Raw genomic sequence first — 69,885 nt, 5'->3', positions numbered from 1 at the left:
GGGCCAGAGAGATAGCATGGAGGTAAGGGGTTTGCCTTTCATGTAGGAGGTCATGGGTTTGAATCCTGGTGTCCCATATGGTCCCTCATGCCTTCCAGGAGCAATTTCTGAGCCTGGAGCCAGGAATAACCCCTGAGCACTGCCGGGTGTGACCCAAAAACCACACACACAAAAAAAAAAGATGTTTCCTCATTGCCTCCTCATCTGACTTTTTCCTCTCACCTTGTGGGTGGATTTTATAACAGCTACTCAGGAGGCAATGAGGAAACATTTTTTTAACAAGAAAACCAAAGGAAACAATCAATCTAATTAGAAAGCAATATGAGGACCAATCCAAAGGCTTCTACCAAAAGTGAAGAAGCAGAGTTGAGGCCAAGACACATGCTCAGTTTCTGTCTTAGCAGCAGCCACTTTCCTTTTAGAGGGCCTGAAACCAGGCAGCCCACATTTTCTCTATGTACCTCTTATTGATTTTTGGACCTCATTTGGTGATGTTCAGGGGAAACTCCCAGTTCTGTGCTTAGGACTCTGTGCCCACTTTCCCTGACAGTACTAAGGGAAGCTGTGGAGGCAGGATCAAACTGAGGATGGCCCCATGCGAGGCAAGTGCTTTCAGTTCTGTGCTCTTCCTCTGGCCACTTCTATGCCATTTGAAGAAAGGTTTGTCAGGACCTGAAGCTAGTGGAAGGATTAACAGACTCCATCCCCAACACCACAGGATCCCCTGAGCATTCCTGGGAGGTCCCCTGCCCCAAGAAATTTGTCAGACTCTGCAAAAGTCTGTGAGACTCAGAGGTGAGGAGGTGAGACTAAGAGAGTGAACAAACAGGAAGACAGAAAATGGGGCTGAGGGAGAAACCTGGTATCCCCTGTCCTGGCCTCCAGGCACCTCAGACAAAGGACCACAAGGGAGTAGTAACTGGGGAAGAGTGATGGGGCAGTAGGCAGGGCTGCTGGGTGAATGAAGGAGCACCCTTCTCACCTCCCTGCCGCCCTCACTCTCTAGGATCTCCTCGACCTCCTGGAAGCGCAGGATTACGTGTTTGATGCGGTGGAAGAGCGACCTCTCCCAGCAGATGGCACCGGCCACAGGGGGGTGGTTCTTATACAATGGCGGGTTGTCCAGGTTTCGCACAAACAGCTTGTTGATGATGTCCAGCTGCAGAGAGAACCCCAGAAGTTGGATAGTGTGGGGGGGGGGAGGGAGAGAGCCACAATCCCTCATTTACACAATAGAAAACAGAAGGAAGGGGCCAGAGTGCTTTGCAGGTGACTGAACTGGGTTCTGTCCCCAGCATCCCAGAGGGTCCCCAGAGCCCACCAGGAGTGGTTCCTAAGTGCAGAGCCAGGAGTAACTCCTGAACACCACTGGGTGTGGCCCCAAAAAAAGGAAAAAAGAAAACGTCCGGCAGCCCAGACATCTGTGGGGAGTCTGAGAGAGCTCACCCGGTCCTCTTCTCCATGGTCACCTACAGGCATGTCCCACTGGGACAACCCGTAAGTTGGGTGAGGTAAAGGGGGGCAGCAAGGACCAACCACCACCGGCCTGGGCATCACCTCCTTGCAGTACTGGGCAAGGATGTCATTGAACTTCATCATCATCTGTCGGTTAATGGCCTCCCGGGACCTGATGTGCTTGAACTTGAGGAGCATGTCAAAGGCCGCTTCAGCTGACCGGAGTGTCTTGAAAGACTCGTCAATGAAATGTTTTGCTTCTTTCTCAATCACCTAGGGGGCAGGAGGTGACAGGTAAAAAAAAAAAAAAAAGGAAGAAAAGAAAAAACAAGAATCAAAATCATTCTCATGAACCTGGAAAAGGCCGTAAATGAGCAAATAGTGGCCCAGGGGCTCTGGCAGATAGTCAGTGACATAGCCAGTGCAGGACACTGGGAGTTGGAGATGAGCTTGGCAGAAGGCCAGGATCACCCAACTTGAGCACAGCACCAGGCAGTGGGGACAGGCATAGGGACCCCTACAAAGGCCCTAGAACCAGGAAGGGGGGGCCCAGGGCTGTCCTCTACCCAGAACCTCTGCACCTCCCCCCAGTAGAGAGAGAAGATTCTAGAAGCAGGAACCTGCTTGGCTCTCTGGGAAAAGCCTGCCTCATTGCCATGACCCCATTCCAGGAGCCTCTGAGGCCACTTAGGATGTTCTCCAGCAGTGGAGGGAGGTGCGGACTTAAGAGAAGGATGTCAAGGCTGGCTGGGAAGGAGACTGAAGGACCTGTCTGGCCTTAAGTCAGGTCTGGAGACAGGTCACAGGGGAGGACTTGCTGCCTCAATGTGTCCCAACGGCTGCAATGCACTGATGGCAGGTGTTCAGTGCAATGTGAGAGTGGCAGAAAACACACACACACACACACACACACAGAAACATGAAGCCCATGTACAAGTTAACATTATGCATGCTCTGAGAGGAGAGGGGCTATCCAGGGAGGCAGACATGGTGTCCATGGAGAACACATGAATAAACACTGACCATCATTAGTGAACCCTGCTGAAAGCTGGGTGGGGATGACAGAGACACACAGGGGAGGGTAGAGGCAGGATTAGGAACTGTAGGGCCATGTTTCTAAAACTGCATATGTGACAAATCGAGTGTGGGGGGGAAATATGTTTGTATGTGGCTTTGGAGGAGACATAACTTTAAGAAACATGAATGTAAACATCAGAGGAAATATCTGGGGGGCCGGAGTGGTGACGCAAGCAGTAGGGCATTTGGCTTGCACTTGCATTTTCCTTGCTAACTTAGGATGGACCACGGTTCAATCCTCTGGCGTCCCATATGGTCCCCCAAGCCAGGAGTGATTTCTGAGCACATAGCTAGGAGTAACCCTGAGCCTAACCGAGTGTGGCCCAAAAAGCAAAACAAACAAATAAAAGGGCCAAAGTGGTAGCACAGCAGTAAGGTGTTTGCCTTGCACGTGTTAACCTAGGACAAACCGCAGTTTGATGCCCGGTATCCCATATGGTCTCCCAATTCAGGAGCAACTTCTTTTTTTTTTTTTTTTTTTTTTTTTGGTTTTTGGGCCACACCCGGCGGTGCTCAGGGGTTACTCCTGGCTGTCTGCTCAGAAATAGCTCCTGGCAGGCACGGGGGACCATATGGGACACCGGGATTCGAACCAACCACCTTTGGTCCTGGGTCGGCTGCTTGCAAGGCAAACGCCGCTGTGCTATCTCTCCGGGCCCTCAGGAGCAACTTCTGAGCATAGAGGTAAGAGTAACTCCTGAGTGTCACCGGGTGTGGCCAAAAATAGATAAATAAAATAAAAGAACAAAGGAAATATCTGGGGCCAGAGAAATAGCACAACAGGTCGGACATTCGCCTGAGCCCCACTGGGTGTGGCCCCAAAATAAAATGAAAGAAGAGAGATTGTACAATGGGTAGAAAACTTGCCCGGGCAAAGGTGAGATCTCAAACAGGTGGGCAGTTTCCTGGGCATCATAAAAATAAGGATGGGAAGGGAGGGGGCGAGAGGAAGTGAGATTAGAACCTGGAAGTGATTCAAGTGTGAGAAAATATTTACTAAGGACAGCACACACCTGCATGAGTGTGCAGACTGGGACCAGCTCCCCTTCACTGGCTTTTGTTTGGGTCTCACACTCCTGTGGTGCAGGAGTTTCTCTAAACAGACCAAGTGGTGGTGTTGGTCCTGTGGTGTAGGGTGACACTGAAGCTGGAACCTGGGACTGATTTCAGTGCAGTGCCGCCCTTTAAGCCTTTACCTTCTGGCTTTCTGTGCCATTGTCATTTTATTCTTTTTGTTTGTTTGTTTGTTTTTTGTTTTTGGGTCACATCCGGCAGTGCTCAGGGGTTATTCCTGGATCAATGCTCAGAAATCGCTCCTGACAGGCTCAGGGGACCATATGGGATGCCGGGATTTGAACCAATGACCTTCTGCATGTAAGGTAAACGCCTTGCCTCCATGCTATCTCTCTGGCCCATCATTTTATTCTATAGCAGGTATGCTTACTTTGTTATTTGAAGCAACACACCGTTAGGCTCACCAGAAGTCACGAGAATAATGGGTGAGAGCCCAGGCCCTTCGTGAATCAGATCCAGGCAAGTAAGAGAGAAAAAGAAGATGTGTTTGCCACTGGGCAGGCTGGGGGCAGGTGGGAAATGGGACACGGTGAAGGGTATTGTAACTTTGTGCTCCTGAAACCCAGGCATGGATCAGTATGTGACTCTGTGACTCAGATATGCCATTTTAAAAATAAATAAAATCTAAAAACTGGGGCCGGAGATATAGCATGGAGGTAAGGCGTTTGCCTTTCATGCAGGAGGTCATCGGTTCGAATCCCGGCGTCCCATATGGTCCCCCATGCCTGCCAGGAGCAATTTCTGAGCCTGGAGCCAGGAATAACCCCTGAGCACTGCCGGGTGTGACCCAAAAACCACAAAAAAAATCTAAAAACTAAAATAACTCGCCTTTTATGAAATTATGTAAAACTGGGCTGAATGGGGAAAATAAGTGGAAGTGGGGGAATGCTACTTGCCAGGACTTCCACCTTGAAGTCCTCAATGACATATTTCCAGTATTGGGAGGCCTTGATGCTGAAGGGGTCAAAGGTCAGGTTTTCCATGGGCGTCACCAGGCTGTCCACACGGCACAGGACATCATCGATGCGCTTGGGGTCCCCGGTCACTGCTTTGAGTTCTGGACCAAAGATGTTGTGAAATTCCTCCACCACCTGTCCAAGAGAGATGCCAGAGCTGAGGGCTTCTTAGGCCAGGAATGGGCCTCTCCCAGCCTCCTGCTGAGCCTGCTGGACCCCAGGGGTTGGCAGGAGGTGCCAGAATGAATCTCACCCATCTGCAGTTTCCACCTGTGCCCTGCTGCGTGGCAACTGCCACCACCCCAGCTCCTCAGCCCCGCACCCTTCTGTCTCCCTCAGAACCCTCATAAAAGCATGTATGTGTGTGAGTGCATATGTGAATTTGTGTGCATGTGTGTTTGTGTATATGTGAGTCTGTGTTTATGTGTATATGTTTGTGTATATATGAGATATGTTCATATATATGATTGAGTGTGTGTGTTCGTGTGAGTGTGTGTGAGTGTGTGTGTGTGTGTGTGTGTGTGTGTGTGTATGTGTGTGTGTGCTAATAGCTGGGTTCCTCACTAGCCCCTGCGCTGGCCCTTAGGGCTTAGAAGGAGAGCACAGACAGTGATGCTAAGACCAGACACTCTGACAACAGTTGAAGTTTGCAGCTGCTTCTGTGACCCAGTCTCCCATTGGAAGGGGCCCCTGCTGGCATCCAGCTCCAGAGATCTCATTCTCAGAATGTCCAAGAACCTACCAGGACCAGGAGGGCTGACAAGAGCCAAGACAGCCAAGACAGCCAAGACAGAGGGGGGGGGGCAAGGTTCTTTGCATACTGAGGGGAGAGAAAGCTGGCAGAGCGCTCAGAGACCACCCTCTCTGAAGAGCTGCCATATGTCCTGCCCGCAGGACCCACAGAATGCCACCTGCATACAGAGACCCTGGGGGAACACAAGCTCACTATCACCTGCATTCAGGGCTAAAGATCAACCTGCTAGTCAGCCAGGAGTGGGTGGGGCTCACCCCGATTTCTTTCTGCACCACCTCCTAGTCTCTCCTGACCTGCAGGATGTCGTAGAGGTCCTGGCAGATGGTGGCCATGTAGTCCGTCCTCTCAAACAGCCGCTTGCGGTCGAACTCCCAGCGTGCCTCCCTCCCTGATGCCTCGATCTTGGCCCTGGTGTCAAAGTAGGCCTTCTTCCACGTCATCAGTGTGTTCTTGGCCTCCAGGGTTTTGTGCTGTGCACTCGCTCGATTCTCTCTGCAAGGCAGGCCTTGGTCTGTGGGTCTATCCTCTGCAGCATGAATGCAGGAAGGCCCAGCCAACCCTGTGACCCCTGTCAAGGTAAGGTCTGGCTGCTGAGAGGTGAGCACCAGAGGAGTGTTCCTAAACATTGTCTCCTTTTCTACAGAGGGTCTGGATAAGGGATAAGGCTCCCCCAGGGGAGCTGCGTGAGAAGTGGCATTGCGCACGGACCAGTACTTGACCACAGAAAGGAAAGGGAGCGCAGCTTCGAGCATGAGGGGGACCTGGAACCACCAGCTGAGTGTGGGAAGATGGACCCGTATACACACGCAGTCGGTGATTCTCCGTGCAGCAACACCAGGCAAGGGGGAATCCACTGAGACAGAGCAACAGGGGCTACCCAGGAAAGGGAGTGGAGGAGAGGGTAAGGGGGAGAGGGTACAGGTAGGAGGAGATGCAGTAGGGAGGGGGTGCAGGCCAGGGGATCTGCTTGGCATGGGTGCTTTCTCCAGGTGATGAGGAAACTGAATCAACTATGCTGCTAGGTATGCGGCCTCGTAAGAGCCCTGATCTGCCATTTAGCTTGATTGCTGTGGGGGAGGCATGCTCAGTGACATTAGTGAGAGAGAGGCACATGGTGCCAGGTTTGGAACCTAGGGCCACATATATGCTACCAACAGCTCTACCCCTGGAGTCCCAGCCCAGCGCAGAAGTATCTCCTTAAGGGGGTGCATCCTGTGGCAGACGCAGGCACTGCAGGGAAGAAGCAGGGGGGGGTCCTCACTTGAAAAGGGTCCGCAGGTTCACCACCTTGCAGACTCGCTCGGCAATCTCCCAGGCAATCCTCTCCATGAGTGGGATCATACGCTCGTCTTTGTTGTAGTGCCTCGAGATGATCCACACCATTCTCAGGGCACCCATCATGGATGGGATGGTGTCCAGCACCACGTGGAAGCTGGTGCCATGTGTAATGTTCTGTGGTGGGAGAGAGCAGAGTGCTTGCAACAGGCGGGCACAAGTGCCACTGCCACCTGCTGTGAATCGGACCTGGGCTGGAGTCGGCCTGGGAGATAAAGCACCTGCCCTGAACACGGCTGAACCCCATAGTTTCCTTTCCAGCTCCTTGTATGGCCCCCTGAGCCCCATCAGTGACTCCTGAGCACACAGCCAGGAGTAGCCCTTGTGTACCGATGAGTGTAGGCCCAAATCCAAAAATAAATAATAAAATAGTAAAATGAAACATGCGCGCTGGATCAGTAGTACAGTGTAAAGGATGCTTGCCTTACACATAGCTAACCCATGTTCAATCTCCAGCACCCCAGATGCTCCCCTGAGTCTCGCCAGGAGTGATCTCTGAGCACCACAGGGTGTAGTCCAAAACCAAGACGAAGCCAAAAAAAAAAAAAAAAAAAAGTCAGTAAAGCTCTTTGCAAAAGGTGCATTTATGGGCGAAAGAAACAGAATATGAATCTACAGAGTGCACACACAACCAAACCCACACTCACCTCAGACACACACATACCACGTACATACACAAACACACAAACACTCACACCTGCACAAACACATGATCTGTTCTGAGCCCAGAGGCACTGCCGGGCTCGGGCAGTAGACCAGGAGAGCCGAGGAAAGGAGAAGGGACCCCAGAAGGGACCCAGGTCTGAGCAAGAGAAAACACTCTCATGTTGTTCTGCTCCTCACACAAGACATGTGGAAAAGGGCACCAGAGGCCAACTGTGGTGCTGCCCTCAGGTCCCACCGTGAGGCAGGAGGCCCAGCACCACGGGCCTGAGAGGCACCGTCTCCTCGGACCCTCACATCGGACTGTCTGTCGGGCAGGTGGGCTGAGAACATCGGGGGAGTGGGGGCATTGCCTGAGCACCTGAGAGCACCAGAGCCCGCGTCACACAGGGCCGGGGTGCTACCCTGAGGTGATGCCAGTTGCCAATTCCCCCATCTTCTGGTGTGACCTGACCTGATGGCAAGACCAGCCCGTTCCTGGGCAGGGGTCTTGGGTAGGGACAAAAGGATCGCCTCCTCGAGGGGTGCAGGGGGATTGAGAGGTTCAGTGGAGATGGAGGGAGCAGCAGCAGGAGACATGGCAGAAAGAGGTCCAGATGTCAGGGCAGCTGAAGAGAGGCTGCTTGAAAGGTTTAAGAAGAAAGGCCACACATGGTGGCCAGGGCCTGAGTAAAGCTGACGTCTCCTGGAACCTGTCTGCCTGTGGATCAAACCGCGCCAGCGTACACCCTGAGACGATGCCTGGGGTGATGCCCGCCGTAGCCACGCCCACATTCACGCCCACCAGAAGCCACGCCCATGCCGAGACAGCACCACTCCGAGGCAACGCCCACTGGAAGCCAAGCCCACACCGGGAAGGTGCAAGTCAGAGGCCACGCCCACTGGGAAGCCACGCCTACGGCATAAGCCACGCCCTCCGCCGCTGTGGGCCCTCCAGCTCGAGGCCACGCCCAGCAGAAGCCACACCCAGCCTGATTTGACTCCCCACCTAAAGCCTCTGAAGTGAGGTAAGGCCAACCTGAAGCCACGCCCACCATAAGATGGTGTCCTCTGGGGGAGCCCACCAGAAGCCACGCCTTCGCGACGGGCTGCCATTCTTAAGCCACGCCCACAAGAAGCCACGCCCAGCCTGATTTGACTCCTCACTTAGAGCCAGGCCCCAGGCCAGAGAGAGAGCATGGAGGTAGGGCATTTGTCTTGCATGCATGCAGAAGGATGATGGTTCGAATCCCGGTGTATGGTCCTCCAAGCCTGCCAGAAGCGATTTCTGAGCAGAAAGCCAGGAGGAATCCCTGAGCGCTGCCGAGTGTGACTCCTCCCACCCCCCCCCCAAAAAAAAAGAAAATCCTGTTTCCCAGCAGACTCCTCCTGGAGGACCCCCGTAGAAAACCCAGGTCCCTCCTGGTGAAAGGAGAAGAGTGGGGGGGATCTCAGGGGAGCCGGGCTCCTGGGAAAGGGGGGCTCTGGGTTCCAGAGTGAGGCCCAACCAAAACAAACAAAAATAAAAACTGGGGCCCAGAGAGATAGCATAGTGGCGTTTGCCTTGCAAGCAGCCGATCCAGGACCAAAGGTGGTTGGTTCGAATCCTGGTGTCCCATATGGTCCCCCGTGCCTGCCAGGAGATATTTCTGAGCAGACAGCCAGGAGTAACCCCTGAGCACCACGGGGTGTGGCCCAAAAAACAAAAAACAAAAAAATAAATAAATAAAAAAAATAAAAACTGAAATAACTCGCCTTTTATGAAATTATGTAGAACTGGGTGAATTGGGGGAAAGAAGTGGAAGTGGGGGGTGCCACTTGCCAGGACTTCCACCTTGAAGTCCTCAATGACATATTTCCAGTATTGGGAGGCCTTGATGCTGAAAGGGTCAAAGTCGAAGCAAAACAAGACACAACAAAAGCCAGGTCCACCTTGAAGCCACGTCCACCCCGAGGGGCTGCTGCTCTGAGGTGACGCCCACCCTGAGGTGACATGATACCCACTTTGCGGTGATGCCCACCTTGAAGTGCCGCTCGACCGTGGCCAGGAAGCGCACGTTGTCCGAGGCCTCCATGTGCAGCTTGAAGAGGCCCGTGAGCACGGACTGCAGGTTGGTCACCACCATCGAGTCGGCCTCCCGGATCACGTCCATTATCTTCCTGACCACCGGCAGCTTCGTCTGCTCGTGCAGGGCGCTCAGCGTGGCATTCCGCTCCCGCCAGAACTCGATCTCAGCCAGCGGCCCGTTCCCCTGAGGCAGTGGGGGTCCCGGTGGGTCCCGCATCAGGCATCTCCCCACACCCCGTGCCCTGCCCACAGACCCTCCAATGGTCCTCAAACTACAGCCTGCGGGCCACATATTGTATTTATTCCCATTTTGTTTCTTCACTTCTAAATAAGATATATGTAGTGTGCATAGAAATTTGTTCATAATTTTTGTTTTTACTATAATCTGGCCCTCCAACAGTCTGAAGGACAGTGAACTGGCCCCCTGTTTAAAGAGTTTGAGGACCCCTGCTCAAGACCCTCAAAGACTCGAGACTCAGAAACCCTCATAGACACTTGAAGATCCATCCTCAGAGACCCTCAGAGATGCTGGAAAACTCTCAGAGACCCTCGGAGACCCTCAAAGACACTTGAGACCCTTGGAGATTCTCGAGGCCCTCAAGACCCCAGAGAACTTCAGAGACTTTAGAGACCTCAGAGACACTGGAGACTCTCAACAGTCAAGACCTTCAGACAGCCTTGGAGATCTTGGAGACTCTTGAAACCCTTGAAATCCTGGAGACTCTCAGAGACTTAAGGGACCATGGAGACCCTCGAAGACCCGTGGAGACAGGTGGCCCCGGGCACCCAACAGTGGATGGCTCCCAGGAAGGACCGAGGGTGACCCAGTGCTAAAAGCATCTTAGCCCTTAGAGGCCTCGAACCCCGCTGTGCTCTGCAGCCAAGTAAGCCCTGAAACTCACACACACCCCACAGGCTGTGGCGCCCATTCCCGTTCAGCTCCAGTTCCAACCTGCCCCAGCCTGTAGTGGCATGGGGGAGCCGGGAGTGTCTCTGGGGGCTGAGGAGAGCACCTGATGGCACACACCTGCGGGGTCTTCTTCATCTGGCCATCCACCACGATGGTGATCTGGTTGAGCCAGTTGATCACACACTGCTCCAGGACGTCCACGGTGGTCGGGTCGGCGGCCAGCACTGACACCTCCCCGTCCACGCTGATGGGGGGCAGTGTTAGCTTGATCTCACCTAAATGGGCAATACCAGGTGTCAGACTGCCATAAGGTGGGGTGGGGGCAGGAGACAGGACCCCTCATGCTCTGGGTCTTCCATAAGTTCATCATGAACCCCCACCCACTGCATGGGGACCTGTCATCATGAGACTGTACACTACATTGGACCCCAGCCCTTGTGGCCACGTAAATTGGCCTACAATGGCGAAGGCCCATGACGCCAGTGTCACAGGAACCACATGCCAGGTTTCACTTTACTTGGAGGACACAGAGACACAAAACAGTTGCCTAAAAAAAAATAAATAAATAAACCTTTGCATGGTAAAGCCAGTTAGTGGTTTCCAGAGGAGAAGGAAGAGGCAAAGTAGATCAAAGGGCCCAATTGTCCTACCAGGGAGACACTGGAATGCTGGAATGGCCCTGGGGAGCTAATATTATGAGTCTTTATACACACGGGTTTATAATAATGCACAAAAGTTTCTGTGGCATCATAATGCAACAGAAAAATTCAACTTCAATTCAAAAAATAAGTAGGGCCAGAGAGATAGTGCAGTTGGTCTTGCAACTGTAGTATCAACCCAGGTTTGATCCCTGGTAGCCTATATTCATCCAGACCAGCCTATATGGTCCCTCAAGTTCTGCGGGGAGTAAGCCCTGAGCACTGCAGGATATGACCCAAAAACCAAAACTAAATAAAAATTGATGGGCTGGAGAGACAGGGGGAGGGTACTTGCCTTACATGCAGCTTATCCAGGTTTGATTTCTGGCACCTAATATGGTCCCCTGAGCCAGCCAGGAGTGATTCTGGTGGGTTTATTTAATTTTGGGGGGCCATACCTGGCAATACTCAAAGGTTACTCCTGTCTCTGAGCTCAGAAATCAGTCCTGGCAAGCTCAGGGGGACCCTTTGGGATGCCGGAATGAAATCCAGATCAGTTGCATGCAAGGTAAATGCCCTACTGACTGTGCAGGAGTGATTTCGGAGCACAGAACTACCGAGTAACCCCTGAGCACATAGCCAGGTATGGCCTTAAACCACAAAATAAATAAATGAATAAAAAAAATGACTAAGTAAATATATTCAATGATATGACCTTACATAAGTATATAATTAGAGGGAAAAAATGAAAAAGAATTTAAAAAGTGATGGGGCCAGAGCGGTGGTACAGTGGTAAGGCAAAATCTGCCTTGCATGCACTAGCCAAGGACAGACCACAGTTCGATCCCCCAGCGTCCCATATGGTCCCCCAAGCCAGGAGCGATTTCCAAGTGCATAGCCAGGAGTAACCCCTGAGCGTCACCGGGTGTGGCCCAAAAACCAAAAAAAAAAAAATTAAAAATGTTTATCTCTGAAAACTCGTGGATGCCTAAGCTACCTTCCTGGAATAAATTCATCCAGGCCAGGGGTGTAGCTGAGCAGCAAAGCCCTTGTGCCAGCACCTCACTTACTTACATCAAGAGCGGAATTTGGGGCAAAGGGAGGCAAAGTGGGGCTCACCCTCGAGCTGCTGCATGATCCTCTGGATGCTGCTCGCAAACTTCTGAAGGTTCATCATGAACTCGTCGCGGATGAGCTGAATGCTGTGGAACTCCACCGTCTCCCCCGGCAGCGACGGCAGGTTCATCTCGTACTCCACGGCGAAAGGGATGTCACCATGGAGGAAGCCCGAGGGGATGTCTTTGTGATGAGTGTAGGACAAGGCTGGCAGGTACACCTGGGACACAGCAACAGGAGAAAGAGGTTGGCACTGCGCTGCCCCAGAACAGGATGCAGGCTCCAAAGCTTCCAACATCATCTCAGACAACCCCAGTTGGAGCAGAGCGCCTGAAGGGGGAAGTGCCAGGTTTCCCTGGGACCCAGGGAGAACCTGCTCCCCTGACTCCCAAGTTCCATGGTACTAAGGACCCATGGTTCTGTGGCCCTGGGGCTCCATGGCAGTGCCAGAAGAAGCTGAGCCAGCTGGAGAGGGCAGCTGTGCCGAACCTATCATGCCCTGCTCTAGGCGCACAGCGAAGGTCCCAGGCAGCAAGCCAGGTGGCCGAGCCCTTCACTCACAGGCACAGGCAAAGACCTGCTTGGCTGATGTAGATGAGTTTGTGGTTCCCCACGTCATTCCTAAAATGTGTGATCGCAACTCCCAAAATGTCAAGGGTATGGGGCCAGAGCAATAGCACAGCAGAGAGGGCATTTGCCTTGCCTGCAGCTGACCCAGGTTCAATCCTCTGTGTCCCATAAAGTCCCCCGAGCACAGCCAGGAGTGATTTCTGAGTGCAGAGCCAGGAGGAACCCCTGAATGTTACTGGGGATGAGTCCTATTGTTCCCTGTCTGGGAGTTGGATTTCCCATGGGCCTCAGATCCCAGGTTCCTGCCTGATCAGAACAGAAGCAAGCCTGTTTCTCAATATGGGGGTCCCCTGCCTGGACCAGACTGGCGGGGGCATTTCTGCACATGCTAAGAGTTTAGGGCTCATAAATGGCCTCAGTCATGGTTTGCTTGCCTTGCCATTCAACAGCTCTGCTGCAGTATGTGGACTCAAGGAGACTACTGCCATATTGCTCTCCCCACCCACCACTTTCCTTCTTGTTTCTGGGGGGGGGGAATCATGCCTGCTGCACTTGGAGAGGGTGCCTGGCTGGGTTCAGTGGTCAGTGTCAGGGAGCAAACCCACAGCACCCCAATGCCTCAGGTGTCTGTCTTTAAAAAAAACCCCATGGGGACAAAACAACAGAAAAGTTAGGGAGGGATGTGGCTGACCCAGTTTCAATCCCTGGCATCCCGGATGGTCCCCGGAGTCAGCCAAGAGGGATTCCTGAGCACAGAGCCAGGAGTGACCAAGATAAGTGTGGCCAAGATAGGGCATTTGCCTAGCATGTGGCTGACCCGGGTTCAGTCCTCTACATCCCATAGGGTCCCCCAGGCCAACCAACCAACCCAGAAGTTCCCATCCCCTCTTGAATGAAACTAAGGGCCCCACAAGATCATCCCTTTCTTCCTCCCATGTTTTTGACCCCAAATGCCATTTTGGGATCTGTGGAAGGTCCCAAAAGCCCCATTATGGCTCCATCTGGTCCAATCCTAGAAGTTCCTTCAATGGAGTCTCTGCCTTGTCTCTGTGCCTCTGTCTGTCCTTCCTGCCACGAGACCTTCCAGAACCCTTATCCTGCTGCCTTGTTCTATGCTGGGTCTTCCTAACTAGGGCCTACAACCACCCCGGCCAGTCACCTGTGAGATGATGTCCTTTAGGAAGCCCAGCACATTTGCGTTGAGCACCCCATACTCCAGCGTCTCCGGCATCATCTCCATAGCCTCCTTCATGTCACTGGCTTCTGGGATGGGCTCTACGGGCGCCGATAGTATGAGCTAGGCAGGACATATCAGGGGGCAACACAGGGATGGGCACACCCCAGCCTCAGCACACCCACACTCGGTGTGCCCCAAATCAGTGCCCTGAGTATTTTTTTTTTTTGGCTTTTGGGTCATACCCGGCAGTGCTCATGGGTTCCTCCTGGCTCTACACTCATAAATCACTCCTGACAGACTTGGGGGACCACATGGGATGCCAGGATTCGAACCACCATCCTTCTGCATGCAAGGCAATTGCCTATCTCCATGCTATCTCTCCAGCCCGCTGAGTACTCTAGGAAAAATGAGTCAACACTCCTTAAAGAAACCGGGAGAAGGGGGTGCTGCCTTGGAGGTCCCCAAATCCCTGAACACCAGTGTGCGGTGTGCAGGTTTCTGTTGAAAGAGGCTCTGTGGGGAGGGAGTGATAGCACAGCAGGGAGGACATTTGCTTTGCATGAGCCAACATGGGTTCAATCCCCAGCATCCCATATGGTCCCTTGAGCACTGGAAGGAATGATTACTGAGTGCAGAGCCAGGAGTAACCCATGAGCATTGCCAGGTATGACTCAAAAACCAAAATAATAATAATTCAAATAAGAAGCCTCCCTGACTCATGCTGACATCCATGAAGCCTGATGTCCCCGCTGGAGGGAGCTGGCCTCGGACTCAGGCACAATGGGGGCTCAGCACCATACTCAGGAGCTTTTTGTTTTTGTTTCTGAGCTCTGAACTAGTGGTCAGAGACTATACCCACTTCTGTGTCAGGGGGACCCCAGGCTTTTTGCACAAAGTGGTGCTCCCTTCAGCCTCACACTGGGGTCCCTCCAGCCCAAAGCACAGAAACAAGATCACCCCGGCACACAGCACAGCACCTAAGAGTGCTCACTGCCACCCTCTGTGGGAACAGTTGACAGTGACACTCTGCACGGGGCTTCAGTGCCTCAGAAGTGCTGCAGGGATTGCTTTGGGGGCAACAGGTAGGCGGACTCCTTGAACAATAAGTATTCACAACTAATAAAAAGTGACATTCTCAGGGGCCAGAGCAGTGGTACAAGCAGTAAGGTGTCTGCCTTGCCCATGCTAGCCTAGGATGGTTCGATCCCCTGGCATCCCATATGGTCTCCCAAGCCAGGAGCTTTTTCTGAGCTCAGAGCCAGGAGTAACCCAAGCGTTACCAGTTGTAACCCAAAAACCAAAAAAAAATATAGTGACATTCTCAAGACAATGTCAAAATTAAGGATTCAGGACCTATACCTACTCACAATATATTCCCAACACACAATATACCTTTTGTATTTCTGAGAAAAAACACTACATTATGTTCCAAAAGCTCTTCAGGAACAGGGGTGCAATGCACATGAAGGACCATCTTCTCCACAGTGCGCTTAACAATTCTCTGAAGTGGGAAAGAAAAGTTGTGCTCAGGTAGACCCTTCCACCGACACACCCAGCACTATGCTCAAGTACCCCCAACATTCCTCTCAGGTATCCCTAACAGTCCTCTCAGGCAACCCCCAATGCTCCTCTCAGGTAGCCCCAACATTCCACTCAGATGTCCTTCAATATTCCTCTCAGGTAAAACCCTCAACATTCCTCTCAGGTATCCACCTTTCAGGTGGGCCCATATCCTCCAGATGGCTGCCTTGTGCTGGCACAGCCCTGCGCCTCCATACCCACACTTAACTTTGACGCCTGTCCTCTTGCTCCCTTCTTACAGCCAGAGCAAAGTGGAAGCCTGAATGGGGGCTCGCCTGACACTGGTAATCTGGGGCCTGGTCAGTCTAGCCTCTGAGGTAACTAAGGTTGGCCTAGCAGGCCCTACCTACCCCCACCATGACCAATCTCCGGTAAAAGCCACAGCAGGTGAGCAGGGGGCTCCCAAAATCCCCACAGACCCCAAGGCTTGGGTGGCCCCAAGAATAGACAACCTCAGAACGAATTACTCCAGCTCCGTTTGCTTTTAGTTCTCCACCCCCTTCCCTTTGGGAATCAAGTGTGCCCCTGTCCCTTTGTCAAGTTTTACTTCACATCAGTAGCTTTTCTGGGACCTGGAGCCTTCCCTGCCACTCACTGGCGTAGAGGCAGTCTTGGGGCTCCAAACCTGAGGTCCCCCAGACTATGCCCCCCAGACAGGAGAGTCCGTACTTTGGTGGGGGGGCTTTCTACATTCTCGGAGTCCTCTTGCTCTGTAGTGACAGGCGGGAGCATAGGAGCCCTCAGCTGCCAGCTCTTAGCTGTGGAGTGTCAGAGAGAAGGTGGCAATCAGATTGGGCCCACAGTTGCTCACCAGCATAACAGCATTGGTAGCCCCACCTTGCATTACCCAAAGGCAGAGTGATCCCCCCCTACCTGAGCACAGATCCAGGAGTAAGCCTTGAGCACTGCTAAGCATGGTCCTAAAGCCAAAATAACAATCACCAGGATTTTGGTTCTGGTATGTGTCTTTTTTTTTTTTTTTTTTTGGTTTTTGGGTCACACCCGGCGGTGCTCAGGGATTACTCCTGGCTGTCTGCTCAGAAATAGTTCCTGGCAGGCACAGGGGACCATATGGGACACCGGGATTCGAACCAACCATCTTTGGTTCTGGATCGGCTGCTTGCAAGGCAAACGCCGCTGTACTATCTCTCCGGGCCCTGGTATGTGTCTTAAATGTGTCACTGGAAATCAGCTCTGTCTACACCACTTGGGGCTCATTACTGCAAGTCCCTGTCCAGCCTTTGTTCTAGGAACACACTCTGCCTTCTGCGCCCCAATTCTCATTCACCCAGACCTCAGAATGTGGCTGTGTGCCTTACGCAGGAGTTGGAAGTGTAGTGGGACCACATGGTTAGGGTGGCCCAGGCCCAACACAGGAGCTTTGAAGGAGGCAGTTGGGGAATAGGGGGTACCCAAGCTCAGCCCCCCGCAACTGCTGTTCTCAGCGGCCCAACTGGGGGTAAGGCACCCTGCAAATTAAGATAATTTACTCACTGCTATGACTCCAGACCCCCCCCCCGAGTTTCCGGGGACACCTCTCCTATTAGCACCATACCTGATCCCTTTTCCGACTCTATCTTCTGAGTGTCCTCCTCTTCCTCCTCCTCCTCCTCCTCATCTGACGGCAGTGTAATGTCATCTATTGCCGCATACGTGGAAAGAACAGAGACGCTCATTGGGGTCCACACCACCCCAATTTCTCCCCTGGGGGCTGGGTTGGAGATGGTGTGTATGTGCAGGGGCTTATGGTAACAGAGCAGCCAGTGAGCACCCCCAAACTGGTCCCAGCTCTCCCCTCCGGCTCTGCAAAGCCCCTCCTGATCCCCCACTGTCTTCTGCCTCCTCCTCCTTCTACCCCTATGTGCCATGGGGAGGGTGTGGAGTTGCTCATCAAGGTGATGGGGCATGATGGTGTCATCAGCATAGCTCAGGAGAAGCAGGAGGGACCCATGAGCTTGGAAAGAGGCTCAGCTCCTCTGAGAATTCTAGAAGGAAGTGGAACAGGTAGTTGGAGCCGCTTTCACCCGCAGGGGATGGAGACAGCATCAAGCACTTGGGGCTGCTGGAACAAAGTTTCCCCCCATGTGGCAGGTGTAGTTGAGGTCTGCAAGGGTCTTTCCTGAAATTGATGGCATGGCCCAATGACCAGCACCTAACTTTCAGTCTGTCCCTGCCTGACCCCACAGGATCAAAGGGATTAGGCTGCCACACTCCACCAGAAAATAGTCTCTGAGGATCTTTGACAAGCCACCATAGGGAGTGGTGGGGGACCCCGAGACCACCCTGCAGGGCCCAAGAGTTAATGGGAGCCCCTCAAGGGCTGAAATCAGCCTCCACACCAAGGGAGAGGAGGACACAAAAGCAGGTGAGGCCTGGGCATGAGAAGTGTGTGCGGGCAGGAACAGACCTGCTGGAGACTTCAGGAAATCCACTGAGAAGTTTATGTGTGTGACTCAAGATGTTTGCAGGTTGACCAGGGCTCAACAGCCCAGTGAGTGGGTGTGGCCCCATCCTCCCATTCTTCCTGTATCACTTGATCTTACCTGCAAGACCCATTCCTGGGAGGGGTCTTGGAAGGTTATAAAAGGTTTTGCTGAAGGGGCAAGAGGGGGATTAAGGAATTTGCCATCATGGAGGTTGGAGGAGACATGGATGAAAGAAGTTAAGACTCAGGGCAAGCTAAGGATGGCAAATGCTTAAACAGGCTTATGATATAGGCCACACACGTGATGGCCAGGGCAAATAAAACTGATATTTCCTGATGCCTGTCTCTGGATGAGTTTTCTTTTTTCTTTTTTTTTTTTTCTTTTTTTTTTTTTTTTGCCATTTACACATTAGCATCAGGCCATTTATTACAAAACACTATACACTTTCCACTGCAGGCGGGTTATATAGACAGCAAATTTCTGCAGATAAGACAGTGAATAAACTCCACTACTCCAAGTTGATTAGGAATAGTTTTCTAATTTTAAATATTAGCCAGACACAGAAAAAGTTGGACTGTAAGGCCTGTGTGCACAGTCTTGGTGAAACCAGCTAATTATGTGCATTTTCATTGATCCTTTGTCTGAGGTGGAGATACTTCTTCCAGATACTTCTGGATGAGTTTTCTACCCGCCGAGACCACCTGAAGTTGCTGACCCACCGGTTAATGGGGGATGGAACCATGTGGCTGGGGCCTAAGGACAAAGGCCTCCATCTCCATCCAGCTCCATCTTAAGGGCCTTCTTTATTATTTTAAACAACAAGTGGGTAACTTGGTGCCCATAAAACCCTACTGGGTGATCATGAAAAACCCACAAATGCAAACCCCCATTTGCAATAAAGTTGGGGGGGGCGCGATGGGGAAACATAGGAAGTCAGGCTCCTGTTCTATGCTGCTTTGTGATGTACACCTGTTTGTATTTCGTGTTCGCAGCCTCTGCATGCATATAAAATGAAAATGCTTTGACCTTTACCTTTTCCAAATCAAGCACCTTCCTAGGATGTTAAAAGCTGGGTGGTGGTACTCCTGGGACTCACGGGTCAGGGGTCTTCAAACTACGGCCTGAGGGCCACATATTGTATTTATTCCCATTTTGTTTCTTCACTTCTAAATAAGATATATGCAGTGTGCATAGAAATTTGTTCATAATTTTTGTTTTTACTATAATCTGGCCCTCCAACAGTCTGAAGGACAGTGAACTGCCCCCTGTTTAAAAAGTTTGAGGATCCCTGGGAGATTCTAGAGACACCCCTGGGGCAGGAAGCCTGGCCAGACTCCCTCACGCCCTTGCTGGATCCACCCATGTTCCCCTGTGCTCCTTTGGCTGGTCCTGCCGGGCCTCCACCTGTCCCGGGGCCAGGACCAGGTCCCTCCACAAAGGCTGTCCAGGTACAGCGACTGAAATACCATTATTTATCTCAGTTGTAGAGGCCGGAGAGATAGCACGGAGGTAGGGCGTTTGCTTTGCATACAGAAGGACAGTGGTTCAAATTCGAATCCAGGCATCCCAGAGGGTCTCCCGAGCCTGCCAGGAGCGATTTCTGAGTGTAGAGCCAGGAGGAACCCCTGAGCGGTGACGGGTGGGACCCAAAAACCAAAAATAAAATAAAATAAAAAATAAAAGAAGATTCTGGGCTGGAGAGATAGCATGGAGGTAGGGCGTTTGCTTTGCATGCATGCAGGACAGTGGTTCAAATCCCGGCACCCCAGAGGGTCCCCCAAGCCTGCCAGGTGTGAGTGTCGTGTTTCTGACATGCGAGCAGGGGTCACTCCGTGCTGGGAAGGGGCGATGCCGGGCTGGTGGGGGACAGACATCCCGGCCGGGCGCCCCGTTTCCCGCGCCTCCTGCTCCGGCTCCTGCTCCTCACCCAGCTCCACCTCCACCTCCTCCAGCTCGACCGAGCGGTAGAAGAAGAGCGTGGCGGCCGCCTCCTCCTCGCTGGCCTGGTTGAGGAAATGCAGCACCTCGTCCTCGGCCGCGCCGTCGTCGCGGCTCAGCAGCTCCTCGAAGAGGCGCGGGTCGGCCAGGTCGAAGGCGCAGCACACGCGGTCGCGCATCCACAGCACCCGCAGGTCGTCCATGGCGCACGACCCGCCGGCCCGGGAGCGCAGCGAGGCGTCCGCGGCCAAGGCCACGGCCCAGGCAACGGCGGCCCGGCAACCCGGCAACGGCCAGCTGAGCTGCGCTGGGCCCGCCCCCGACACGCCCCGGCCCCCGCGCCAGCCAACCGGAGGCGGCGGTTGGACAAGAGGCGGGGCAAGGGGCGGGGTCACAGCCAAAGAGAGGTGGGGCCAGAGCTGTGGGGAGAGTGGGCCCAGGACTGGGGCGGAGCCTGATCATGAAGGGGGCGTGTCCGGGGCTCGGGGCGGGGCCAGAACTTTGGGGAAAGTGGGGGCAGGATGGGCAAAGCCTAATATGGGGAGGGGCGGGGCCAGGGCTTGGGGCGGAGCTAGACCCCCGGAGGGGCGGGGACAGGGCTTGAACGAAAGTGGAGCCAGGACTGGGGCGGGGCCTGACCAGAAAAGGGGGAGGGGCTGAGACTCGGGGCGGGGCCAGGACTGGGGCGGAGCCTGAGCAGGGGAGGGGCAGTGAGGCCAGGACTGGGGCCAAGCCTAACATGGTGGTGGGCGGGGTCGAAGCTAGACTCGGAAGGGGCGGGGCCAGGACTGTGGGCGTGGCTAGAGGCGGGGCCAGGACTGGGGCAGAGCCAGAGCAGGAAAGAGGCGGTGCCATGGCTTGGGCGGAGCCAGAGCCAGAGAGAGGCGGGACCAGAGCTTGCAGGAGCGGGGCCAGGACTGGGGCCAAGCCTAATATGGGGAGGGGCGGTCCAAGGCTTGGGTGGAGCTAGACCTGGGGCGGGGCGGGCCAGACCCCAGGAGCCGTGGGGCCAGGGCTTGGGGTTGGCCCTGGCTGGGTGAGGGGCCCATCTGTTGGAAAAAGCCTGCCCGGTGGACCTTGGGGACACTAGAGGTGGTATGGGTATGGGCAGGGTGAGATGAGAGAGGGAAGGGGTCAGGATCCGAGGGTCAGGCAGAGGAGGCTCACAGGGGTACCAGGGAGTGAAGGCCACTGCCTGCATTACTTCTCAGCACCTCCCCATCTGCGGGTGACAAGTTCGCATCACCCACCCGGGCAGTGGCAGCGCGAGATGGGACGGGGCAGGCGTGGTTAAAGGACCTCGGAGGGACCAGCACATCAGAAGTTCCAGCAAAGGGGAGGGAGGTAAAGGCCTGGCAGGGGAAGAAGGGCTGAGGGCTGGGGCTTGGCAGCCAAGCCCAGGTCTAATAAAGCGACACACGCGTAGTGTAAAAATATAGATGTATTTATTGGTCATTAGTAAAAGGGAACTCGAGGCTGATCAAAGCCAACGTCCTTTCATGCACTCGTGCGGCGCTGCACAAGCCGTTCACTGTTGGCCCCTCACAGAGCAGGGCCCCACCATGCCAGGCTGACCTGTCAGATATTCCCATCAGAGAACACGCAGAAGGTCCCAAGTTTTTCTTGAAATTCTAACGGAAGCTCAGCGATGGCCTGGCCATTGGAGAATGATCATGCTGCAGAATAATCGTGTGTTTCCCCATGCTGAGTGAATATTCTGAATAACTTTCCTGGTGCTGTGCCAGGCAAATGCACGCAAACTGCGCTTATGCTTCGATCAAAGGTGCGGTTTTCAATGCAGGCAGCAAAACGTCTATGGAAGGTAGTTTTTCTTTTCTCCAAAATGAGTCAGGTCCTAAAATGAAGATGGAGCTGCTAAGCGTCAGAAGCTGCCTGCGCTCTATCCTCTCACTTGTGAGGCTCATCCTGGTGAGCACTGAGGTCATAGTCATCCTATCCGCTCCATACGGGAACGCCGTGGCCCTCAGGGAAGAGGAGTCCTTTTGAAGAATTGCCCACACTAGAAAATTACAGGGCTCACCGCAATCCTGGGGGACATGACTGGGCCCCTTAACTGGGGGGGCTCGGAACTTATGGCCATCGTGACACTGATCTCTGGGAAAATAAACAGACGTGGTTTTATGACCAAACGGGCCGTTCTCCTCTGGCTATGTGGGGAAGATGAAATACAATAAAAAAAAAAAGTTTTTGTACAACAGCTATTTTTTCCGTTTGGGGACCTACACAATGGCGTTCAGGGACTCCTATTGGCTCTGCACTCAGGGATCCATGTCTGATGGTACTTGGGGAGTTATGTGGTGCTGGGGATTAAACCTGGGTTTGGCTATGTTTGTACATAGCATCCTCCCAGTTGTACTACTGCTCCGGTCCCAAGGTATATCTTTTGAGTGAAAGAAAAATTAACGACAGTCTGGGCGGTATCTGCTACACATGAACAATCATCTGGATGGCATGATTTGGGCTCCACATTCATCTCAGAAGAAGGTGGACATTACTCTGTCCCTTGAGAAGACAGTCACTGCCTCACCCAAAGATTGGCGGTAGATTCTGCAACTTTGGTTAGACCCCAGGGACTTCGAACTGGCTCCGGCAGCAGCGCTGAGAGACTCGTCATGGAGTCAGGACCGCAGATGGGAGGTCTGATGGTCTGAGCACCCCCTCAGATCAGGGGGCTCAGTTTATGCCTCTCAGCGGACAGGCCTAGGCATGTCCTGGCCTGTTGTGGTGATATCACTTGGGGTAAGAGGGCCCAACTCAGCCGCCACAGGCTGGGGGACAGGAACAAGGGATAGGCAGCCCTGTTTCGGGTTTTGCAACTCAAAATATCAAGAGAGTAAAACTATCATAGGCGTCTTGACAATAATTATCTCAAATCAGTCAACGGAAAGCAGGACAAAAGCAAACATCATCAACAAGTACAGAAGAGATCAAAATGTACATTAAGTGCCTCCGATTCATTCAAACCTACACGTTCCACAAAGAGATAGGAACCCAGAGATCTTAATGGCTTACTAAGAGTGTTCACAGGAGTGCTTGAAAGTATAAGTGAACTCTAAATGCCATTAGCAATCAGACTTGTACTTAGAATTAGTCTAAAAGTTAAAAAAAAAAAAAAAAGTATACTGTTCTCAAGGATAGGTGTACACTCCTAATTTAATAGTGGTAAAATATCAGAGTCTATATTCTGTTATAAAAAACACCCCAGACATTACTTTCTCCCTATCCTTTGCTCCATTCAAACAAGCCCTTGTGAGGCCAGAGCAATAGCACAGCGGGTAGGGCCTAGCACGAGGCTGACCCGGGTTTGATTCCTAGCATCCTGTAGGGTCCCTGAACCGAGCAGGCATGATTCCTGAGTAAAGAGACATGAGTAACCCTTGAGCACCGCTGGGTATGGCCCAAAAAACAAACAAACAAATAAACAAACAAACCCTGGAGGTCTGAATTGCTAGTGAGCTGCCCTCATCCTCCCCCTTGGCGACCTGGGGCTGAGGGCTCTCTCTTACACAGCCTTTATCCCATTTCACCAATTATCCCAACAAGAAACCTCCCCCACTTGTAACTCTAGGTAACATTTTTTTTTTTTTTTGGTTTCTGGGCCACACCCTTGACACTCAGGTTACTCCTGGCTAAGCGCTCAGAAGTTGCTCCTGGCTTGGGGGACCATATGGGACGCTGGGGGATAAAACCTCTGTCTGTCCTAGGCTAGCATGTGCAAGGCAGATGCCTTACGGCTTGTGCTACTGCTCTGGCCCCAGGATTATTATTTTTAATTAAAAAAAGAAAGCCTGGGCTGGAGAGATAGCATGAAGGTAAGGCATTTGCCTTGCATTCAGAAGGATGGTGGTTTGAATCCCGGCATCCCGCCCCCCAAGCCTGCCTGCCAGAAGTGATTTCTTAACGTAGAGCCATGAGTAACCCCTGACCTAAAAACAAAAACAGAAAGAAAGCATGCATGCATTATTGACCTTTTATAAAGCACTAACCCTCAGCTGTTGGAAACATTTTCTCTTTTTTTTTTTTTTTCCTTTTTTGATTTTTGGGTCACACCCAGTGGCTCACGGATCACTCCTGGCTCTGCACTCAGAAATCATTCCTGGCAGGCTCGGGGGATCATATGGAATGCCTCGATTCAAACCATCATCCACCATCCGTCCTTGGTTGGCTCCGTGCAAGGCAAAAGCCCTCCCACTATGCTATCTCTCAGGCCCCTCTTGGAAACACTTTCTAACAGAATGACAGAACTGTTATGTTTACTGCTTTTGTTTTTCATTAGGGAGGTGTCAGCCCAGCAATGCTCAGGAGTTTCTCCTGGTTCTGCATTCAGGAATCATTTCTGGCAGGCTCGGGGACCATATGGGATGCCAGGGATTGAACTCAGGTTAGTCATGTGCAAGGCAAACACCTTCCCCACTATGCTATGGCTCTAACCCCTCTTGTGTTTTTGTTTTGTTTTATTTTGTTTTGTTTTGGGGTCCACACCCAGTGGCGCCCAGGGGTTACTCCTGGCTTTGCGCTTAGAAATTACTCCTGAGGGGCCGGGTAGGTGGCGCTGGAGGTAAGGTGTCTGCCTTGCAAGCGCTAGCCAAGGAAGGACCGCGGTTCGATCCCCCGGCGTCCCATATGGTCCCCCCAAGCCAGGGGCGATTTCTGAGCACATAGCCAGGAGTAACCCCTGAGCATCAAACGGGTGTGGCCCAAAAACCAAAAAAAAAAAAAGAAATTACTCCTGGATAACTCTGGGGACCATGTAGGATGCTGGGGATCGAACTTCAGTTGTCCGCATGCAAGGCAAACGCCCTACCCACTATTTTTAATCAGGGAAAAAGGACTCAAGGATCTAAAACCTTTGCAATTGGCCTGTCAAGTGTGGCTCATCTCCTCCAGCCTCTACCTTAAGAGTCACTTGAATGTAATTTGGCATTAATTTCTATTTTCTTGTCATAAAAACCAAAATTTATATATCTAAAACCAATCAATAAGTTGTACAAAATAGTTAACATATGCAGAAGAGGTATAATAGACAGACTTTTTTGGCAACATCATAAGGCAATCAACCAGAAAAAACTTTCCTATCAGAAATTTGATGTCAGTGAAATTCTCTAACATGATAATTCTCCAGAAATCAGGCAGAATGCTCACGCCAAGTCGTCATTACTGAACTTTGATGAAAGCAGACGGAACGAGAAAGGAAGAAATTTGGTGCCTGCGCCAACATAAAATTTGTTCTGAAATTCTACCCTGGGGGAGGAAAATCCAGGTATTAGTGGAAGATTGTGAATAACAGTTCTTACATTTCTAAAAACAACAGAATCTGCTGCTAAATTAATGAACACACACACACACACACACACACACACCACCACCACCACCACCACCACCACAATACACGATTGATCCCTGCACCACAGTGTTGACTGCACAGCAGAGCCAAAATTATCCAAAGCAAACAAAATAAAAATCGGGTCACAGTGATAGCACACCTTGGGTGTGATCCCCAGCATCCCATATGGTTCTGAGTGCAGAGTTCAAGATGTGAACAGAGCAGTGGCAGGTGTGGTCCCAAAAATAAATAAATAAATAAATAAATAAATAAATAAATAAATAAATATTTTTAATTTTGTTTTTTGATTTTGGGGCCATACCCGTTTGACGCTCAGGGGCTACTCCTGGCTATGAGCTCAGAAATCGCTCCTGGCTTGGGGGGACCATATGGGACACCAGGGGATCGAACCGCGGTCCGTCCTACGCTAGCGCTTGCAAGGCAGACACCTTACCTCTAGCGCCACCTTCCCAGCCCCAAATAAATAAATAAATAAATAAATAGAAACAAACCCCAAAGACCCTACACACATACCCTGTGTGTCTGTCTTTCTACATTATATATATATATATATATACACATATACATATACACATATATATTTACACACACACATGTATGTATCTCTACACCTTGGAAACGAATTTGCTTAATTCTGTGGTGATACAAATTCCTCTTTCCTGCCCCAGTGATAACCAATTCCACCAACAATCAATAGTGTCAGGGCTGAAGCTAAGTGCAGGACAGCAACACTGAGAAAGGAAGTGCCTGCCTAGCCTTACGCAAGGTCTCTGGACCAGGGCTATTTCCCAGAGCAGTTCTGCAGAGGTTTGGGGGGACCCACTCACCAGTGGAGGCGGATGGCATGAAGAAAGGCAGAGAGACCCTCCATAACGAGCAGGATGAAGATGGTCAGCACGGCAAAGACCGCAATGACAGGGAGCAGCAGCAGCACCCCATAGGTAGTGCCCACGCGGAGCCCCACGCGCATCAACATGGCCCACAGCACATCGGAGAGCTCTGCAGGACAGTCACGGTGGGGCTGACCCAGCAGAGGTGCTGCTTCCCTCCTCACCTCACGGGGTGACCCCATGGGAGACCCCATGCCCCAGAGGTGGAGCAGACAGACGAGGGACAATGACTCATGTTCGAGAAGCATTTGAGCACCCCTGCAGCTCCCTGGACTCGGACTTTCTCTATGCTAGCACAGTACCAGGGCTAGGCACCAAAGGCGCCCCCCCCCCATCCTGAGAGGGGCTGGGCCGCTCATTGGCCACCTACAGGGAGGGTTCATGGCCCTGACATCTGAGGGGAGCCCCAGAATGGAAGCCCTGGACAGCATCAGGACTGTGGGGGCCTGGCCAGAATAAAAGCTGCTCATGGACACAGTCCCAGGACTGGGTGGATGTCACTGATGGTCCCGCCTGGAAAAGCAGGAGGGGCCTGGTGGAGAGTTCACACCAGAGGTTTCCCTGACCGATTTTGGAACTGCGTGTCCCCACAGAGGCAGAGGTCATGACTAGGCAGTGAGGTCCCAGCCAGGGACAGTGCAGCTCCCATGGGACTGGAAGCACAGGGTGTGGGGCACAGGGACTTACGTGCATGGGCTAGGCTGAGCGCCCAGAGCCGCAGGTAGGACGCGGTGTTGGAGATGCAGCCTAGGCAGTACTCAATGGAGTGGATGACCTGGTTCATGAGGATGTCCCCAAAGTTGAACTGGAAGCGACAAGAGCACAGCCCTGACACTCCTACCAGCGATGATAAGCCCCAGGCTGCGGGACCCCACCACACCGGGGCTGGACCAGCTTTTGAAGTCTCAGTTCCCGCAGCTCCATCTGAGCCTGAGCCAGCCACCCGACCTCCAGGTCACTACAGCACAGGACAAGGCAGCAGAGAGCACTAGTCGGACCCTGCTAGAATGTTCCTGACCACCAAGCCCAGCTGGAAGGAGCCAAGGAGCTGCCGGGTCAGCAGGGCCGGACGCCCCACTCACAAGGACTCACTGGGGCCCCACTGAAAAACAAGGCTACAAGCTAAGCTTGCTGCAGCTCTGGCGCCAGAAATGCAGGACCCACAGGCAGAGAAAAGGCGGCCAGATCTCATGGGAGGGGAGTCCTGAGACTGACAGTTCGGGATCCAGACAGTCACTGGCCTAGCTTGACCACAGACACAACAGTCCCCCTCCCCGCCAAAAAAAGAAAATGCCAGGGTGATCTAGGCCTCTTTCCTTTTTTTTTCTTTTTCTCTCTTTTTAAATTTTTATTTTTACCAAAGTGGATTACAAGTCTTTTACAGTAATATTTTAGGTACAGAGTGACTCTCTTTTTAATAAGCCTTGAATTGAATCACTAGGACAGTGGTCGGCAACACTTTTTTTTGTTTTTGTTTTTGTTTTTGTGCCACATCCAGCGGTGCTCAGGGGTTACTCCTGGCTATCTGCTCAGAAATAGCTCCTGGCAGGCACAGGGGACCATATGGGATGCCGGGATTTGAACCAACTACCTTAGGTTCTAGATAGGCTGCTTGCAAGGCAAACGCCGCTGTGCTATCTCCCTGGCCCCCTCTTTACACTTTTTTTTTTTTTTTTTTTTTTTGGTTTTTGGGCCACACCTGGTGTTGCTCAGGGGTTACTCCTGGCTGTCTGCTCAGAAATAGCTCCTGGCAGGCACAGGGGACCATATGGGACACCGGGATTCGAACCAACCACCTTAGGTCCTGGATCGGCTGCTTGCAAGGCAAACACCTCTGCTATCTCCCCGGGCCCCTCTTTACACTTTTAATTTGGCTCTTCTGTGTGCCGGGCGGCCACTCCAGGAATCAGGACTCTGCTCCTAGCCTCTGTCAGTGCACGCCCTGTGTGGCTCTCAAAATAAATTTCAATCATGGTTTTGGCGAGATTTGGCTCAGTTGATAAAAACAGTTGTCGACCACTGCACTAGGAAATATATACCTACAAAGTTGTTCAGGACTGAACACATGCAAAAATGTTCCCTGTCATTCAACATCAGGGAGGTTAAATTCAAGGAACAATGCAGTATCACCCAACACCACACAGACCAGAGTACAGCAGAACGAGAAGGGAGAGGAGGGACCCTCAACCACTCACTGCTAGGAAAGGTCAACTGGTCCAGCCTCTTTGCAAAACACATGGACATTCCTCCAAAGCTCAAAACTGAGCTCTCATGTGACTGAAACTCTCTGGGATAAGAACCATGTTGGTGGCACTTTATTTTTATATTTTGTTTTATTTTGTTTTTTGGGCCCCACCCGGCGGTCCTCAGGGGTTACTCCTGGCTGGCTGCTCAGAAATAGCTCCTGGCAGGCACGGGGGACCATATGGGACACCGGGATTCGAACCAACCACCTTAGGTCCTGGATCGGCTGCTTGCAAGGCAAATAACACTGTGCTATCTCTCCGGGCCCGGTGGCACTTTAAAGCCACAAAAGTTTCTGGTCTGTGACCTGAGCACTGGGGCTGGGATGCCTTTGTAAGACCCTGATAGGGCCGCCCTCCTGTCGCACTGCATGGCCCAGAGACACAGGCAGCCCCAGCGAATGGCAGCTGCTTCTAAAGCATTGTTGCGGGGGTGAAAAGGGGGACAACACAGGAGTGAGGCTTTTTGCATCTTGTCAACCCTGGTTTGAAACCTGAGCACCATCTGATGCGTGTGCACGCCCCTCCCAGCCTCTGACACAGAACATCCTCCTGCTTTTTCACCGGAGAGGTGGCCATCAAAATGGGGAAACTTACTTCTTCAGACGCCTCTTCCACCTGGACCCGTCCTTCGTTGACCTCGTGGCTCCCCAGCAAAGACATCTCTTCCTCGCTGTCCTTCCGCACCAGTGTGTAGCCACTCTGACAACAGAACATCACAGGGTCACAGCAGAGCAAGCCCAGGACTCGGCCCTTTGGGATGAGAAAGTGCTCCCAGCTCAGGAGGGAGTCTGGCAAACACGGCTGGGACGCCTGCCACAGGGGCCAGTTCTCCCCTCCAGAGAAATGGAGGCAGAGACTTGCTCAGCCTCCCTCCCCTCCCCACCCCGTCCCACCCTCCCCACTCACCCGGCGGACCCCAAAGCAGACTCGGCCGTTGTGCAGCCACCACAGGAAGGCAGGCTTTCCCAGGAAGAGAACTGGCACAGAGAGCAGGGCGGTGGCCAGCAGCAGCCTCTGCACATACTCCTGCGGGAGGAAGCGGGAGCCCCAGTCATGTGCCTGAGCCCAGGGGCGGCTTCGCCCCCAGCTCCAGCTCCTGGGGCCTCACCTGGCCCTGGTAAAGGTTGCTGGTCTTGGCAGCCGGGAAGAGGAACATGTTGATGAACTCGATGAGGATGCTGGGGGCCTCCTGGGACGTCCTGGCCGAGTAAACCAGCCACTTGTAGATGATCATGAATATGAGGTACCCAAAGATGCAGAGCATGAAGAGCAGCTCCGGGATGGACACCAGGTAGACGTTGAACTTCTTCCCAAAGTGTCTGGGGAGAGAAGCAGGGGAGCCTGGGCAGACGCGGCTCGGAGATAACAAGGCAGCCTTACACCCAGACCTTGCACCTGCAACAGACACACTCCTGACACCCCGGTTCTAAGAAACTCAACATGCTCCACTTGAAAAAGACGTCACTTCTGGGACACATCGAGTTCACCAGCCAACCGAGGCCAAGAACGTCTTTCTGCTCAGAACTGACATCCCAAGGGACTATGGGCCCAGAAGCATCTACAGGGATCCCCAAAACTGCCCATCCCACCCAGGAAGGCGGGCCACAGGACAGCATATTACTGGCTGGGCTGCCCTATTCCAGGAGGTCAACCCTCAAAATGCAAAGCTTATGAACTACCCAGATAACTGGGCCAGAGCAATATAAGGCTGTGAGGGTGCTTGCCTTGCCAGGTTGGATCTCCAGCATCCTATAGGGTCCCCGGAGCACTGTCAGGAGCAATTCCTGAGTACAGAGCCAGGAATAACCCAAGCACTGCCAGATGTGGCCCTCCCAAACAAACAAACAAACAAACAAACAAAAACCCACCCAAATAGGTTGTGAATATTGCTAAAAATGGTCTGTACTTACAAGTGGTTAAATATGCTGAGAACAACTCCAAAAGTCATGTGAGAAATTCCTAAAATCACAGACATTTTCATTTTGAAAGAGTTCAGAAAAGTGAGGCGGTTTGTGGCCAAGTTCCAAATCTAAAGACGAAAGAGAACAAAAGGGTTAATCATTGAGGACAGAATGATCTAACACAGCATAGGATGCTTGCCTTCCACATGCCAGCCAGGTTCCATCTCTGGCATCCCATAGGTCCCGCCTGAGCCCTGCAGGATTGGCCCCAAAAGAAAAATAAAAAGCCATGATTTCTTTCTGTGCCCAGATGGGCAGCAGGAGGACTTGAGAGGAGCCAGTCACACAATTTTTAAGTTTATTTTTTGACTATTACAAAAATGGATTGAACAAAAATGTTCTAGAACACACACAACCTAAATTTTATGTCGGTAAAAATTATGCAAAGAAGGAAATCCATGAAAGTGTTTGATGTCTGAACACTGTCTAGACTCTTTCGAGGCTTTGAACACAATGACACGGTTTCAAAGCAGCACAACTGCACTATTGTCCAGCTGCCCACATCATCTACCAGAGGACTCTCAAGGGACCACAGGATTGAAGCGTTTCTGGGACCTGTCGGCTACGTCCAATTTCAGTTTCAGCTTTGGATCAAAGACCAGTCACACATTTTTTTTGTCTGTCTGTTTTTTGTTTTTGGGCCACACCCGGTAATGCTCAGGGGTTACTCCTGGCTCTGCACTCAGAAATTGCTCCTGGCTTGGGGGACCATATGGAACACCGGAGGAATCAAACTGGTATGTCCTAGGTCAGCCGCACGCAAGGCAAACGCCCTACCGCCAGGCCACTGCTTCAGCCCCTCAGTCACACATTTAAAGGCAGTGACAGAACACTTGGCTTCTTCCTTCGATGCTGTGACCTAACTCTACCAATGAGCTTCTTGGAATAAATCCACGCTGAAGAGGAAAGCCCAGGCAAATGAGCTCAAAGACACGGAAAGGCCCAAGAAGTGGCAGTGAAAGAAGAAACAGAGACAGAGTAACTTCAAGTTCAGGAAGGCAGAGATCTGGGGGCACAGGAGGGGACACCGGGGGGCGGGCAGCCAACTAGGCAGCTTCGTCAGAATCTCACATACACATGCCCACACTCTAGGACCTTGATGGCGAACCTATGGCACACATGCCAGCAGTGGCACGCGAAGGCCCGCAATTAAGAAATGTGGCGCGGCGGGAGGCAAGTGTGCCAGTGTCTGCTTTGCAGCTCACCTGGCAACAGGGCCAGACTGGCCATTGGGAGGACCTGGCATTGTGCAGCGGTTTGGGCACTATGGCTCAAAAAGGTTAGCCATCACCGCTCTAGGGCATGTGGGTTTTACAATAACATCCGCTGAACTGGATGGGTGAAGGGGAACAGCAGTGTTGGCTGAGTTGTGCTGGAGCCAAGCCCAGGACCACAGTCTGGCCACTGGCATTCTGTCTTACCCAGGGCCTGGCCACCGAAAGAGCGTCTTCCATGCTGTGGAGCAAGGAAAGAGCTAGGTCCTCTTCAAGTAGGAGTGGGCAAAGTGACCCCGGGCAGAAAGAGTTGCTCGGTGTCAAGGCACAATGAGACTGAGATGGGGTGTTGAGGGCTGGGATCCAAGACATCACACATTGCAGAAGATCTAAATGACAGGGATATGGGCTGGAGCCATAGTCTTTGGGGAAGGTGTTTGCCTTGCACAGGGCTGACCCAGATTCAAACCTATGAGCCCACCAAGAGTGATTCTTGAGTGCAGTAACCCTGGAGCATTGCTGGGTGTGGCCCTCCAAAATAAAAAAAATTTTTTTTTTATTTTTGGGTCACACCCGGCAGCGCTCAGGGGTTACTCCTGGCTCTACGCTCAGAAATCGCTCCCAACAGGCTTGGGAGACCATATGAAATGCCAGGATTCGAACCACTGACCTTCTGCATGCAAGGCAAATGTCTTACCTCCATGCTATCTCTCTAGCCCCCTCAAAATAAACTATTTAATAAAAAATAAAGGGGCCAGAGTTGTAACAGAATGGTAGGGCATTTTCCTTGAACAGGGTTTACCCAGGAGGATCTCAGTTCAATCCTCGGCTTTCCATATGGTCCCTGAGCCTGCCAGGAGTGCAGAGCCAGGAGTAAACCCCTGAGAGCCACCAGGTGGGGCCCAAAAACCAAAAAATAAATAAAAAACTGGGGGCAGACCTACTTTGGGGACCAACGTGGGAATAAGAACACACATCTGTGCTTATCTGTGTTTCCATCAAAAAACTCAGAAGGCGAGCAGAACCACAGGGCAGCAGAGGGGTCCAAGAGAAGGACGGGGCAGAAGGAAGCTATTGCTTTCTTCCTTTCGTAGAAAGTGTTTCTGGATTGCTTTTTGAGCCCTAGAGATGTATTGAACTATTGAAAGAAGACAAAATCAGGACAAAATTTTGATCCCTCCCAAACTAAACACACATCAAAAAACCAGTTCCCTTCCCAGAGCCTGTGCTCAGAAACGTGTTGGGGAAGCTGATGACTTAAAGGTCTATTCACGGTTCAGCTCAACTAGCGCTCAGAGCGGCAATACCAGGGACCTCACACATGCAGGCACCTTCTCACACCGGAACCTCAGTACCCCCAAGTCAACTAGGAACCCACAGCCAGGGAGCCACCATCATGCCATGCTGGAGAACCCCATCCCACCCCACCCCAGCACACAGTAAGGAACAACTATTGGGGGGGGGGGGCTGCAGGGAGAACGGGAGGAGGGGAACACACTCACAGGATCGATCCCGAAAGGATAGGGGCCCTGGAATACCCCAGGAATATTCGGGTCCAGCTGCAAGAGTTTGCTGTGCTTGACCACGCTGTTGCTGTAACCAAGCAGAGGGACAGGACTCAGGGCTCGGGGCTCAGATGGGCATCGGGCGGGCGGGCGTAGGCCGGCAGGGGCACTTACTTCCACAGCACCATCGTCTTCCGCATCGCCGGGGCGTGGCTGGAACTGTACATGGCTGACACGTTCCAACCTGAGCCGAAGAGGTTGAGCGACTTAGAGAAACAGTCGTTGTAGATGAGGCCTGTGTACACTGAGAACAAGCCCATCAGCAAGAGGATGTATCGACCATTGAAAAGCATGCGCATGATCTGTGAAAAGCAAGGGAGGTGAGCTAGCTGGGCTGGGGCGGGGAGGGTTCTCGGATCCACCTGTCACCCGGGGGCCAGGGCTGCCTGCACATGGGGACCCACCAGGTCACCTCCCAATACCCGTAACCTGGGCGGTTAGACCCATACTTCTTACACCTCAGGCTGGGAGGAGTGGAGACGGTCAGAGGCCACATTTAAAGGGCCAAGGAGACCCCAAAATGAGTGAGTGAGGCATGCCTTGCACCTGCCCCAGCTTGTTCTGAGCCCCATTTGAGCGACTCTCCTGTGTAGGGAGCAGGTTCAGGACTCCAGGCCAAGAATGACCAACTGGAGACCCCCAGGGGGCAGCCCGCACACAGGAGAACCGACTTCTGTCACCTTCCTTCCCACTAGCGGCCTGTGTGGGTATGATTACCTCTTGTGACTGATTCAGCCAGGGATGCTTTTCATTCAACACCAGCAGGAGGGCAAAGAGGAACATCACGAAGCCGTGTCCACAGTCCCCAAACATGACGGCGAACAGGAAGGGGAAGGTGATGATGCTGAAGAGAGCTGCGGGGAGAACCAGGGGCTGGTTGGTTTCTGCACAGAGGCAGGAAAACCTCGCGACCCGCGCAGGGCACCCCCGAGAACACATGGACATGGGGTGCAGAGGAGCTGAGGAGACTGCAGAGACAGGTCGCCGCCCACCTCTGTCATCCTCCATGGATGACAAGCACGCATGCCATGCCACAGAGGCCCGTGAAGTCAGAGTCCCGACCTGGGTTCACCTCGCGGTAGCTCCCAACGCCGTAGGCATCCACAATGTTCTGGAAGCCCTCCGTGAATTTGTTGGTGCGGATCAGTGTCGGAGGAGTCTCCTTGGTGGGGATCGTGTTCATAAAGGATGGGATGGTAGCACCGCTCTCTCTCTTTCCCAGTGAAAGACAGAACATGAGTATCCTGGGGCTGTGAGAGGCTCTAGTGTGTGTGTGTGGGGGGGGGGGGGGTGTGGTGACAGGCACCAGTGGAGGGCTCTAGGACAGCAGGGGTGATGGGAGAATGAGGCACCTCCAGGCGAGGGAAAGGACACAGCATGAATGACGGGAATATGAATGACGGGAATAGACCTCAGAGCCACCCCCCCAAAGATGACATGACAGAAGCATGACAGTGGCTATCTTGGCAGGGACACTGGCCAGTGAGGCGGGAGGAGCCGCTTTTGCTTCCCTTTTCCCTGGAGGTGCCATCTGAACCCGTTTGCACCACTTGGTGCAACACCAGGGCCTCGCCTGGGCTAGGCGAGTGCTGGGCTCTGGGCTGCACCCTCAGCGCCAACCGTGACCCCGAAGACTCGCACCTGATCCCCCGTGCTCACCGAGCCATCCTCCAGTGCCTGACGCAGGGAGGGCAGGTCGGCCTCGGGGCACCACACTTCGGCGATGAGGCACTTGTTGGTGACGTCGAAGCTGCACATGTTGAGCATGTGGTAGATGGCCTTCATCTTCCTCACCTGCACCACGTGCCCGTACACCGACTCGGCCGCCTTGCTCAGCACCTGCCGCAGGTAGTCCTCGGTCTTGTAAAGCACCTGGAGGGGCAGACGGGCTCAGGGGCTGCCCAGCCCCACCTCTGCGGGCGGGACACTGTCCCCCCACTCTCCCACAGCCTCCCCACAATCGGGGCTCAGCCTGGCTAGATGGGCATGGGAATGGGTCACAGGCCGCAGGATAGCCTGGCTGGGGCCTCACCACTGAGTCACACCCACAAAGGGATCCTGTCAACCTCCACGCCACCAACTCCCAGGGTGCATCCTTCTTTCAGCCAAATGTCTCCCCAGAAGTGAGTCAGGGCCGTACCCACAGTTGGAAGCCTGAGTCGGGGGCCACTAAGGAAGCAGCGGCCTGTGGTTCCTGCCTCACTCTGACGGTGACCAGGCAACATGGTTCCCCAACTTGCCAACCCGTGGAGACTGTCGGCGTCCACTCACGGTGTAGAGGTCCTGAATGCGGGTGCTGAGCCCCTCCTGAATCTCCCGCCTCTCCTCCACAGTGTTGGGGTATGGGTAGACATGGCAGTGGTAGCTGCAAGACAGAAGTGGGGAGCTTGCCTCTGTGGACACTAGAGCCCGGTCTCACGCCACGCACCCGAATCAATGCAAACGGGGAACCCCAGCACACGTGCACCAGGAACACCTCTCTTTACACTGGCGAGATGAAAAAGGAACAGAGGCAGGAGAGTTCAAAGGGGAGGATGGGCCCTACGGGAGGGAGGCGGGGTCCCAGGCAGGACTAGGTACTTGGAATCCTCAGAAGCAGCCGCAGGGACAGAGCCAGGAGTACCCCGAGTCCTGGCATTGGGGACCCCCGAAAACCCCAAAATCAAAACCAACCCCCCCAAACCAGGATCTCACAGGCATGAAATCACGTGAGGAAACAGCAGCCCCGCACACCCCTTCCTGCCCCTCACCAGTCACAGATCTTCTTGACCTTGTGGCCGAGCTGCTCTCCCCAGAAGGACACGAGGAACACGCACTTCTTGGTGACCTCTCCCTGTGGCAAGGGAGAAGTGGGGGTTGGTCCATGTGGGTCTGTGACTCGGGGCCAAACCTCAGGCAGCGCCCACCCAGTCACGGTTCCTCTCTTTGGCTCACTGCATCTGCTGGACAAGCTTGGTCATTCTCTGCAGAGCCCGTTGCCATGAGTTCCCTGCCGCTAAACTGCTCTCCTCATCGCCTCACAGATTCTTACGCATCGACCAGTGAGCCACAGCCCTCAGACCGCGCCTGGGACAAGATCTCAGACCCCTGGTGGGCTGCAGCTGGGGCAGAGCAAGGCCACACTGCCTGCTCAACTCGACTATCACTCTGCTGACGTCCTCTTCCATCTGGCTACTGTCCTGCAGGCCAACGTCTTCCATCTCAGGACAGAGAATGGTCGTGGGGTCACACTAGGAGTATCTGAGAGCTACCGAACAGGCCAGGCACACAGACAGGGACACCACAGTCTCCAGAAAGAGCAATGGCTAAGAGGGACAGCTGATTATGCAGCTGGTGACAGAGACACCCTGTTAGGCAAGCATACAACGAAGCTCTCAAAAAGGACACAAAATTCAGTTTCATCAGCTCCAACTGGCCACATCGAAAGTTTGAGCGTGCAAATGAATAAGTACAGCTGCAGAATGCCACTCGCTGACTGAAAGGGAGTCAAAAAGTGTTGGGAGTTGATGGGATTCTCACAGGTCCAAAGCACATCCCTGAAGGTCTGATCTCCCAAGAGACTGCAACAGATGGAAACATCACAAGGACAAACTGAACCAGGGCCCGGACAGACACATTGCACAGTGCTACGTGACCGCCATTCGAAGGACCCCCTGACCTAAACAGAATTGTGAAAAAACACTCCAAAATAGACATTTCTGTACTGAAACCATTTTCCTGTTTTGTTTTAGGGCCACACCTGACAGTACTCAGTGGTGACCCCTGGTCGTGCTTGGGGACACTATGGGATGCCGAGGATCGAACCAAGTCTGCCACATGCAAAGCAAACACCCTCCCCACTGTACTCTTGCTCCAGCCCCTGAAACCATTTTTAAGTTTCCAAACCACAGGAATGGCAGGAGGACAGAACAGTGGCCCAAACTAAAGAATAGCGATGCAAGGCTGAGCCCAGAGTGAGTCTGAGCTGGACTCTCCACTAAGAAAGACCATCCTGGGAGGAGCAGAGATACCAGGAGGTGAGATCCACACTCGTTTCTCAGTCACCCACACTGTTCAATACTCGCGGGAACTGGTCTGGGGCCCCACTCCGCCCACTTTCGCCTCTGCTTCCCTCACCGTTTCAGGGTCCTCAAGGGGTTCATCCAGCTCAGCATAGGTCAGGATGGTGTAGCTTCTGCAGACTCGCCACAGCATCTTTTCAAAGGCTTCCACTTTGCATTGTGGAATGACGCCGGACATGAATCTGGGGGTAGGGGGTCAAGGTAAGCTGCAGTGGACAGAAATGCAGAGAGTGGACAGAATCCAGACACATTCCAAGGCACAGTGTCCAAGTGGAGGAATGGGACATCGAAGACTCATTTAGAGTAAAGTAGGAGAGGGAAAAAAAAAACGGCCTAAAAGATCCTCAGCCACAGGTTTACAATGTTGGGTAAAATCTGTTAAAACATCCTTTCAGGGCTGGCAAGGTGGCGCAAGAGGTAAGGTGTCTGCCTTGCAAGCGTTAGCCAAGGAAGGACCACAGTTTGATCCCCCGGCGTCCCATATGGTCCCCCAAAGCTGGGGCAATTTCTGAGTACTTAGTCAGGAGTAACCCCTGAGCATCAAATGGGTGTGGCCCGAAAAACAAAACAAAAACAAAAACAAAAAAATTTAAAGGGGCAGGTGAGGTGGCACTAGAGGTAAGGCGTCTGCCTTGCAAGCACTAGCCAAGGAAGGACCGCGGTTCGATCCCCTGGCGTCCCATATGGTCCCCCCAAGCCAGGGGCAATTTCTGAGTGCTTAGCCAGGAGTAACCCCTGAGCATCAAATAGGTTTGGCCTGAAAAAACAAACAAACAAAAAAAATCCTTTCAGAGCAGAAGAGGTAGTTCAGCAAGAAGGGCACACCCGTGGCTCCAGATCTTCCCTCACTGCTTCCCTCACTGCTGGAAAGTTCCAGGTAGGTGACAGTGTAGCCCTGAACTTGTCAGGAAGGGTTTGGAGCCTCAGACCAGCTGGCTCGGGGTGCCACCAGATAGGAGAGGGACGAGCTGGGATGATAGCACAGTGGGTAGGGAGTTTGCCTTGCATGCGGCCAATGTGGGTTCAATCCCCAGAATCCCATATGGTATCCTGACTACCACCAGGCATAATTCCTGAGTGCAGAGGCAGGAGTAACCCCTAAGCACTGCCAGGTGTAGGGGGGGGGGGGCGAGGGAGGTGCAGGCTGGAGTGACAGCACAGTGTGGATGACATTTGCCATGCACACGGATGACTTGGGTTGGATCCATGACATCCCATACGCCCCAAGCCCACCAAGAGTAATCCCTGAGTGCCTTCGAGCCTCACCAACCCACCCAGAAGGAAGAGAGGGGCATGAACTGAAAATCAAGAGACCCCATGAGTTCATGGGAAAGTCACAGCTGAGGTCCTTAGAATTTGAGCCATGATGGGGCCGAAAAGATAGTACAGTGGTAGGGAGTTTGCCTTGCATGTGACCAATCCAGGATGGACCCGGGATTGATCCCCGGCATCCCATATGGTCCCCCATGCCTGCCAGGAGCGATTTCTGAACACAGAGTAGCCCCTGAGCACCACCATAGTGTGACCAAAAATAAAAAATAAAAAATAATTCGAGCCATGAATCAACCTGATATTTCAGCTCTGATATTTCAACTGGGCCAAGTGGGACAGGGCCCTTCAGTGAAGGCTCATCTCAGGACACCAGTGGATCTCACATGGTGATGATGCTCCTCCTTCTGAGCAATCACAGAAAGAAGATATGGCCTCACATGCCCATCAAATGCAAGACAGCGTAGTGATCCAACCTGACAGATACAGTGGGCAGTGTGGCTTGAACAAACGCCCCCCTCCTGCTCCTTCACTGGGATTCCCAGACGGTGCCACCCCGGCCAGAAGGGCTGTAAGAAGTACCCCAGTGTTACCTACCCCAGTTTCGCTCCCAGCCTCTGCATGGAGTTGTAGTCCAACAAAGACTCGCTCTCCATAGGAGGGAACTCTTCATAGGTGGGTTCAAACTAGACCAAGAAAACCAAGTACAGCATCGCATTAAAACTGACTTCAGAAGGGGCTGGAGCCCAGCAGAAGGGCATTTGCCTTGCACACGGCCTACCCTGGACAGACCCAAGTTCAATCCCCAGCACCACATATGGTCCCCCAAGCCTGCCGGGAGCAATTTCTGAGCGCAGAGCCAGGAGTAATCCCTGAGCGCCACTGGGTATGGTCAAAAAAAAAAAAAAAAAAAAAAACACAAAACTGACATCAGGGCCCGGAGTGATCACATGGTGGTGAGGGTGCTTGCCTGGCATGTGGCTCATCTGGATCCATCCTTGGCACCCCACGTAGTCCCCTGAGCACTGTTAAGAGTGATTCCTGAGCAGAGCTAGGCATAACCCCTGAGCACTGCCAATTATGGTCCCAAAAGCAAACAAAAACTGACACTTCTCATGTCTCATTTCCAAATAAGCTCCTGGACGTCAAAGGTGTGGGTGTGAGTGCACAGGCCCCATCAGGCCTTCAGGCCAGGACACAATGCTGCAAACAGCATATTCCTGGTCTCTGTGAGCCACTGGAGATATTTACCCAAATGCACAACTTAACATACGCCATGACCTCAGCTCAAAACAGTAATAGTCAGCAGTCTCCGCTGTACAAAGGGAAACTGAGTCCAAATGAGAAGTGGTTCCCTCTGAACCCAGCTGAAATAAGAGAGACCACATTAGCTGCCTGCAGCCTTACATATCCTTTTTCTCTTCCTTGACAATTTGGAAAATAAAACTACATTGGAGACTGGCACAAATCAAGGTTTGATATTTTGCTCCTGAACAGAAAAAATGATTTTATCAGCTGCTAATAAGTGTAATTTCTTTTTTTTTTGTTTTTTTGGGTTTTTGGGCCACACCCGGTGACGCGCAGGGGTTACTCCTGGCTATGCGCTCAGAAGTCACTCCTGGCTTGGGGGACCATATGGTACGCCAGGGGTCCGTCTTAGGCTAACGCAGGCAAGGCAGGCACCTTACCTCTAGCGCCACCGCCCGGCCCCATAAGTGTAATTTCTTTTTTTTTTTTTTTTTTTTTGACATTTATTTTATTTATGGTTTTTGGGTCACACCCGGCAGTGCTCAGGGGTTACTCCTGGCTCCATGCTCAGAAATTGCTCCTGGCAGGCACGGGGGACCATATGGGACGCCAGGATTCGAACCGATGACCTTCTGCATGAAAGGCAAACGCCTTACCTCCATGCTATCTCTCCGGCCCATAAGTGTAATTTCTAATCAGAAAGTTTTCTAACTGCGAGAGCCAGGCAAAAGGAAAGGGTTTTCTTGTCCTATGACCCAATTCAAGTTCTCCTGCTAAGGTCAAAATGTGCCACTTTCCAGCAGACGGGGAGGGAAGCCAATGGGCTGAGCAATCTGTTAATGGGGAAGGTCCAGGTTCAATTCTCAGCATCATGTGGTACCCCAGGCACTGCCAGGAGCGGCCCCCAAGCTCCCAGCTGGGAATGGTACTGGAACAGTGCCAAGTGTGGCCCCCAAACCAAAGTTTGAAGCCCCAAATATTATGGGGAAATGGTATGAGCCTCGTCCTGGCCAGAGGGCAGGCTCCTACCTCCACGTTCCGCTTCACCAAGGTCTTGGTCACTCTCAGCATGTGTGTGTACTCGATAAGCTCCAGCAAGTTCTTTCTCAATTTCTCCTTATTCTTTGTCACTTCCCTCAGCTCCACCTCAAGCTTCTGTAGTTGCTCCTGAAGCAACAGGAAAAACAATTGGTTCCAAGGAGCACTCTGCCCTGAGTTTGCCCACCAAGACAGGGCTGCAACCAGCCGGAACTAGTTAGAAAAGGAAACTAAACTGAGGCTGGAGCAGTGTTGCAGGCAATAGGGCATTTGTCTTGCATGCGCTAACCTAGGACGAACCGAGGTTCGATCCCCCAGTGTCACATATGGTCCAAGCCAGGGGCAATTTCTGAGCGCATAGCCAGAAGTAACCCCTGAGCATCACTGGGTATGGCCCAAAAACCAAAAAACAAAACCAAAAAAAAAAAAAAAAAAAAAAAAAAGAATGGGGCCGGAGAGATAGCATGGAGGTAAGGCATTTGCCTTGCATGCAGAAGGTCGGTGGTTCGAATCCCAGCATCCCATATGATGCCCCAAGTGTGATTTCTGAACGTAGAACCAGGAGTAACCCCTGAACGATGCCGGGTGTGACCCAAAAACAAAACAAAACAAAAAGCAAAAACAAAAAACAAAAACTGACATCATCTGGCCTGGAGCCAATGCTCCCCACAGCCCATATTGTCCCCAGAAGCCACGAGCTCAGAGCCTGAGGACCACTGGGTATGACCCCAAAACAAAACAAAACTGATCCCAGGGAAGCCACTAGGTAAGGATAGTGAATCCTAAAATCCACGCTCTGGTTTGGAGGCCACAGATCTGAAAAAGTTGGCAGAGAAGCACCAAACATCAGGGTGGAAGAAAGGAAAGGAACCTAGCCCGAGTAACCTGAACCATTTTTTCAGAAGTGACTTACCTGCATTTCCAGAACTTGCTTAAGAGGTGGTGCGAGAGGGCTGGTCTCTCCCTCGGAGAGGCGAATATTCGCCCGGTTAATCTCCTGCACCAAGTACACTGCAGAAACACCAGGGAGACACAGATTCACTGTAGCAGACTCACGTACCAGCCCTGTGAGATCCTAGTGCAGCCACAGGAACAGAAAGCAGCATCCCTGTTTCTAGAAACTGGCCCACTCCGAGTCCAGCTGACCACAGCGCTGCCAGCCATGTGAAAGGGAACCCTCCCCTGCAAAAAGGTGCCTGACATTTCCCCCAATTCCCTGCACTGCTAAAACCCTGGCAGAGCACTAGGGGGTGCCCTTGGTAGGGCAAATACCAACCCCACAGACCTACCCGGCACTGGCACCCAAAGGAAAAAGCAACAACTCTCAAGAACCCCACTAAGCATGTAGGTTCTCACTGAGGGCGACCTATAATGAAGCAAAAACTAGTATTTAAGTCCCTATTTCAGTTAATAACTAGACGCTGGTTACTAACTAAAACTGTTGAAATTAACTTGACTTATTTAGTTTCTATTTATAGTCCACAAAGTCTCTTTTTTCCATAAAAATCAAAACAGGGGACGGCGCAATAGGACAGTGGGGAGGGCACTTGTCTGGCATCAGCCAACCTGGGTTTGATTCTCAGGATCCCATAGGGTTCCCCGAGCCTGTCAGGAGTGATTCTCGAGTGCAGAGTCAGGAGTAACCCCTGAGTATCGCTGGGTATAAGCCAAAAAGAGATCCAGTAAAGAGGGGCTGGAGAAATAGCATGGAGGTTTTTTTTTGCCTTGTATGCAGAATGTCGGTGGTTCAAATCCCAGCATCCTATATGGCCCCCCGAGCCTGCCAGGAGCAATTTCTGAGTGTAGAGCCAGGAATAACCTCTGAGAGCTGCTGGGTGTGACCCAAAACAAAAACAAAAACAAAAAAAGAGCCAGTAAAGGGCTGGAGCAATAGAACAGTGGTAGGGCATTTGCCTTGCACACGGCCAACCCAAGACAGAGCCAGGTTTGATCCCAGGCATCCTATATGGTCCCCAAGCCTGCCAGAAGCAATTTCTGAGCACACAGTCAGAAGTAATCTGAGAGCTGCCAGGTGTGGCCCCAAAACAAAAAAAAAAACACAACAAAAGAAGACCCAATAAAAGGCCTGAGAAACAAGGCAACAGCTAGAGTATAGTCTTTGCACGTGGGAGGCCCAGGTTCAACGCCCCACATAATATGGTCTCCTGAGCACTGCAGGGCATGAATTCTGGGCACCGAGCCAGTAGTCCCTAAGCATTCCTGGGTATGACTGAAAAAACAAAACAAATTAAATCTACAATCAGCTATTAGAAGTCATTTTAAAGTCACTCCTCCCCCTCACTCCCTCACTCCTTATCCTCAGATTTTTCTGCTTCTAAAACCAAGCCAGCAAACATTCCCTGGTCCCTTATCTCAGTCGGGGAGCGAGGGAGAATGGGGGGTGGGGGGTCCCTTATCTCGGTCCATGAAAGCTTAAAATATAATTTCAGGTGAGGTTGTGCAAGATTTCCCAGATAAATCTTCCCAAGACAGCAAGCAACCTTGGCGCTACTGAGTTGGAAAGGTTGAAGTCAAGAAGAGTACAGACCTACCACTTCTGCCAAAGAAGCTGAGAAAATAGAAGTTTTCAACCTATCTGGACCCCATTTCCTATCTCTCCTATTCTGTGATGAGACTTCAGATGATTCAGTGACATGGAAATGCTGTTTCCGAGTAATCATTAGATCTCAGGGCCTGGTTATGTAAGTTACAGCACGTTACTATATTGGAATACACAAGGCCAAAGCGATGATAGCACAAAATGGAGGGGAGGGTGCCTGTCTTGCATGAGAACAAACCAGTTGTGCCATGTGGACCCCCGAGCACTACCAGACGTGATTCCTGAGGGCAGTGTAACGGGAGGGGTAAGCCCTGAGGATCACTGGGTGTGGGGCTGAAAAATGATATATAAAAATACTGGGCAACTGTGAAACATGATGGGGAACAGTGCACAGCTGGGGTGCTGGCCTTGGTACACCCAGACCTGAGTTCCAACCCACAGTCTCAAAAGTACTACCTGTGTGGCCAGGGGGCCGTCCCAGGGCCAAAGGATCTGGGGAGTGGCCCCAGACTGAGTCTTGCAGGGGAGAAACAAAGCAGTGACAGAGTAATGGGGACACCAGCTGTGAACAAATGAGCAGCGAAGAGTATGAGAATAATGTAAACCCAGATATCGGGATTACCCTGGATGGGAGGAATCTCTCCTCTTTGCGTACCCACATTTTCAGTTATTTCTCTCCTTTTTTCTCTCTCTTTGTTTTTGTGCCATACCTGAAGGCTCTCGGGGCTTATTCCTGGCTCAGAAATTGTTCCTGGCAGGCACAGGGGACCATATGAAATGCCAGGGATCAAACCCAGGTCTGTCCCAGGTCGGCACCATGCAAGGCAAATGCCCTACTGCTGTGCTATCACTCTGGCCCCTCATTTACAGATTTTTCTTTTTATATTTATTGATTGATTGACTCAGGGGTGACTCCTGGTTCTGCACTCAGAAATCGCCCCTGGCAGGCTGGGGGACCATATGCATATGGGATGCCGGGAATCAAACCAGGTCCCTCCAGGGTCAGCCACATGCAAGGCAATCGCCCTACCGCTGTGCTATCTCTCTGGCCCATCATTTCCAGATTTTTCTTTCTTTATTTCTGAAAATATATTAAATCTTGAGGCCGGAGCGGTAGCGCAGGGCGTAAGGCATCTGCCTTGCACGCGCTAGCCTAGGATGGACCTCGGTGTGGCCCAAAAACAAAACAAAACAAAAATTAAATCTTTATTTAAGCACCATGATTACAAGCATGATTGTAGTTAGGTTTCAGTCATAAACAGAATACCCCCCTTCACCAGTGCAACATTCCCACCACCAATGGCCCTCTCCTCCCCCAGCCCTGCCTGCATTTGAGATAGGCACTCCACTTCGCTCATTCTCTAACATTGTCATGCTAGTTGTTAGTGTAGTTATTTCCCTAACAGCATTCACTTTGTGGTGAGCTTCAAACTGTGAGTCGGTCCTTCCAGCCCTTTATTTTATTGTCTCTGGGCCTTATTACAATAATGTTTTGGTTTTTTTTTTTTTTTTTTTTTTTTTTTTTTTTTTTTTTGGTTTTTGGGTCACACCCGGCAGCGCTCAGGGGCTCTATGCTCAGAAATCACTCCTGGCAGGCTCAGGGGACCCTATGGGATGCCGGGATTTGAACCACTGACCTTCTGCATGAAAGGTAAACGCCTTACCTCCATGCTATCTCTCCGGCCCCAATGTTTTTAATTTTTTTTTAAAACCCATAGATGAGTGAGACTATTCTGTGTCTATATCTCTTCCTCTGACTTATTTCACTCAGCATAATAGATTCCATGTACATCCACGTATAGGAAAATTTCACGACTTCCTATCTCCTGCAGGCTGCATAACATTCCACTGTGTATATGTACCACAGTTTCTTTAGCCATTCATCTGTTGAACGGCATCTTGGTTGTTTCCGGAGTCTGGCTATTGTAAAGAGTGCTGCAATGAATATAGGTGTGCAGAAGGGATTTTTTAATTATTCATTTGTGTTCCTAGGGTATATCCCAGAAGTATTTCCAGATTTTTCTAACATGAACAAGTCTATGTGAAAATAATTCTTCCAGGCCAAGGGTGAAGGCTCAAGGCTCAGCAATAGCACCACCAAATAAAATAATGACTATTATGAAGTGATCAAATCAACTTACCTAATATACGCTCCAGTTCTTCACACCTCTTCACCTCGCCAACAAACTTTCTTTGGAAAGAACTTACATTCTGGTTAAGCTGGAAAAAAAAAAAAAGATACTAAAAAAGGGTTGATATTTTCTAATTTTATTTTTTGTTTTAGGGTCACACCCAGCAGTGTTTGGGGCACTCAGAAATTGCTCCTGGGCTCAGGGGACCATATGGGATGCCGGGGATCAAACCTGGGTCTGTTCTGGGTCATCCGCATGCAAGGCAAATGCCCTACAGCTGTGCTATTGCTCTGGTCCCAACATTTTCTAAAATTTAAAAAATACTCTTACGGGCCCGGAGAGATAGCACAGCGGTGTTTGCCTTGCAAGCAGCCAACCCAGGACCAAACAAAGGTGGTTGGTTCGAATCCCGATGTCCCATATGGTCCCCTGTGCCTGCCAGGAGCTATTTCTGAGCAGACAGCCAGGAGTAACCCCTGAGCAATGCCGGGTGTGGCCCAAAAACTAAAAAAAAAAAAAAAAAATACTCTTACATGAATGATCACTGGAAAGGCGGGAGAGCATACTCATATAAACTAATTATTGAACGAGATTATTAAATGACAGGCTTTCCTAGAAACCAGACTGGAAACTAATAGCCACAAAGTCTGAAACTAGCCTTCAGCTTAGCAATACCTCAAAGAGAAGAATATCCCAATGAGAAGATTACAGATAGGGAAAAAATTTGTCAAGAAAGGCACCAGTGGGGAGGCAATTTGCCTTGAACACAGCTGACCAGGGTTGGATTCCCGGCATCCCATCGGGTCCCACAAGAGTGATTTCTGGGAGCAGAGCCAAGAATAACCCCTGAGTGCTGCCAAGTGTGGCCCAAAAACAAAAACAAAAACGAGAACTGTAATCTCAGTACAGGAGATAAGGTACGTGCATGCACCCAACATGGATTTGAATCCCTGGCACCTCCTATGGCCCTCGCCAAGCACAGCCAGGTATGGCCCCAAAATAAGACAAAACAAAAAGATGACCCCTTGGCACAGAGCCAGGAACAACCAGGCCCTGCACAGCACCCCTGTGGTACTGTTGTGTGGCCCCCCCAAAGAAAACCTACTGCAATGTCCACATTGCTGTGTCTACGCTCGCTCTCAGCTGCTAGTTAGGCTAAGTAAGCCAAAGGAGCCACTTTCAGGTTCCAGATGACTGAGGCCCAGCACCACTTTCTGGCACTGAAAGGTGACAGGAGCTTGAGGCCGGGAAAGCAGCTCCAAAGAGATCAGAGTCTGCATCCGGGGCCCACCGGTGTCAAATGCTTATGAACACGAAGGGCATCTGGGCTCTACAAACAGGAGGATCTTTCGGATACAGCCAATTCCTGTGGCAACACGACAACCTGATGGGACTCCGACCTTCGCCACCACCTGCCACCCTCCTGGTACTAAATGGTCTCTTGTATGGTTCTGTTTCTGCTTTTGTTTCTGAGCCACATCCACCAGCGCTCAGGGCTCACTCCTGGTGGTGCTGGGGGACCCTATTTGGTGGCAGGGATGGAATGGGATTGGCAGAGGAGCCTGGCCCTCTATAAGACCTTTTCAATCTATGTTTCTGATTTTGTTTTGTTTTGTTTTTTTGTTTTGGGACCTCAACCACAGTACTTCAGGGGTTACTACTGGCTCTACTCTTAGGAATCACTCCTAGCAGGCTCAGGGGACCCTATGGGATTCTGGGGATCGAACCTGGGTCAACCACAAGCAAGGCAAACGCTCTCCCCCACTGTGCTGTCACTCAGGCCCCTCTGCCTTATTTTCAGGGAAGCATCTCAATCCCTGGCTGATTGGGGGATTTTATTTTTGCTATTTGGCCACATCCTGTGATGCTGAGGGCCATCCCCAAGGCTCCTACTGCAAAGCATCAGAACTCCTGCCTCCCAGCCTTCTCCCTAGCCCCCAAATGCGTGGTTATTAATTTCTTGGTCCACACCCAAGTGGTGCTTGGGGGGGATCACAGGGTGCAGGGAATTAACCAGACCTGTAGTTCTGCCCACTGAGCCCCAGCCCTGCAGCACATCTTATCAGGTTCATGTAATCAGCAGGTTTTCCCTTGGAAATGGGCCACAAAGTCAGGTACTGCTCTGCTCTGACACCCACAGAGAGGCCCTGGGTCAACCTTCACTGCAGAGGGTGACAAAAGAGGTGAACTTTCCCTTCGCAAGTGTGCCAGGGCCTCTGTGCTGGGCCTGGACTCCAGTAATCCTGATGCTGAGAAGTTACTAAAGGGAACGATCAGCCGGCTGTGGGGCCGGGAAAGGCCAGGGAGGGTCAGGGTGCCAGGAAGGAGGACTTGACAAGGGAAGGCAGAAGGGCGAGAAAGCGCCCACTTGGACGGGCCGGCCACTCTTCCACTTCCACTCACCCTCGCCGTCGTACTTACACTCGGACATGGACACTCGCACCCTGCAGCCACTCCTGCTCCCCCTCCCTGAAGGGCGCCTCTGTGCTGGGGGACTGGACCCCGCCGCCCCTTTCCTCCCCGTGGGAGGCTCCTTTCGCAGTGCTCGCGGGCCTGCGAAGGCTGTCAGGGCTGGGGCCTCCCCGTTCTGTCCTGTCCCGGCCCCCGGTGCCGGGGGCGCCCCGATCTTCCTTCCCTGCGGCCCGAGGAGCGCCGGGGCCAGGATCAGGGGCCACGCCCCGGGGCAGGCGGGCAGGCGGAAGCGGCCGCGGGAGCTGTCATCCGCCGCGCCCGTCCCGCCGTCCCGCCGAAGGGCCCCGCAGCACCCCGCAAGGCCGGCCGGCCCCCCTCGCCCCGGCCCAGCCCCGGCACTCACGTCGCGGAACTGCACCAGACCGCGCTCGCCCAGCGCGCTCAGGCACTCGTAGGCCGTGCCCGACTGCAGGAACAGCTGCGCCAGGCACATGGCCTCGCTGCGGAACAGCGCGCCCATGGCGGCCGGGCGACGTGCAGGAGAGCCGCGCGACTCGGGCTGCGCCGCGGCCGGCCCGCGGCCCGCGACCTGCGGTTCGGCTCCGTGCAACAGCCGGCCGCGCCGGTCCCGCCTCCCGGACACCGCCGCTTCCGGGTCCTCCTCCTGACGACCGCCGCTTCCGGTCCCGCCCCCCGCCAGTCCCGGCCTCCCAGCGACCGCCGCTTCCGGGTCCTCCTCCTAACGACGGCCGCTTCCGGGCCCGCCCCCGAGCGACCGCCGCTTCCGGTTCCGCCCCCCGCCAGTCCCGGCCTCCCAGCGACCGCCGCTTCCGGTCCCGCCCCCCGCCAGTCCCGGCCTACTAGCGACCGCCGCTTCCGGTCCCGCCCCCGTCAGTCACAGCCTCCAAGCGACCACCGCTTCCGGTCCCGCCCCCGATAGGCCCCGCCTCCGAGCGACCGCCGCTTTCGGCTCCGCCCTCGTCAGTCCCGGCCCCCCAGCGACCGCAGCTTCCGGTTCCGCCCCCAAGCGACAGTCCCGGCCTCTCAGCCCCGCCTCCGAGCGACAGCCGCTTCCGGTTCCGACCCCCGCCAGCCCCTGCTTTCCAACTATCGACGCTTCCGGTTATTCCCCCCCCCCCCCCCGCCAGGCCCCACCTCCCAGCGACAGTAGCTTCCGGTACCGCCCCCGCTAGGCCCCGCCTCCAAGTACCACCGCTTCCTGTCCCCCCCCCCCCCGCTAGGCCCCGCCTCCCAGTGGCTGCCACTTCCGGTCATGCCCCCTCCAGGCCCCGCCTCCGAACACCACCGGTTCCGCTTGGAAATTCCTGGCAGAGCTCAGGGGGACCTTTTGGGGTGCTGAGGACGGGACCCGGCAAGTCCCTACTCACTGTCCACCTCTAATAAATAAACAAATATATGTATATATATATATATATATATATATATATATATATATATATATATATAAATCCGTATGTTTTAATGAAACAAAAGGACTCTCCAAGGCAAGTGTAACCATCCACCACCCACCAAGCACAAAACTTCAGGCTCTGTCGTTGGCGAGAACTTGATCCGTCATCCACTGTTGGCCATCCCGAGCATCTGAGTCTGGCCCAAGGTGACAATGTACTGTTACTTTCTTTAAACTTGAAACACCGTGATCCGCCATCCACACTGCATTTCCGTGAGCTCGAGTGGGCAGCCTGTGCGTGGAGCTCTCAGGTCTCATGAGCTTTTCTACAAAAATAAAGCTTTCCGTGTATTCAAAGCCGACTGAGGCAGGCAGCAGGGGGTTTCCTGGCTCTGCAGATTCGGACACAGGGGTCACTCAGGAGCAGCGCCGACATCAGGAAAGCCAGCAGCAGCAGGCTCTTGGCAAGGCACTGAGAATAAGGCTCTCCTGCAAGGCAATGAGTCAGTCATGTTAGGCACCTTCTTTCTTAATTCTGGTTGGTTTTGGTGCTTGGGTGGAGCCAGGTAGCGCCCGGGATGGAACACAGGCCTTCGACATACCAAGCCTTCGGCCCCAGCCCTCTGCACCCTCTCCTGGAATGGATCTCCCTGACCCTTATTTCTTTTATGGTTTTGTTTTGCTTTAGGGCCACACCCTGTGGCACTGGGGTTACTCCTGGCTCTGCACTCAAATTGCTCCTGGCAGACTTTGGGGACCATATGGCATGCCAGGAATTGAACCCCGGGGTTGGTCCAAGGTTGGCCGTGAACAAGGCAAACATCTTATCGCTGTGCTATCACTCCACCCCCTGACCCTTCTTTCTTTTTTTTTTTTTTTGGGGGGGGGGCCACACCTGGCGGTGCTCAGAGGTTACTCCTGGCTATCTGCTCAGAAATCGCTCCTGGCAGGCACAGGGGACCATAAGGGATGCCGGGATTCAAACCAACCATCTTAGGTCCTGGATCAGCTGCTTGCAAGGCAAACGCCGCTGTACTATCTCTCCGGCCCCTTAACCCTTATTTTTTAACTTGTTTGGTAATTATCTGGGTAGACATATGCAAAAATATGAGTAGTGATTTTTTTTTTTTTTTTGTTATTTTGTTGTTCTGGGCCACATCTGGCAGTGCTCAAGGATTATTCCTGACTCTGTACTTAAGAATCACTCTTGGTGGGGCCGGAGAGATAGCATGGAGGTAAGGCGATTGCCTTTCATGCAGGAGGTCATCGGTTCAAATCCTGGCACCCCATATGGTCCCCCGTGCCTGCCAGGAGCAATTTCTGAGCCTGGAGCCAGAAATTTCTGAGCACTGCCGGGTGTGACCCAAAAACCACAAAAAAAAAAAAAGAATCACTCCTGGTGGCACTTGGAGGACCATATGGGATGTCGGAGATCAAAGCCAAGTCAGCCACATACAAAGGCAAACACATACAAGGCAAACACAATACACGTGGCAAATTGCTCATTGTGCTCATAAGTGACCATTTCTTTTTTTTTTTTTCCTTTTTTTTTTTTTTTTTGTCTTTTTTTAACCACACCCGGCTATGCTCAGGGGCTCTTCCTAGCTTTGCTCAGGACGCCTTCCTGGCATGCACGGGGGGCCATGTGGGATGCCGGTGACCGAACTCAGGTCGAGCGCGTGCAAGGCAAGCGCCCTACCCGCTGTTCTATCGCTCCGGCCCCATAAGTGACCATTTCTAAGTGGCAACAATATCAGTAAAGGTTCCTTTAAGAACTTCTCTATGTGTTTAGGTTTTCTGTGTCATTCACGCATTTTAAAAAAAAAAAATCTCGGTCAACACCCATCACGTACCCACTCCAGAAGTTCTACATACCGTGATAGTGTCGGGTGAGAGGATAGACAAGTTGTGGCCAACACACATCATTTCTGTCACAGTCGTACTCGGTGAAATTTATCCGGTACCTGTAAAACATTTCGGAATCACCAGCAACTACCAATCAGCTTTCCTGAGAAGCATCCAACCTTGACTAAAGAAACAATCTGAAGACCAAGTGTGAAATCCAACATTGCTGTGTTAAGTGAGAAATCGGGAGATTTGGACTGTAGGATTGGGGGTACTGAGTGGGGTGGGGGCTGACCGCTTCTGCACTTCTTAAAGAGTCATGTCACTGCTCACCTCGTGAGTGGATGGGGTAACTGGGCAGGGACCTCAATGAAGTGCACAGATGCTCCGAGCGGGAAGAACTCAGCCTGATCCTCACAAGTGAGTCCACACGGGAACTGCCAGTCCACGTAGAAGAACCTGCAAGGAAAGATTCCAGGTTTCACCAAGCAACTGGGGCTGCTCTAGAGGAATAAACCCAGCTGACAGTGAGGGACATGCCACAGGAGAGAGGTGCTGTCAGAAGGTAAATGCACACTCCTCAGCTCCCTTTTCTCTCTGAATCACAATTTTCCAGCTCCACTCCGGGAGCCTGACCCACCCCAGAGGGCTGTGGGGGACCTTCCTGGGTCCTGGGGACCAGTCCCCTCACTTAAATAGGAGGTGTTTTTCTTTCCTGCTTGCACATGTTGGTGTCAGTCAGACAGCAGCTGCTCCCCAGTCTGGAAGGCTTTCGGGGTGCAGAGCTAGCCTGCTATGTATTCTTTATAACACTCAAGACAGCACTGTGAGTGAGGTATGCTGGACTACGTCTGTATTCTCGGCTTCCTGTCTTCTAGTAACTGAACTTCCCAACAACACTGGGGAGCAGCCAGTCCTTCCCCATCCCAGAGGGGCTGGCCTGTCCCGGGTCCTCACTGAGCCCTGCCACTGGCCCTATCATGGAACCTGGGTCCCAGCAGTGCAGAGGACCACAGTGAACTGAGAGAGCCTCGCCTGTGCTTTTAAAAATCCTTCCGCCAGAGCTGGAGTGAAAGCACTGTGGGAATGTTTGCCTTGTACACAACCAACCTGGGTTCAATCCCTGGCATCCCATAGGGTCTCCCAAGTCTGCCAGGAGTGATTCCTGAGTGCAGAGCCAGGAGTTACCCTGAGCAATGCTGAGTGTGGGCCCCAAACCCCCCAAAATAAAAACAAAACACTTCTGTGGGCCATGCCCAAGGGCGCTGAGTGTCCCCTACTGTGCCAAGCTTCAACCTGGATATTTCGTGTGCAAGGTATTTGCCACCACTTGAGGCACAGTCCCAGCTGTCTCTATGTTCTGAGGAAGGCTGAAAAGGGTGCGCCCCCTTCCCACCAGCCAACCTGCAGGGCCCCAAAGTTTAGATTTGCTGGTGGGACAACCTGGAAATCAATGCCTAAACGGGGAAGAAACAGGAGGATGGGAGCTTGGCTGCCGCGCAAGATGTCTCGATACTGGCCCCAACACAGGTACAGGTACCTTTTCACCTAAGTCAGTGTCATGTAGGCCATCACTTAGAAAAGACACCAGGGCCCTTCCTCAGGGGAGAAAGCACAACTAAGCAGCGGGGCCCAGAGACTGAGGTGGCGCAGCTGGAGCGGGGACAGTGGGATTGGAACCCACCTCAGCAGCTGAAACTTCTCATTCCTGTGTGCTGTTCCCTGCTCAGTGGTTCCAATCAGCACTCAGCAGCCCCTGTGTATCTTCATACACCCCCAAGTGCCTCACAGAACCCTTTCTTGTAGCTTTGTTTTGTTTTCAGGCCTCACCCGGCAGTGCTTAGGGATTACTCCTGGCTCTGCACTCAGGAATCACTCCTGGCAGTGCTTGGGAGACCCTATGGAATTCCAGGGATCGAACCCTGATTGGCTCTGTGCAAGACAAAGGCTCTCCCCACTGTGCAATGGCTCTGGCTTCCCTTCTTGTAGCTTTATAATTGTCAACTTGTGACTAAAGGTGAAGACACCATTTAGAAATACTGCATTTACGCATCCAGCCCTGTAGGAAACAACCCATCAGTGAATGAAACAGCAGCCTCCAAGAGGGCATGTCCCTATCCAAGCCCCTCATCGTGGATGACACACACGTCCCCATGCCAGGAGTGGGAGGCAGGACTGCACCTGCTGTCCACGCCAAGGATGACCCACTGTGGGACTCCTTCCACGGCCCCAGCATCCGACACCAGGACACGGATTCGCAGCTGAGCAGGGACGTCCCGGCAGATGCCACTGCAGCTACTGGAATTACTCACAGATGGACCTTCGCCTAAACACACAGAAAGACGGTGGATTGAGGACTCACACCTGGCAGTGCTCGGGGTGCCCTATGGGATGGCAGGGATCAAACCCGGCTTGGCACCCTATAAAGCAAGTACCCTCTCCGCTGCAACCCGGGCTCCACGTGTGCACACTTTGAAAATTTCCCCCACATTTGCTTTAGAGAAACTGAACAATCTCATGAGGGAGAGAGTGAAGAGTAAAGCAGATCTTACCAGCACTGGTCAAGACAGATACGGGTCAGCTGTGAGTGGGTGAACCCCAAAGTTGGCTCCAACTCACCAATAATCCCTAACCAGCCGTCACTCAGGTCCCGGACATCGGAGTTGCCTCTCATGGCCACATGGGTTGCTCGGATTAAAGACTGAAGTTGTTCCGCGGCCACTTCTCTGCAATAGAGCCAGACACCTGTCAGCTCCTGGCCAGCACGTCTGCTGAGGATACCCAGCGGGTGGCACCTGTTGGAACCCGGATGAAAGACCCTCCCTGGTAGGGGACTCTCAGGGATTGGAGGTGCTGCCTTTTCCCCACAAGCCCTCTGATCAGAGAGGGGGCAGAAGTGACAATACGGTGGGCCAGTGGCAATGTTGGGATGAACTTTGTACAGATGAAGGTCCATCCCTAACCCACAAGATATAAATGTCTGGAACTGGAGAGATAGCATGGAGGTAAGGCATTTGCCTTGCATGCAGGAGGTCGGTGGTTTGAATTCCGGCATCCCATATAATCCCCTGAGCCTGCCAGAAGTGATTTCTGAGCATAAAGCCAGGAGTAACCTCTGAGCGCTGCCAGGTGTGACCCAAAAACCACACACAATATATATATATATATATATATATATATATATATATATATATATATATATATATATATAAATGTCTAGGCATAAGACAGAGGTATAGCAGGCACACGTTATGAATATTCTGAAAATGCCACTGATCTTTCCACAATCAGGTGAGTAGGCCAGAGAGAGGACAAGAACTTATCTTGCACATGGCTGACTCTGGTTTGATCCCCATCACCCAATATAGTCCACCGAGCCCCACCAGGAGTGACCCGTAAGTACAGTTAGGTGCAATCAAAAACCAGAAGAAAAGAAACGAACTAAAAGCAAAATGCTAATGAATATTCATAAATATTTTCACCAAATGCCCTAACAGCTTGCCAGAAAGCACATTACCCACCGTGGACTGAGACATGTAAAATAATCAACCCAGCAGGGCACTGGGTGTCTATCTTTATTCACATCACTTCTGGGCTTTTTCTTTCCTCCCACACCCAGCTCTTTTGTTTTTTTGTTTTTTGGTTTTTGGTTTTTTTTTTTTGGTTTTTGGGTCACACCCAGCAGCACTCAGGGGTTACTCCTGGCTCTATGCTCAGAAATCGCCCCTGGCAGGCATGGGGGACCATATGGGATGCTGGGATTTGAACCACCGTCCTTCTGCATGAAAGGCAATGCCTTACCTCCATGCTATCTCTCTGGCCCCAGCTTTTTTTTGTTTGTTTGTTTGTTTTTTGGGTCACACCCGGCGGTGCTCAGGGGTTCCTCCTGGCTGTCTGCTCAGAAATAGCTCCTGGCAGTCACGGGGGACCATATGGAACACCGGGATTCAAACCAACCACCTTTAGTCCTGGATCGGCTGCTTGCAAGGCAAACACCGCTGTGCTATCTCTCCGGGCCTGGCCCCGGCTTTTTAATGTTTCTATTTACATCATCTTTTTCACACTCCTGCTGACTGTTTTGATTTGCTTTGATTTGGGGTCACACCCTGTGAGACTCAGGCATCACTCCTAGCCTGAAATCAGGAATTTTTCCTGGCAGTGCTGAGGTGACCATATGGAATGCCGGGGATTGAACCCGGGTCGGCCACATGCAAAGCCAATGGACTCATTGCAAGAATCACTGCAAGGCAAAAGTGCCTGTCTGTCTCTCTAGCCTACCACCCAGGTGGGGAAACATTCATTCTGAGAAAGCCAGCCTAGATGCAAACCCCAAATTCCCAAGGTCACTCACCTCAGCTGGGTACAGTTCATGGCTTGCAGGATGCCCACTGGCAGGACACAACCAGACTGCACATTCTCTCCAAATAGGATGGGTTTGAGGCTTGCTTCTGCACACAGACCCCCTCTGACTAGAGAGCAGAAAGATGAGCCTTTGTTGGACTAATCAGTCTTTCCCTAAGTCAGTATGCCATCCTGGACCTCACCCTTACCGCTATGGCTCCCGTTTACTTATCAAAAACCCACCTTGGCGGAAGGACCTTTGGATAGGCTCTCTACCCCAACCTGTTCTCCACCATGGGGTGGTTCTATCTTCCCAAGAAAGACTGCAGGCCCGGTTGGCCTTTCTTTCCCACATGTGCTAAGAACGGTCCCTGGACCCATGTTTCAACTTTCTCCAACCTGGTTTGCATTTTTTCCTGCAGCGACCCTGCTCCAGACTCACTTCCCCTTTCCCCTTATGGGGGCATGAGGAGTTATCTACAAACCTTTTCCTGTTTTTTGCTAAATTAAGTCAAGCTGACCTCAATACTGGCTCCACAAGCCAATGTTCTCCCTTGAACATGCATCTTGCTTGCCTGTCTGTTTCTGTACTTGCTGATTCCCACTGCGGAGAAGCCCGTGTTCTCTCACAAACCTTTTCCCTTCACCGCACATTTTGTTAAATAAGTTTCAATTCCAAAACTTTTCTTCATCAAAAAAGAATGTGGGTGGGGCCGGAGAGATAGCATGGAGGTAAGGCATTTGCCTGGCATGCAGAAGGACAGTGGTTCAAATCCTGACATCCCATAGGGTCCCCTGAGCCTGCCAGGAGCAATTTCTGAGCATAGAGCCAGGAGTAACCCCTGAGAGCTGCCGGGTGTGAGCAAAAACAAAAAGAATGTGAGTGTCAGCGTGATTTTGCTGGTAACAGAGCCACATGTGATAATTCTCTGGTGTCTGGGAGCCAAGGTCACACTGATGCTCAGGGGCTTAAAAAAAAAAAAAAAGGCATCTTCAAGGCCGGAAGCCATGCAGGGGCCAGTGGCCAACTTTTCGCCTGAACCTGCAGGACCGTGACAGATGTGGGGCCCAACCACTGCCACACAGCCTGTGGGGCACATGGCCTAGAAGGAGCCGCTCCCCTCTCCTTGCAAGCATCATCCATCGAGCAAAACTCCCTCGGCCAGTGCCCTGCTCAAATCTTCCTTACTGAAACAATACTGTGAAAAGCTGATGGGAAGGGCCAGAGCGATAGCATAGCAGCAGGGCACTTGTCTTGCACACAGCAGACCCAGGACAGACCCAGGTTCAATCCTCTGCATCCTATATGGTCCTCCAGCCTGCCAGCAGCGATTTCTAAGTGTAGAGCCAGGAGTAAGCCCTGAGCACTGCCAGGTGCGGCCCCAAATCAAACAAACAACAACAAAATAGCCAAAGGGAACAGGAGCAGAAGCACCAGCTAAGCCCACTGTGCTCGGGGCTCAGTGATCACCCGGGAAAAGCGTACCCAGTCCTGGCCCACAGAGGCCGGTGGCAGCTCACCTGGCTGCCAAAGATGTAGTGTTGTTACATTACTGATCCCTTCAGCATTCAGAGCTCGCACAGGCCTGCCAAGCTGGTAACCTGGACAAAGGAAACAAACAACGGTTGGTTCCCCTACCCTGGGCTGGGCTCATGACCGGCACAGCCTATGGACAGAGCCAGCAGGATATGGGCCAAGATACTATAGTGGCCCTTGAGTGAGGTGGCGCTGGTGACCTCTGCATGGACCTGTGTGCTTCTGTGCATGTTTAATTTGGGTGGGAACTGCTCCTGGCAGGGCTCAGGGGACCATATGTGGTGCCGGGACTGAACCCAGTGAGCTGTGTGCAAGTCTAGTGCCTCATCCTATTGCTCTGGTCCCTGGTAACCTCATTTTTTGGATTGTTTTTGTTTTTGGGCCACATCTGGTGGTGCCTAGGAGTTACTCCTGGCTCTATGCTCAGAAGTCACCCCTGGCTGGCTCAGGGGCCCATATGGGATACCGGGATTAGAACCACTGTCCGTCCTGAATCAGTTGTGTGCAAGGCAAACACCCTACTGCTGTGCTATCTCTCTGACCCCTATTCCTGGCTCGGTGCTTAGGAATCACTCCTGACCATTCTCAGGGGACCATATGGGATGCCAGGAATAGAACCCAGGTTGGCTGCATGCAAGGCAAGTGCCCTACCCATTGTGCTATCACTCTGGCCCTGGCAGCAATCAGGGTGCGAAACAAACAGACACACAGGGCCCAGGTGGGGAGAAGTCTGCAGGGCCTGGGCTGCAAGGCGTTCCTGCTCCCCAGTCAGGAACCAGCATCTGTGGCTCGTTAGGAACAAGTCCATTTCTTTTTGTTTGTTTTTTTTGGGGGGGGCCACACCTAGTGATGGTCAAGGGTCAATTCCTGGCTTTGCACTGAGAAATCGGTCCTTGCTCAGGGGACCATGTGAAACGCTGGGAATCAAACCATGGTCCATCCTGAGTCAGCCACATGCAAGGCAAACGTCCTACCGCTGTGCTATTGCTCTGGTCCCAAACAAGCCCATTTCATCAACTCCTAAAAGGCACCAGCTGTTCCCTGAAGGACCAAGGCCAAGGAAAGGAAAGGGCATATCCACATAGCATCAGTCACTACCCGTGATCCTATGTAAATAGTAATAATAATGACTGCAGGGGGAAAGGACACAGTCCAATAAAAGAGGAATCAAGAAGGTCGGAGTGTTGGGCCCGGAGAGATAGCACAGCGGCATTTGCCTTGCAAGCAGCCGATTCAGGACCAAAGGTGGTTGGTTCGAATCCCGGTGTCCCATATGGTCCCCCGTGCCTGCCAGGGGCTATTTCTGAGCAGACAGCCAGGAGTAACCCCTGAGCACTGCCGGGTGTGACCCAAAAACCAAAAAAAAAAAAAAAAAAAAAGAAGGTCGGAGTGACGAAGGGAAGTGGAAGGAGGAACTGACCATATGTAAGAAGCCAGGTCAGGAGCGAAGGAGAGGGGTCTATGACCTGGACTCACCTGGGTTTCCTGATGTTTCTGGTTCATTGCTGATGTTGTCGCTGACAAACTGTACTATGATCGTCTGTGTCAGGGTTCCTGGAAACAGGTGACATCAAAACACACACACATACAGACACACACAAACACACAAAACACAGTGAGCAGCACTTCGGCTGGAAGGAAATCATCTCCATCTGCATTTGGACATGTCACCTCTGGAATGAAATCGGAACTACCATGAGAAACAAACCTGTCCTTTAGTTGGTTTGTTTTTTGGAGAAGGAGCCCACACCCAGCGATGCTCAGGAATCACTTCTGAGGGTTAGCTGGCAGGCTTGGGAGGACTCTATGGGATGCTGGGGATTGAACCCGGGTCAGCCGTGTGCAAGGCAAAATGCCCTCCCTGGTCTGCTATTGCTCCACCCCAGCAAGACCGGGGTGGTTCGGTGTTAGAATAGAGAAAGCCCCCGGTGGGCAGGGCTCTTTCGCGGCCCTCCGGAAAGTTAACCGTCTTTACCTGTCTGCTGGGCGTGCACTGTGGCTTGAATAATTGTGACGTTCACCTCGCTGATGGAATTATTGTTCCACCGAAAAACATAATGTTCCTCCACAGTCACGTTTCTAGGGGCCGTGCCTGACCCCAAAAGTGGGCCTGCAGAGAGAAAGACTTCTTCAAACACAATCACACCTGGGGAATGTACCCCCGAAATGCTCTCGGAGGCTCAGGGGCACGGCTGTGTTTTCAGAGCCAACCTGAGCCGGTGATGAGGCTGTCCAGGTCCGCTGCCTCCTCGTACTTGATGCTGGGTGTGATGGAGCCTGGGAGGGGACACAGATGAGCGCCCATGGCACTGAGATTCCTGCCCTGCCAGGCTCAGCCCATGAAGCCCTCGCCAGCCTCCAGCAGAAACGACAGGGCTGGGGAGGCTCCTGCTTTGCTCCACTGGTTCTTCCCCTCACGAGGGCAGGTCTCAGGCATTTCTGCCTCTGCTGAGCCACCAGTGCGGACTGAGTTCCTGCCCGGGTCCTGCTGTCCTTTACCTCAAGCCAGGCACCAGTGCTGCCTGGTACCAAGAGAAACCACAAAGGAGCTGGGCCACTGAGTCACTGGGAAGCCCAGAGGCCTAGAGTGGGGTCAGGCCCTCCTGCTTCTTCTTCTCTGGGCCTGGCGGTGCTCAGGGCTTACCCTGAGGTCACTGGTGTCTCCCAAGCCAGCTGTGCCTTCTCTCCAGCCCACCTCTTGCATGTTGGCGGGAACTTTCCAGAACAGAACATCCTTCTCCACTGCCAGCTAGGGCTGGCTAAGTGGGTAAGTGGGGCCAGCAGAAGTGATATGTGCTCACTTGGTGCTAGTTCAGAATTTTTTTTTATTTTTATTTTTTGGTTTTGGGCTGTTTTGGGCACCTGGTGGCAATCAGGGATTACTCAGAAATCACTCTGGCAGTCTCAGGAGACCATATGGTTATGCTGGGGATCCAACCCGGGTGTGCTATCCCACTGTGCTATCGCTCTGGCTCCTGATTCGAGCTTTAAAGGCTCTGCTTGGCCAACTGGGACTAGACAGTCCCATACTCATGGATAGAACCACATCAGGGCCCTACTAAGAAGCAGGGGGCCCTCAAGGCCACAGCAGCACTCAGTGGGGGGAGCCTGGGGATGGCCATCTAAACTGGGTACCTGTTAATGCAGGGTCTGTGTCCTTCAACGCCAATAAGGGTTTTTTTTTTATATTATTTGGGGGAAGGTCCCCAACAGCACATGGGACCACCAGGCTACAGGGTACCAGGAAGCCAAACCCAATGTGAATGATTTTGCTGGTGTTGGGTTTTATTTATTTTTTTTTTTGGAGGGGGTCACACCTACTGTGGCTACCTGCTGTGAGGTGTGATGCTTACACCCCAGCCAGTTGAGTGTTGTGGGAACACCCCCACCTTCTATCTGTTCCCATGCCAGGGACAAACCTCCTGAGGGGTCACTCCGAATCCGCAATCTCAAAATGGAAGTCCTGTCTCGCTGCTGAAGCATTTCCAGGTCAATGATGCATCGGACAAGGAGGTTCTGGAGAAAGGCCACCGGAGCCTGCTGCAGACAGGGACCTGCGGAGGAGGCCTGCGGGACAGGGTGTCCTACAGTGGGCTGAGTCTCTCTCTCAACACACCCCCTGTGGTCGCCACTCTGACAGACACTCCATCAGCTTCCCATTAACACCCAATGGCCATTCTGCCATATGGGAACCAGAAAATGGACTCAGGACAGGAAAGGAAAATGGTCTGCTCCAGGATTTCCCTCCTACAGATTCTTATAATTTGAGGTTAAAATGCAGGAAGCTTTCATGTGGGCAAAGAGAGAAGCCAGCTGGCAGGGCACTTGCCTTGCACACAGTCAACACAGTTTGATCCCTGGCATCTCTTACAGTCCCTCGAGTTCTACCAGGAGGGACCCTAGAGTTTAAAGCCAGGAGTCATCCCAGAGCATGGCCAGGTTTAGGCCAAAAAATAATAATAATAAAAATCCCTTGGGGCCCGGAGAGATAGCACAGCGCGGTGTTTGCCTTGCAAGCAGCCGATCCAGGACAAAGGTGGTTGGTTCGAATTCCGGTGTCCCGTATGGTCCCTCGTGCCTGCCAGGAGCTATTTCTGAGCAGACAGCCAGGAGTAACCCCTGAGCACCGCCAGGTGTGGCCCAAAAAACAAAACAAAACAAAAAAAAAACAAAAAAAGCCCTTGGCATCTCAAAGCTGCAGTGGTTACCTGAGGAATAGTGAAATAGGCACCTTCCTCAGTCCTGACTGGGTCTCCCTGTCTGTATCCAAGGTCTGAGAAGAGTATGGGGGCAGCTGGCAGAGACACTCCAAAGGCAGAAAATCCAGGGCTTGGGGAACTGTGGAGACAACAGGGAAATTAGCATTGAATCCTCAGCTGCCATCAGCTGGAATGACTGAAAAGGCCGGATAACATCTTTGTTTGTGGGTGGACCAGGTCAGATCCCTGGCACCTCCTGGTTGGTCCCAGAAACTCCACCAGGACTGGCCCAAGCATTGCCCCGTGGAACCCAAACCTGCTGCTCCCTCCTAAGAAAAGAGCTTCCAGAGGCACCTTTTACCTGTTCACCTACTGTCATGACCATCCTCATCACAATCATCATTTTGGTGGGAAAGGTGCCATGGTGGGTCAGACTCGGATGCCCCCCAACTCTCTGTATCTCCCTCCTCCCTGGGGCCTTTTCCTTGACTTTAAGTTACAAAAATGACATTTGTGCTCAATATCTCTGGGAGTTGTTCAGGGTTAACTACATGCCACATAATTTTGTTTCGCTAACAATGACAGTGACAGAGTTATAAAACTCCAACTATCCAGAAAAATCAAGTTGACATCACTTGTGAGTTCACCTAGGAAATCATTAGTCATTGTAGTGTTGGGCAATCTGGCCCCTGCCATACCCGGCAGTGCTCAGGGCTGACTCCTGGTTCTATGCTCAAGGATATCACTTAGCATTGCTCAGAGGACCGACCGTATGTGATGTTGGGGGTCAAATCCTGATCACTGCAAAAACAGATGCCTCAGCCCTGTGGCCTCCTTTCAGGCACAGCAGTTCAATTCTGATATAGTCAAAACAGGGCCCAATTCTTCCCAATAAATGACATGCGCAAGATGCGAGCACTCACAGGGTTCCGTGGAAGAAGTAGCCGAGGAAGGGCGAATTTTCGGGGGGTGACTGCACACACAGAAGGGGAAACCAGTCGGGGCCCGGGAGAGCTGGCTCCACAGAGCAGAGCTGGTCTGAGGGAGGTGTCACATTGCCACCAAAGACACCGGTGAAACAGGAGTCTCGGAACAGGCCCTTCAGTTCCTCCGAGCACTCCTTGAATGAGACAGAAGGAGGAGACATGGGAGGGCGCGGCAAATCCTGGGTCTGCACCCAGGAACCAGGAAGGGACCCATCCAGTCTCAGTCCAGCCCACAACAGCCATTTCCAGTATCCCAGCAAACAGCCTCTTGTGGGGGGCAGAGATACGGCCACAGGAAACCCAAGAGAGGGTAGGAGGGGATTGGTAGAAGGCTTCATATAGTGTGAGCATCGAGGTCAACCCACCACAAAATCAAGCACACTAACATACATGAAGAGAAAAGAAAGGTCAGGAGGGCCAGAGAGATAGCATAGCAGTAGGGTGTTTGCCTTGCATGCGGCTAACCCGGAAAGGTTTGATTACCGGCATCCCATATAGTCCAAAAGCCTGCCAGGAGGGATTATGAGTGCAGAGCCAAGAGTAACCCCTGAGCACCACCAGGTCTGGCTCAAAAGCCAAAGCCAAAAAAGAAAGGGCAGGGAGGTGGTAGTGAGAGTCATGGACCCTCTTCAAATGTCATCACCCAGCTTAAGTCCCGGGAACCGAAGATCAGAGAGAGAGAAAAAGAGGAAAGGAAGAAAAGGATGGAGGGAAGAGGGGAGGAAGGAAGGAAGTCATTGAAAACCACTAACAACAAAGACACACGCCTTTTTCTGGGAGGTATCAATCCAGAAAGAGCCCTGCCTTTGTGCTTCACACATTAGGGGTTTGGCACCCAGTCTCCAGAAGTCTCCAGAAGGCCTACCTGGTCACAGCAGCAACAGATATCACAGGCCCTGGCGGTCAGGTTACAAGGGCAGGGCCCCAGGGGCTGGTACACCTGGTTCGGAATGACCGTCACATTCTCTGGAAGAGCAAACCCCAAGCCCGCTCAGCTGTGAGTGGACCAGCCACCCTTAAAACCACACGGGAGGAGGCCTGAAAAGGGATGTGGGTGAACTCACAGAGATCGGAACCCCACAGCAGAGTATCCACCCCAGCGATTTATACTCAAGGATCACTCCCAGTGGTACTCGGGGAACAATATGTGGTGTGGGGGGATTGAACCTGGGTCAGCTGCATACTAAGCAAGCGCCCTCCCTGCCTATTCTCACTCTGATCCCTTGGTTTTGTTTAAAAATGTCCCCATCATGGGGCTGGAGCAGTGGCTCAGCGGTAGGGAGTTTGCCTTGCACACAGCTGACCTAAGATTAAGATGGACCATGGTTTGATCCCCCCAGCATGCCATATGGTCCCCCAAGCCAGGAGTGATATCTGAGTGCATAGCCAGGAATAACCCCAAAAAAAAGTATATATGGCCCCATCAGAAACAACTCCAAACACTCATGTCACTCTCTTTCCTACCTGAATCACTGAAGGATACTGTTGTTTTTTTTTTTTCTTCTGCCCTCCCACCACCCACCCCGAGCACGAGAGAGGTCCTGAGTGGTTTTATTTATTTTGTTTTGTTTTGGAGCCACACCTGGCGGTGCTCAGGGATTACTACTGGCTCTGTGCTCAGAAATCGCTCGTGGCGGGCCCAGAGAGATAGCACATCGGCGTTTGCCCTGCAAGCAGCCGATTCAGGACCAAAGGTGATTAGTTCGAATCCTGTGTCCCATATGGTCCCCCGTGCCTGCCAGGAGCTATTTCTGAGCAGACAGCCAGGAGTACCCCTGAGCACCGCCGGGTGTGGCCCAAAAAAAAAAGGAAATCGCTCATGGCAGGCTCGGGGGAACATATGGGATACTGGGGAACAAACCTGGATCCCAGGTCAGCCGCGTACAAGGCAAATGCCCTATCACTGTGCTACTGCTCTGGCCCCCACTGAGTGGTTTTAAATGGAAGGGAACTTGCAAGGGACAGGGACAGTTGTGCTCCAGGAAGAGCTGGAGGAGCCCCACCTGACTTGCCTGACACGTTGTGGGCAGGGGAGGAGCTGGCGAAGATTTCTGCCTGAATGAGGAGGTGGGCTTCACAGGAGGTGTTGCAGGCCGAAACCAGAACTGTCTGGACCAGGCATGGGGTCTCTGAAGAGAAACTGGGCTCCTCAGAGGAGCATCGCGCCGGGAGTCTTCTCAAACTCACAGTCAACTCCAACGCACCCTGAGAGGAAGACACGGCTGTGTGCTGGGTTATGCAGAGCCAACATGTGGGCCGGGTCAGATAGGCTAGACCAGGCAAGATGGTGTACAGCTGATGCTGGCACAACAGTCCCAACCACAGCGCATGGGACTGAGTCCTGAGTTTGGAGCCAGAGAAGTCCCTGAGCACAGCAAAATGTGGCCCAAAAACCCAAAAGATGGAAGACATAATCAGGAGAAAATAAAGAAGGGGCCAGAGTGATAGCACAGCGGTAAGGCGCTTGCCTTGCATGCGTAGGACCTGGGATGGACCCAAATTCGATCCCCGGCATCCCATATGGTCTCCTGAGCCTTTCAGGAGTGACTTCTGAGTGACGAGTAAGGAGTAACCCCTGAGCACTGCCTGGTGTGGCCACCCCCCCCCCAAAAAAAGAAAAAAAAGATAATGGAAACCATGTAAGGGCACAGAAAAGCCTGGAGAGATGGCACGGCTGTGCTCCAGGCCACCCTAGGAACCCAGGACACACAGAGGCCTCAATCCTACCTCTTAGCACCACCTGCACATGGAGAGGCCCAGCACAGGTCTAGGGAGTGTGGGGCGGGGGGTTACTGCACCCAACACCTCCTTCACCCACCAGCCTATCACCAGACTGGACAGACAGAGCTTGAGGGAATACTCCTCCCATGTCTTCCAGATGCAAGCAAAGTTGTTCCCACTTGTTTTCTCTGGGGTTGATAAATGGTTAATAAATGGACACCCTGCAAACATATTAGTGGAAATATTTCATCTCTCCAGGTTTGAGCTCCTCACATATATGTGCAGAATTGAGAGAGAGAACAGGGGGTCAAAGTCTTGGTGTTTTGCTTTGTTTTTCCATTTGTGATTTGTTTGTTTGTTTGTTTTTGGGCCACACCCAGTGGTGCTCAGGGGTTACTCCTGGCTATCTGCTCAGAAATAGCTTCTGGGGGCCGGGCGGTGGCGCTGGAGGTAAGGTGCCTGCCTTGCCTGCGCTAGCCTAGGACGGACCGCGGTTCGATCCCCCGGCGTCCCATATGGTCCCCCAAGAAGCCAGGAGCAACTTCTGAGCTCATAGCCAGGAGTAACCCCTGAGCGTCACAGGGTGTGGCCCAAAAAAAACAAAAACAAAAAAAAAAAAAAAAAGAAATAGCTTCTGGCAGGCATGGGGGACCATATGGGATGCCGGGATGCAAACCAACCACCTTAGGTCCTGGATCAGCTGCTTGCAAGGCAAATGCTGCTGTGCTATCTCTCCAGCCCCTCCATTTGTGATTTTTACTTCTTATTTGTTTGTTTTGGTATTGAGGTCACACCAGCAGTGCACAGATGTTACTCCTGGCTTTGTACTCAGGAATCAGTCCTGGCAGTGCTCAAGGACCATATGGGATGCCAGGGATAGAACTTTTGTCATCCACATGCAAGGCAAGTGCCTTACCTTTTGTGCTTATTTCATGGGTCCCTGGTATTTTGTTTTTGTTTGGTGTAATAGTTTGCAGGTTCTGACTTTACTCCTGGCTCTGTGCTCAGGGATCAATAGGGGATAATTGGTGACTGTATGAGATGTCAGAGATCAGACTCAGGTCAGCTGCGTGCCAGGACAGGCCTTCCCAGCTGTGCTGTCTCTCGGTCTCTGAAAGTTCAGGAGTTTTTCATATCCATCCTGCAGCCCATCCCTCGGCATTTCCCAGCTGAGACTCCCCAGAACTTGCCCATGGATGAGGGGTAACCATGTGCCGGGGGCCTGGCAGCACCCTGGGATGAAGAGACACTCGGAGATGCGTCTTCCCTGCTCGGAACTGCTACGAGGGTTGCTCCAACTTACCATAAGGGGGGTCATGGTCACGCTCCAGTTCCCTGTCTCATTGCTCTGCGAGCCACACCTTGGTGCGGGCAGCCACCCTGAGGAGACACACAAAGACGGAGTGCATTCCTGGAGGAGCCCCCAGGACAGAAGTCCTTTCCAAGCCTGGAAAGAGTCCTACACCCCTAGGGTCCAACCTGTCACTGGGACGACCAGATAGATCTTGCTTCTAGGGGGACTCAGGGATGCGGCCTGCAATGCACCAGCCATCCTCTCCACATTCTTCCACGCCGCCCATCACTCTTTCTCTGCCTCTCTTTACCGAGTAAGCAGTGGACAGAGGCAGGGGGAGCCCCTGGACCCCCCACCCGCCCCTCCCGGCCTCCAGACTGGACTCTTTACCCTCGTCGTCCTGCAACAAAACTAGAGACACAGTCATGTCCTCAGGGCCTCCTCCGAGCAGGGTCGCGCTGACTTCAGGGCTGGACATGCGGATGGAAGGAGGGACGAAAACTGGGGGAGCAAGGGGCAGGGAGGGGTCAGAGTTTGGACAGCTTCAGGCAATGCCTGGCCTGGCCTGCCACCGCCCGCGCCGCCCCTGTACGCACCCATGCAGGCCCACAGCAGCCTTGGGGTGCTCGTCAGGAGGAGGAGCCCCACTAGCACCGAGCCCGGGGGCCGGGACCCCATCCCGAGGACGCGCGGCCGCCCTAGGGCCCGGGATGCGCGCGGGAGCCCCTGCACGGCCTCCTGGGCGCCGCCATCTTGGACCGCCAATGTCCGTCGTCATGGCGACCGCCAATCAGCAGCCGGCTGAGCAAACGGCGCTATGTGATTGGAGCTTCGGCAGCGAAGCCCCGCCCATGGGCGGGACCTGAGCCGGGCAGAGCTGGGACGGCCCGGAAGATGCTTGGAACTGATTGATGCTTGAGGACCCTGGTGCTGGTGCTTTGGGACACTTAATGCTTCCTCCGTCCCCGACTGAATCAGGAGGCTTTATCGAGAATAGACAGGGCAGAATCCTGCACAGTGCAGGGGAGACTTCAGGGAGGGTCAGGATTCTGGGGTATCCCGCCCCACCTCACTCATGACAGTAGTATGATTGTGAGTCTATTGTAAACTTCAGTGTTGTAAATCACTACCTCAAATAAAATGTTCCCCTTGTGCATGTGGGGTTAATCCAGATGGTGCTGGGGGTCAGACCTGGGCTCCTGCGTGTCCTTTGCATCATGTCTATGGCCCAGGCCATAGGTGTTGGGGATCAATTCTAGTCTGCTGCCTGCAAGGCAAACGCTCACCCCACTGTATTTTTTTTTTTTTTGGTCACACCCGGTGGCGCTCAGGGGTTACTCCTGTTTCTCTGCTCAGAAATCGCTCCTGGGAGTCATGTGGGACCTTATTGGATACCAGGATTCAAACCACCATGGGTCCTGGATCAGCTGTGTGCAAGGCAAACACCCTACCACTGTGCTATCTCTCAGAGCCCCTCCCCACTGTGCTATTGTTCCAGCCCCCAGGGGGTACTGCTGATTTGGGGGGGCACACACAGCAATGTTAAGGACCATGTCGTGCCTGTGTGCAGGACAAGTGCCTCATCTCCTGGGCTCTCTCTTAGGCCCCCAGCATAAGGGTTCAAAAGGAACCATAAATTCCCAAATTCAAGGAGTTTTATTTTTCCAGTCATCATATCTTTACTCTGTAACATATTATTTTCGGAATATTTTCTCTTATTTGAAGTTTCTTTTCTCCAGAAAGCAGGTCATACTTTATCTTGTAGTCAGAAAATTAATGTATTACAAGTATGCTTTACTGGGGCCAGAATGACAGTATAGTGGTAGGGTGTTTGCCTTGCATTCGGCCAATCCAAGACGGACCCAGGTTGGATCCCTAGCATCCCATATGGTCCACCAGCCTGCCAGGAGCAATTTTTTGTTTTTTCTTTGTTTGTTTTTGTTTTTGGGTCACACCCGGCAGCACTCAGCACTTCTGGCTCCACACTCAGAAATCACCCCCGGCAGGCTAGGGGGACCAAATGGGATGCCAGGATTCAAATCACCATCCTTCTCCATGCAAGGCAAACGCCTTACCACTGTGCTATCTCTCCAGCCCCAGGAGCAATTTCTAAGTGCAGAGCCAAGAGTAATCCCTGACACCACTGGATGTGGCCCAAAAACAAAACAAAAATATGATTTACTTTCCTGTTTTCAGTTGTATTAAAATATTGTTAATAAAAATAGAATGGATGTTTTTATGTGGAAGCCCTTGGTTCACCTCCAATATCATATAGATCCCTGAGCACTACCAGGTGTAGCCTAAAATCTAAAAAGGGGCCATCAAGGTGGCGCTAGAGGTAAGGTGTCTGCCTTGGAAGCGCTAGCCAAGGAAGGACAGCGGTTCGATCCCCTGGCGTCCCATATGGTTCCCCCAAGCCAGGGGCAATTTCTGAGCGCTTAGCCAGGAGTAAACCCTGAGCAACAAATGAGTGTGGCCCCCCAAAAAAAAAACCCACGAAAAAAAAAACGAAAAAAAAATCTAAACAAAAGCCAACAAATTACATAAAAAACAATGCTTGAGGACCACTAAGAATCCACCTGAACCCACTTATGGCCATCTGAGCTGGCACCCAGGGAAGGCCTGGAGTCAGGGGAAAAAGACAAGGACGGCTGGGGGCCTGCCACGCCTCCCAGCACTCCTCAGGCTAGGAATAAAGGTCCTGGTAAGCTCAGTTTTTCTGATCTGTTAGTTCAGTGTGAAAATTTCTAATTTCAGTTGACAAATCTTTTTTTTTTTTTTTTTTGGTTTTTGGGCCACACCCGGTGACGCTCAGGGGTTACTCCTGGCTATGCGCTCAGAAGTTGCTCCTGGCTTGGGGAACCATATGGGACACCGGGGGATCGAACCGCGGTCCGTCCTAGGCTAGCGCAGGCAAGGCAGGCACCTTACCTCTAGCGCCACCGCCCGGCTCCGAGTTGACAAATCTTGATGCTTAATTTTGCTCCAGTCAAGTTTATCGATGCTTTTTTTTTTTTTTTTTGAGCTCCCTGAACATTTTCCATAATTCTACTCTAAACTTCTTGAGAGGATACCTATTTGTTTCCTACTTTTTAGATTACTAGAGGAGCCATCTTGATTTCTGTAAATATGGGGGTGTACTGCAAAATTACTCCATTGGCAAGGCTATAGATTGCTTCTTAAAATGTACAGAAATGGAATTCAGGGGTTACTCCAGGGGGGAGGTGCATGGGGAGGAGGGCAGGCAGACATCTGGCTTCCGGTTTCCTCTTTGATTCTGGAGACCAGCTCTTGCCAGGTATGGAGTTTGGGGAGGCCCCATACCAGAGCCTTTCTCCCTAGCCTGGGGGGTGCTGGGAGGCTTGGCAGGCCCCCAGCCGTCCTTGTCTTTTTCCCGACTCCAGGCCTTCCCTGGGTGCCAGTTCTGATGTCCAGAAGTGGGTTCAGGTGGACTCTTAGTGGTCCTCAGGTTCCCCCCTCCCTCCGTACTCCAGGGGGGAGGTGCATGGGGAGGAGGGCGGGCAGACATATGGCTTTCGATTTTGTCCTTGATTCTGGAGACCAGCTCTTGCCAGGTATAGGGTTTTTCTCCCCTGGACTTCAGTCTTTCCCTGGGCACCGGTCTAGGTGAACTCTATAGGGGTCAACAGGCTTTCCCCCTAACTCTCCCTACACTAATGGGAATGCGCTCTGGGAGGAGGGCAGGCTGTTCTAGCACTGGTTTATATTGGGACAGTCAGTGGAAATTTTTTCTCTTTGTTTTCATATTGATAATATTGCGTGCATATATTCTATATATCCATAATATCCATCTTGTATTGGGACCTTGATACTGCCTACAAAGCTCATTTCTAATATTTTACTGCCTCAGTC

The 69,885-nt window shown here is 52.4% G+C and overlaps 2 protein-coding genes across 2 annotated transcripts; both read right to left on the bottom strand.

The window, feature by feature from the left end:
* Nucleotides 1-24,552: 24,552 nt before the first annotated feature.
* Nucleotides 24,553-48,287, bottom strand: ATP6V0A2 (ATPase H+ transporting V0 subunit a2). Its single transcript, XM_049769205.1, has 20 exons — nt 48,082-48,287; nt 45,276-45,354; nt 41,488-41,585; nt 40,566-40,703; nt 38,886-38,974; nt 37,075-37,201; nt 35,709-35,791; nt 35,230-35,323; nt 34,618-34,830; nt 34,021-34,171; nt 33,676-33,812; nt 33,073-33,260; nt 32,896-32,986; nt 30,129-30,247; nt 29,327-29,537; nt 29,125-29,244; nt 28,813-28,917; nt 26,660-26,777; nt 25,910-26,081; nt 24,553-24,979 (listed from the first exon to the last, which is right to left on the bottom strand). Exons 1-20 carry the CDS (start codon nt 48,196-48,198, stop codon nt 24,877-24,879), a joined length of 2,553 nt encoding a protein of 850 aa, XP_049625162.1. The 5' UTR covers nt 48,199-48,287; the 3' UTR covers nt 24,553-24,876.
* A 1,061-nt stretch (nt 48,288-49,348) lies between these two features.
* TCTN2 (tectonic family member 2) lies at nt 49,349-66,845 on the bottom strand. The gene is made up of 18 exons (XM_049769277.1): nt 66,609-66,845; nt 66,403-66,513; nt 66,022-66,098; nt 64,010-64,202; nt 62,863-62,963; nt 61,935-62,131; nt 61,021-61,150; nt 60,232-60,379; nt 59,024-59,089; nt 58,788-58,922; nt 58,289-58,366; nt 56,797-56,877; nt 55,286-55,403; nt 53,554-53,660; nt 53,116-53,260; nt 51,268-51,393; nt 50,965-51,053; nt 49,349-49,578 (listed from the first exon to the last, which is right to left on the bottom strand). The coding sequence occupies exons 1-18, from the start codon at nt 66,688-66,690 to the stop codon at nt 49,442-49,444; spliced, it is 2,121 nt and encodes a 706-aa protein (XP_049625234.1). The 5' UTR covers nt 66,691-66,845; the 3' UTR covers nt 49,349-49,441.
* Nucleotides 66,846-69,885: the final 3,040 nt, after the last annotated feature.

This window comes from Suncus etruscus, chromosome 2 (genome assembly GCF_024139225.1).
Source record: "Suncus etruscus isolate mSunEtr1 chromosome 2, mSunEtr1.pri.cur, whole genome shotgun sequence".
NCBI lineage: Eukaryota > Metazoa > Chordata > Mammalia > Eulipotyphla > Soricidae > Suncus > Suncus etruscus.
This window is presented reverse-complemented; position numbering and strand designations above follow the sequence as displayed.

What these genes read in the sequence shown, in the direction of transcription:
- ATP6V0A2 (XM_049769205.1), bottom strand. Translation starts at nt 48,198, where the DNA reads ATGGGCGCGCTGTTCCGCAGCGAGGCCATGTGCCTGGCGCAGCTGTTC. An exon ending in GTCAAGAAGATCTGTGACTG is followed by an intron (nt 35,324 to 35,708) that starts GTGAGGGGCAGG and finishes TCTGTCTTGCAG; the next exon opens with CTACCACTGCCATGTCTACC. An exon ending in CATGCCATCCGCCTCCACTG is followed by an intron (nt 24,980 to 25,909) that starts GTGAGTGGGTCC and finishes TTCCTCCCCCAG; the next exon opens with GGTAGAATTTCAGAACAAAT.
- TCTN2 (XM_049769277.1), bottom strand. Translation starts at nt 66,690, where the DNA reads ATGGGGTCCCGGCCCCCGGGCTCGGTGCTAGTGGGGCTCCTCCTCCTG. An exon ending in AGAAACATCAGGAAACCCAG is followed by an intron (nt 56,878 to 58,288) that starts GTGAGTCCAGGT and finishes TCCTTTGTCCAG; the next exon opens with GTTACCAGCTTGGCAGGCCT. An exon ending in ACTACATCTTTGGCAGCCAG is followed by an intron (nt 55,404 to 56,796) that starts GTGAGCTGCCAC and finishes TCTGCTCTCTAG; the next exon opens with TCAGAGGGGGTCTGTGTGCA.